Source organism: Trematomus bernacchii, unplaced genomic scaffold (genome assembly GCF_902827165.1).
Source record: "Trematomus bernacchii unplaced genomic scaffold, fTreBer1.1, whole genome shotgun sequence".
Taxonomy (NCBI): domain Eukaryota; kingdom Metazoa; phylum Chordata; class Actinopteri; order Perciformes; family Nototheniidae; genus Trematomus; species Trematomus bernacchii.
Window position 1 is genome coordinate 1,934,853 of NW_022987709.1, and position 71,306 is coordinate 2,006,158.

Sequence of the window (71,306 nt, forward strand, 5' to 3'; positions counted from 1 at the left end):
ACGGACCGCAATCGTTATCAAAAAAGTCTTCCGTCCACACGCAACAGGCATCAGAAACGTGTCCGTTCACACGAGACCGCTCGAAAGTGCTGGAGACGCTGTAGTACATATGCCAGGCCTGTAAGTGGCGCTGTAGTCCTGCCACAAAAGCAGCGAAGAAGACTTCCCGCGCATGGTTGCCATGGTTGCCCTTCTGTTTATTCTCCGCTGTGGACGCTCTGGCTCTTTTTCTCCCTCCCCGAGGCAAGCGTGTGCTCCTGCTGTAAATCTCTCCGGTAGTCCACCAGCAGATGACAAACACCCACCTCTCCGCCTCTTCCAAGGGACGAGGGGACCGTGCGGCAGAGTTTCAGTTAGATTTGTTTTCGCCGGTCAAGATGTCCGTTAAAGTTCAAATCTTCCGGACAAAATTAGAAAAGTGCCGGTCAAAGGTCTACTTTGTTATTTATTGAGCTTTAAAACAAATGAATAACGACTCTATATAATAATATAATAATAAAAAACGGAGCCTCTCTTTTCCTCCCCCTCTTCTGACAGCCCAGCAGCTGATCTCTGAGCAGGAGAGGGAGAGGCGGGGCTATTGCTTCAACGTTATCAGGAAATGATCGTATAGGCGTAAACACGGAGCTGTTTGCCCCCCCCAGAGCGTTTCGTTCGCAGATCTACCCACCTAGGGCAATAGCATGAAGCTGCAGCGTCGGAGACTGCAGTTTCAGGACCACTCCTAGGACCCTAGTTGTTTTGCAACACCGCCACCTAGCGAATTGGATGCCCGCAAAAGTACAGCCAGCAAGTATTGAGTCTCATACACAGCGAGTCTCTTTAGACATTGTAATGCTTGTTATTAACGATCTAAAAATGCATGAAAATATGTTTTTCTTACAGAAATGTAATTATTATTATTAACAACAATTTGTTGTTATTATGTTTCAGTGTATGTCAGATGTAAAAAGATAGTCTTTTATATTTGTCTTATCAAATTTGACATACAACGTAAATTAATATATGCATATATACATATTGTAGTAATAAGGATATATATTGTATGTAGACATACATTTAGATGTATATTTTGTTAAAAGAAAACAAAAATGTTAATTTAGTTTTTGGGAGAAGGGGTGGGATTAAATACGTGTAAACTCCTTCCCACGCCTTTTCGGATGTGTAATTAGGTAGATCATTTGTTTATATATAATTTGTAAGTCAATAATATTTAGTTTATCAATTTGATACTGCTTAAGTTTCTACAGTATCATAATTATCTTGTTTAATTTCATTATTATATTACACGTTCGAAATAATCAAATCAAATGTGTCTTTGAAGAGGTGCTTGATTACTCAAAAACAAAAACAACTGTTCAGTGTTGAACATGCAGTTTGACCGAGAGGCATTTCAGTGCAGAATACATTTTTATTTATTTAGAAGACGGGCACAATTTCCTTAACACGGACACAGAATGACCTCTGGAGTCCAGCATGTCTTTGAGTTCCTCTGACCCTTCCTCTGAAAGTGGAGAGGACACTGAGGATTCTTCACTGGGGTGAGGCGGGGTCTGTTGTTCCCTCAGCCACCAGAAAACCGCTCCAGCTGTAGTACCCCGGGAAGCCCTCTTCGGGGTAAAAACCCTCCAAGATTCCTCGCTGTCCACTTCCCCGGTAGCCTGTGCCAACGTCCTTATAAAGATGGTTGCATTGAAAGCACCCGGTTTCATTACACAAATAAACAAAAAGGTTAACAGTTGGTTTTGCAGCGAGTCATCATCATAGGCTAACAGATGACTGTTTCCCTGTGGTGCTTGTATTGCCGTCAACAATTAATGTAGGACACCTAGTTGGGCTTGCCAAAATCACGCTACAGTTTCATTAAACAAATAATAAAATATGCTAACAGTTTATTTTGCCGAAAGCTATAGCTAACGAATAATTATTTTTAGTGCCTTTAAGACGATTAGAAGCTATCATAAGCTAACAGGTGATTGTTTGTATTGCCTTAAGACTATCATAGTTAACGTTAGCTAATCACACTTCGTTATTAATGTTAAACAAATAAAACTTTAAAAGCACTGTCACAAAAAACTAGGGTCCTAGCAGTGGCGGCCGGCCCATAGGGGCGCTAGGGGCGCCGCCCCCCCTCTTCCCACATTAAAAATTAAAAAAATTAAAAAATATATATTTAAAAAATATATTTTTATTTTTATTTTTAATAAACAAGGTAAATATTATATAGTTGGTATCAGTATATGTATATGTATAAAATGTATAATCTACAATAAAATGTCGTTTAAAATTGTGTTACGATGTCTAAAGTTACTGATAAGTCACATGTTTCCTGCCTGGCCTTGCCCGTGTATCATTACTCCCTCTCGTCTGGGCGCTATGCACAGCGCCCAGACGAGAGGGCAGCAAGTGCAGCAGAAGCCAACTGTTGCTATCTTTAAACTATGCCGCCGAAACATAATTTCAGCCAATCAGCGTCGTCAAATCTGATGGTCACAGGGCGCCTACGTCAGCGCCCGGTGCAGTCTGTGAGTTGTTTGGACTCGTATCCAAGGAGACAAAACAGGAAGCTGTCATACACTCTGGAAGCTACCATTAGCAGCTAATGAAAACTCCGTTTTTGACATAAAAATTGAATTATGGATCATCAATCATTTTTCAAAGTGACAGACACATTGGATTAACCTATGGATTAACCTTCAGCTGCGTTTTTCTCGTTTTTGATCAGAATTGTTATTCTGCAAAAGGTGAGCATATCTCCGTGTTTTGCTACCTAAAGCTACGTCGTGTGATGTCTGTATTTGCTTCCCCTGTCGCGAGTTCTGATCGCTCAGTGATGATACTTATATTTCTAGAATATGTGGAATCTCAGCTTGTAAGCTTGTTTGTGCATATCCGATAAGTATATCGATTGATTTATACCTAGAGTGCGTTAGCATTTTTTCGCTCAGGGCTCATTTAGACGCTTCTTGTGAGACTTGTGTATTGTTTCGGTAAACATGGTTCATATCATCAGTTAGCTGCGTTTCCTCTGAGTAGGACACATGAATAGTTTATTACATTTTAAGTAGCCCTGAGACACAGTTTTGTGAGGAAAAAGAACGGGGGAAAAAAAGCCCTTAACAGGTTAAATGGGAATTAAATCAGTGTTCCCAAAGCCCCGGTGTTCTGCAGTTTGTGTGGGCATACTGTACTGTTGCACAGTTTATGCTGTAGAAACTATGTCCAGGACAAGGTGTTTGGAAGTTTTGGAAGATTCATAGCTAACCACACTGAAGTTATGGAGGTATTGATCAGTCTTCTCATATTTTTAAGCCTCAATTTGACCTCCCCCCCCCCCAAGCTAAACTAGTTATAAATATATTTATTCTTCACTGTCGGGTCACTCATTACTGGATCAGTGAGCTGCATGAGACGATACTGGCGGGCTGTCAGGAGAGAGAGAGAGGGTGAGAGAGGAAAAGAGAGCGTTTCCGCTCATCTCTCCCGTGTTATTATCCAAAGTTAATGTAAACTTGAATAATGTACTTAATTTGAATGTAATAATTATGTTGTTTGTGGAAGCGCCAGTAAATGAGCCCCATTAACTGAGTTTTAAACATCACTTTAAATGGAAGATCCCCATAGGCCCCGCCCACTCGATCGTATCGGCGATCGGTATCGGCCGATACTGATTCTGGCGATCGCCCCCAAAATTGGCGATCGGAGCATCCCTGCTAAAAAAAACTGTGAAAGTGTGTCTAACATGTATCAAGTGGACATCTTGTTGCTCTGCTTCTGTTTACATAAAAGAATCAAGCTAAACTTTAGCAAGTATAATTGTTTAATTTAAACATTCACAAGAGGAACATGAGACAAGAATGAGATGGCACAAACATTATAAATACAAAACTGTTCAAGATCACAATATCAACACATACAACTATAAGAATGTATAGAAACAAGAGGACATGTTAAAATATATATGTCGAGTACCTTGAAAAGGCCCTGGTGTGATTTGTGTAGACACAGCAGGTTTATTCAGAAACACAATTTAACACCAGACTAAAAGCATTAATATATATTAAAGTTCTTTCTATTTGACTTTCACAGTGGTTAAATTAACCACGACACTTCCTCGAGTACTGTACTCAGGTACAATTTTGAACTACTTTACTTTTATATTTATATTTTATGATACATTATGCTAATAATAATTATACTATTATATATTATACTTTTAGTAGTACAGCTGTAGTTACTTTGCTATTCAGATAAATAGAAAAATACAACCTGATGTCTTATTGATTAAATCACCACGCAGCATATAAAGTAGGGCTGCTCAATTAATCATATTTTAATCGCAATTACGATTTTGGCTTGCAACGATTATGAAAACAACATAATCAGAATAAAACGATCTTTTTTTTAAATCTTAATTTTTTTTATTATTGGTTTTTCAGTTGAATTATACTTAAAGTTCAGGGTAATCAACTGTTAAAAACATACTGTTCAAATATATTTTTTCAAAAAATGGATGTTTTCAAAGTAAATGGATAATTGTTTTTAATAATCGTGATATCAATTATTGACCCAAATAATCGAGATTATGATTTTTGCCATAATCGAGCAGCCCTAATATAAAGAAATACAAATAAGCTCCATGTTCACCAGATGCAACAGGAAGTTTACTTGTAAGTACAGTACAATTTGGTTCTAGTACAATTTGGTATTTCTACATTTACCTAAGTAAAGGGTCTGAGTCCTTCGTCTTGCACTGAACCATTGGTTTGAAACATGAGGGATAAAAAAGTATTGAGGAAATAAAAAAGTGCATTAAAGCCTTAAACCCGCGTCACACTGTCCCGAAATTGACACCCGATGGACACACGATAAAGGAAATGTTCAAATTCGGCTCTGATCGTAACATCGGGCCATTCGTGAGGGCATCTTAAGCCATCGTATGACCGCCGGTGGAGTTTCTCAGTCTCCGGCAGCAACTTCGGGAGCGGTGGCAACATCTTTGGCATGGCAAAGCATTGCCGAAGGACATTGCGAAGGTTCATTTTCGTGTTGACTTCGTGTGTCCATTTTGCCCTTCGTAAGGCATTCGTGCGGGCATCTTAAAGGGGACCTATCATGCAAAATGCACTTTTGTACGTCTTTTATACATGAATATGTGTCCCCGGTGTTCCAGGGAACTCACCAAGTGTCAGAAAACACAACCCTCTCTATTTTCCTCCATACCCAAATCTCTAAAAAAGGGGCTGCAACGGATCTGATAAAAACTGATCCAGATTTGAACACTTTCCTGACGTCAGGACAGTGGCGCTACGGCTATTGGGCCAACTCCACCAATCAGGAGGAGACAGCCACGGCCATTGCCGTTCGAAAGCGCTGGAGACGCTGTAGTACATATGCCAGGCCTCTAGATGGTGCTGTTCTCACTGAATCGGCCCAGAGCTAGAAATTGTCAAATTGAGCAAAATGAGGCATGGCTAAAATGCATGATCTGTTTGGTATTTTGAAAAAAAAAAAGTATAAATATGCCTTATATAGGTATGGTCCTACACTATATTATTCAAATATAGCATGATAGGTCCACTTTAAGCCATCGTATGACCGCCGGTGGAATTTCTCAGGCTCCGGCAGCAACTTCGGGAGCGGTAGCAAAGTCTTTGGCATGCCAAAGATTTTGCCGAAGGACCTTGCGAAGGTTCATTTTCGTGTTGACTTCGTGTGTCCATTTTGCCCTTCGTAAGGCCATCATGAGGGCATCGTAAGGGCATCGTGTAGCCATCGTATGACATCGTTTCCCATGTGTCATGGTAACGTGGACATATAAAAGGCTAACTCCCAAAGCTTCAATCACAATTCATCACAATTCAGTTCCTGCAGAATGGCATACTATGATGAGACAACCAGGAAAAAGAAGGCAGCAGCATTGCTTCTTTTGATGCACCTCAGAGAACATGATGAGCAACTCTTACAGGTAAAAATGGTCTTATTTCACGTTGTCATTTCTTGCCATTTGTGACCTGCTCTATCGAAGTCAGTAGCAGTGATGACACCTGTATTAAGCAGGTAAATCAGGAGCATGAGGACACGGTGTGCGATGTTTCCTTGCAGATCGCTTCTCTGGTTGTTTTATTGCACAACAAAATCATGTAAACAACCCAATTTGTGTTCTGTGAAACTGAAAAGGATATTACATTGTTTTTGTTACTTTCGTTGCAGTTTTATGCAGCCGCGGCGCCAAGATTTCAATTTTGGGTGGGCCAATGTAATTTCGGCTGGGCCTGTTCTAATAGATGTTTCTCGTTAACAAAAATAAAAATAAATGCCTGCATATCATTGTAGGCAACTGTGTAATGCATATTCCCTATAGTAAAGACACTTTTTCTAAACCCTTCTCTTTTAAAAATGTTCACTTATAAGAAGCTTAAATATTATTTAAATGATTAAGCGGCACGCCGCAATGAGTGAAATGAAATGTTAAACTGCTGCATGTTATTTTGTTTTGGTTCACAATACATTGATACATTTAGAAACAAAGAGCATACAACGGCAGAATACGGAATAATGACCGAGCACCTGATGTGTGTCTGTGTGGTTAGACCCTGATGTGTGTCTGTGTGGTTAGACCCTGATGTGTGTCTGTGGATAGACTGCAGCCTGATGTGTGTCTGTGTGGTTAGACTGCAGCCTGATGTGTGTCTGTGTGGTTAGACCGCAGCCTGATGTGTGTCTGTGTGGTTAGACCGCAGCCTGATGTGTGTCTGTGTGGTTAGACCGCAGCCTGATGTGTGTCTGTGTGGTTAGACCCTGATGTGTGTCTGTGTGGTTAGACTGCAGCCTGATGTGTGTCTGTGTGGTTAGACTGCAGCCTGATGTGTGTCTGTGTGGTTAGACCCTGATGTGTGTCTGTGTGGTTAGACCCTGATGTGTGTCTGTGTGGTTAGACTGCAGCCTGATGTGTGTCTGTGTGGTTAGACTGCAGCCTGATGTGTGTCTGTGTGGTTAGACCCTGATGTGTGTCTGTGTGGTTAGACTGCAGCCTGATGTGTGTCTGTGTGGTTAGACCCTGATGTGTGTCTGTGTGGTTAGACCCTGATGTGTGTCTGTGTGGTTAGACCCTGATGTGTGTCTGTGTGGTTAGACCCTGATGTGTGTCTGTGTGGTTAGACCCTGATGTGTGTCTGTGTGGATAGACCCTGATGTGTGTGTCTGTGTGGTTAGACTGCAGCCTGATGTGTGTCTGTGTGGTTAGACCGCACCCTGATGTGTGTCTGTGTGGTTAGACTGCAGCCTGATGTGTGTCTGTGTGGTTAGACCCTGATGTGTGTCTGTGTGGTTAGACCCTGATGTGTGTCTGTGTGGTTAGACCCTGATGTGTGTCTGTGTGGATAGACTGCAGCCTGATGTGTGTCTGTGTGGTTAGACTGCAGCCTGATGTGTGTCTGTGTGGTTAGACCGCAGCCTGATGTGTGTCTGTGTGGTTAGACTGCAGCCTGATGTGTGTCTGTGTGGTTAGACCGCAGCCTGATGTGTGTCTGTGTGGTTAGACTGCAGCCTGATGTGTGTCTGTGTGGTTAGACTGCAGCCTGATGTGTGTCTGTGTGGTTAAACCCTGATGTGTGTCTGTGTGGATAGACTGCAGCCTGATGTGTGTCTGTGTGGTTAGACTGCAGCCTGATGTGTGTCTGTGTGGTTAGACCCTGATGTGTGTCTGTGTGGTTAGACCGCAGCCTGATGTGTGTCTGTGTGGTTAGACTGCAGCCTGATGTGTGTCTGTGTGGTTAGACTGCAGCCTGATGTGTGTCTGTGTGGTTAGACTGCAGCCTGATGTGTGTCTGTGTGGTTAGACTGCAGCCTGATGTGTGTCTGTGTGGTTAGACCCTGATGTGTGTCTGTGTGGTTAGACTGCAGCCTGATGTGTGTCTGTGTGGTTAGACTGCAGCCTGATGTGTGTCTGTGTGGTTAGACCCTGATGTGTGTCTGTGTGGTTAGACTGCAGCCTGATGTGTGTCTGTGTGGTTAGACCCTGATGTGTGTCTGTGTGGTTAGACCCTGATGTGTGTCTGTGTGGTTAGACCCTGATGTGTGTCTGTGTGGTTAGACCCTGATGTGTGTCTGTGTGGTTAGACCCTGATGTGTGTCTGTGTGGATAGACCCTGATGTGTGTGTCTGTGTGGTTAGACTGCAGCCTGATGTGTGTCTGTGTGGTTAGACTGTAGCCTGATGTGTGTCTGTGTGGTTAGACCGCACCCTGATGTGTGTCTGTGTGGTTAGACCCTGATGTGTGTCTGTGTGGTTAGACCCTGATGTGTGTCTGTGTGGTTAGACCCTGATGTGTGTCTGTGTGGATAGACTGCAGCCTGATGTGTGTCTGTGTGGTTAGACTGCAGCCTGATGTGTGTCTGTGTGGTTAGACCGCAGCCTGATGTGTGTCTGTGTGGTTAGACCCTGATGTGTGTCTGTGTGGTTAGACCGCAGCCTGATGTGTGTCTGTGTGGTTAGACCCTGATGTGTGTCTGTGTGGTTAGACTGCAGCCTGATGTGTGTCTGTGTGGTTAGACTGCAGCCTGATGTGTGTCTGTGTGGTTAGACTGCAGCCTGATGTGTGTCTGTGTGGTTAGACTGCAGCCTGATGTGTGTCTGTGTGGTTAGACTGCAGCCTGATGTGTGTCTGTGTGGTTAGACCCTGATGTGTGTCTGTGTGGTTAGACTGCAGCCTGATGTGTGTCTGTGTGGTTAGACCCTGATGTGTGTCTGTGTGGTTAGACTGCAGCCTGATGTGTGTCTGTGTGGTTAGACTGCAGCCTGATGTGTGTCTGTGTGGTTAGACCCTGATGTGTGTCTGTGTGGTTAGACCGCAGCCTGATGTGTGTCTGTGTGGTTAGACCGCAGCCTGCTGTCCTTTTTAGCGGATCTAGCGAAGTGAGCGCCCGTGCGTAAATGGCACTGGTTCTCTGACGCGGCACTTTTCAGAGGCTGCAGATTTATCATTAGCTACTTCCTTCTGATACTGCAGAGCTTTCATGAGCTGAAGGTACGTTTCATACTAAAGCAGCTGGGCAGCAGATACTGTTGCTTCACACTCATAAGTTTTGCTGATGTGGGCTGGAGAATGCCGCGTCAGGGTGCGCTCTGGTAGTTGCAAATGGCACGAAATTTTAGCTCTACGTTTCTTAATCATTTTCCTAGATATTTAGTCTCAATATGAAATGAGGAATCTCTTGCTTTGCACACGTGAGAATTATGTCTGGGAAAACTTTACGTGTTCCCGATTTTTCTCAATGATCTCTCCCTGTCGGCCCTCTGGGTTGAGTAGCTGATGGAGGATGGTTCCATGGTCAGACTTCTCGCACTGTCTGTAGTTTGTATTTCTCTCCATAGCTATTGCATGAGCTGCGCTGCATTCGTGTTTACTGAGAGCATAGTCGATGTGTTTCCAGTCCCTGTAACCATGGCGACTGAATGTATCTTCTCCGCCGGCCCCGCCTCTCTCACTAAAATGCCGGCACATTTGACAAAACACACTGTCCTTGCTAATGCTATACTACAAGAATGTGTACTTGTCGACATACCAGTGGGCAGCGGAGCTCCTTTTCTTTTGTCTGAAAAGTGTCTGAGGGTAGGCCTACTTTATGAGCTTTGGCTGTGTAGCCGCCGGGTCATCTATGGCTGAGAGGTCCGGCACTGGGATGCTATTTTCTGTTATACTGCAACGGGTGCTACGTCCCGCAGAGGGACTGAGCTCAGCGGGGGCACAACATTAAACACACCCTCGTCTCTCTGAGGCGGCACCTGCTGTGAGGATGATGAGTGTGGTGGTTCCGGCGGCGTCGACTCTGTTCTTACTCTTTTAAAAAAACTGAACATCGATTGTTGTGACATCGTTAGTGAGTGCGGTATTTTGTGTGTTTGTGTAGTCCACTGTCCCCCTTCATCTGCGCGCGCCCGCGAGACGTTCTACGATGTATTTGCTCCCGCGCTTCCACTATGAGTTCGGTCCAATTCACATGTTACGTTGCCTGATTACCTTAATTCATGTTGCTTTTAATTTTATACGTTTTTTTTAAAGTGAAACACATGTTTGCTCTTATTTTATAAAAATTTGATTTCCCACGTGGCCGAAGCTTTTATACCATCAGGAGGTCACGTGTCGCCTTTGTGTGTGGTTCGGGTGCCATCGCGTGGCCTTCTGTAGGCATCGTACTTGCTTCGGCTGTTGCTTGGCCGATGACCAAGTTCGGGGCCATCTTCGTGCAAAATTCACAATTCCATATTCGTGTGTCCATCGGGAGTCAATTTCGGGACAGTGTGACAGGGGCTTAAAGGAGATACATTCCTTGTTTATAAAATATATTATTTGATATATAGTTATCTTAACTAAACAGTTAACACTACAGACACAGCTGAAGACAATAAAGAGTTAGTGTTGATCCAGCTGCTGCAGATTTGTTTGCCTCTCACAGCTGGACTTTGCTGCCTTTATGGAGTAAAGCACTTCCTGTGTGTCACCATTTGATGAAGACCAGTGCGGCGAGCACGGAGTAGCCGAGGATGAGGAAAAGCACTTTGAGCAGCCGGTCCTGTTTGTCTTCCAGCTCTCGGGAGAGGATCTCAAAGAAGGTGACGAACAGGAAGGTGCCCGCGGCGAATCCCTGCAGCACCACAGACACCACGCTGCCCGCCAGCGTCTGGGTCGACTCGATGCCCATCCCCACCAACATCCCCAGCGGGATCATAAGGCTGACTGTGATGCCCAGCTTGGCGGCATCCTTCATGCCAAGCGATGCCTTGGCCACGCTCACCCCGAGGGCCACTGTGGCCAGCGTCTCGTGCACGGCCACGCCCAGGAAGAGGCTGGCCAGCTTTGATCCATCGTCCTGCAGGCCAAGCGCCAGGCCCTCGAATACAGAGTGAGCAGACAGAGCCAGCACCAGGCTGGCCAGCCGCAGAGGCCCCGCCCCCGCCAGCTCGGCTGGGCTGAAGTGTCCGTGCTGGTGTCTGTGGGAGCGGTGACTGCCCGCGCCCCCCGGCGTGCCGAGGTTGGAGGAGATGAAGGGCGTTTCGTACTCCGAGTCGCTGCCGGCCTCCGACCCAACGGCATTGAAGGTCTCCAGGTCGATGAAGGACGGCTTCTCTTTCCTGAAGGTGAGCACAGACTGCTCCACGAACACCGTGAGGAAGAAGCCGAGCATCATCATCGTCTCAGCCAGAGGATAGTCGCTGCTGATCTTCAGCTGCTGGAACACGTCGGCCACCTGAGGAGAGCCAACACAAACACTTAAGATCAAAAGTAGAAAGACCTGAGGCCTGTACGACGAAGCCGGTTCAACCTAACCTGGATATGTTTGAGTTACCCGGCTGACTTAATCCAAAACAAACGCGCTCTCGCTAAGCGGTCCTACCACGCGGGTTATCAACTCGTTAACTCAAGCCAGCCGTACCCTATCTAGTTAGGTGCGCCTTCACATAAAAGGGGTGGTATTTGGAGCGATCGACCAATCGGAATATTGGAGAAACCTAGAGCAAGTTATTTCACGGCGGAGGAGCAGACGGTGATCATGAGCCAATTCGCAGATTTGAAGCACATAATTAAGGCAAAAAGCAGTACCCTTGCGGCTGCCAAAAGTCGCCAACAATGTTGGAAGCAGATTGCAGACTCCGTGAATGCGTAAGTAAAATACGTATGTAACAGCGTGCACAGCTGCACATCTTTAAAAGTGTATTGGATGCACGGCAGTCATGTACAAAAATAAATCCGGCACTTCCAGATGAATTCTTTTGTTTATCGGATAAATAGTAGCCTAATTAAAATACCAACTTGATCATTGAGTGGCAGCCTTTTTTTCTTTATAATATCATCGCCCGAGGGTCACAAGTGGACTTTAAGCCTAATATTTTTGTAATCCTTTTAATTTATAGCATTATTTTTTTCGTTTTTCAGATGTAACCCCAGCGGGTCTAAAAGGACCTGGGAGCAAATGAAAGTCAAATATAAAAACATCATTCAATCTGGTAAGTTTCCCTCTTTTGAGATCTTAAAAATACAACTACACGTTTTGAATTGCTTCAATTAGTCTGTGTTTCATAACTGTATAGGAAAGCGGTCACATTTTTTCCCAATTCTTGCAGCCAACCGGAAAAAAAATGAGCAGAGGAAGACAGGAGGGGGCCCTCCTCCGCCAGATTTCACCCCTGCCGAGGAGCTGGCCCTCAGCAACAATGCGGGTCGGCCCTTGATGGTAGGGGTGGAAGGGGGGGTCTCTACTGACCCTGGTGGCAGCAGCTCCCACCACATTTTTATACAGGGTAAGAGTCAGGGAGCTTTAAACAGCTGTGATGCTATAAAACACAATTATATATCTATTTTTGTGGGAGTAAGTAACATGTAGGCCTATTTTATTGTTCTGCAGATGATGGGGAGAACGTGGTGTTGCTGCCCCCCCCCAAATCACCCACTACCTCTTACAGAGGTAACGTAACCTTTGGTATGTCACCTATATGGTCGCTGAATATGGATAACACAGACCATTTACATGTCTTCTTTTTTTCAGGAGGGCCTAGATGATGAGACGCTGTCGGTCTGCTCGGAGAGCGCTCTGGCGGTACACTTTAGTATTTTGTTACCAATGATATGAAGTTTTCAATTTGCCCTAACACAGATAGAGAGGGTGTGGCCACGTTGCTTTAATTGATTCTTTCTGATTACTTGCACATGGTGGTGGTCTGCACATGGGACAAATAACTACTCTCTATTGAAAAGATATTTGCTTTGCTCAATTTGCAGGAAGAAGGAACTCTTCCTCCCACGCAGCCTGGGCCCTCCACATCTAGGCCCTCATCACGACAAGTAATTAATTAAACTAAATTTAAAAGTATAGTCAAGTTTAAAATGGTTAGCTTTCTTGCTGTGAGCCATGCTTGAATGTTAAAGCAACATATATGTGTTTCATGTGTTTCAGGCTGAAGCAGACACTGTGAGGGCCCTTTACAAACGGACCCTAGTCCAAAGCATCCAATTTAATGAGCTGCTCATAGAGCACCGAAAGCTCTTAATTAAAAAAAACAAGCTGGAGGTGGAAGAATTGGACAGAGAAAGACAGGTAATTTTGTAACATTCAGTAATTTATTTTCAAGTCAAATGAAAGGTGCATAAGGTGACCTTTACATCTTTTAGGATACCTAAAAGAGAAATCCCTTTTTTCTTTACAGAAAAAGTAAACAAATTATGTATTTTTCTCTTTTTCCTTCAGGAATGGCTGAAAAAATAAAAACTCCAACATAAATCATCCAAGGCCTCGCTCTCTGTGTTCTTTTTTTATTAAGCAAATAATAATGCGATGGCTTCTCTGACAGCCCTGCCAGTAGGGTAGTCCAGGGTGATGGGGTCTACCACATCAGCAGGTTGGGGGTTTGCAGGAGGGGCCCTCCCCTTCCTCATTGTGGCGATGTTGTGCAGCACAACACAGGCCGTTATGATGCAGCAAGCTCTTTCAGGGGCCACTCTGAGCCCCCGCAGGCAGGTGAATCGGGCCTTCAATATGCCAAAGGTCATTTCAATCCTGACCCTGGTTTTGGCATGGGCCACATTGAAACTGGTTTGTGGCCCTTCACCAGGGTCAGGATACGGGGTCATCAGGAAAGGCTGGCAGGCATAACCCCTGTCCCCGAGCAGCACTCCACTGAAGAGCCCTGAAGATAAAGGAACATTTCCATAATAAGTACCACAAAAGGCAGCTTCAGAAGCACAAAACAATAAGAATGTACAGTTGCCATACCCTGCCCGATTTTGTGACACAGTGAAGACTCAGAGAAGATCCTTGAGTCATGGACTGACCCAGGCCACTTTGCCTCAAGGCTTGTGATGAGACACCTGTGGTCACATGTGGCCTGCAAAAGCATTTGGGGTTAACAAGCCTACTTCCACAATAAGAGCATCATAGTCAGTGTAGCATCAATGTTCATTTGCAATGAGTCCGAGATAAAGATAGTCCAAGTGTGAAACATGTACTGTGTGAATATTTAAATGTGTGATTTCCTTTAATCACCCAGACTTCAATGTGTGTTCTATAAGTGAATGTGCAAGATTTACCTGAATGTTGAGGCCGTGGAATGATTTGCGATTCACATAGTCACCTTCATTATCTCCCTGACACGCAGAGATCGGTATATGGCAGTGTTTCTCAAAAAGGGGCGCAGAGGCAAGACAGTATGGGCTCAGAACAGTCTCATAATACACACATGCACACAGAAGGATTCACACTTGTATTTCATGATCCGCAAAAGGAGTCACACTTGTATTTCCGGATCCACACTTGTGTTTGTCAATGCACACACAAATGTGTTCCGTTTCATATACATGTAAATAAAATCCAAATACAGAAAAAGGTTTTACATGTATTTTTGATCCTCACATTTCTTTTCCTTTTAAAACCGCTGAACCTGCAAACACAAACCGCTTTCTGTGCATGGATCACTGTGCATTCGTGTGTGGGTTTTTTGTAGTGATGTGACGGTCGCGAACGAGCCGATTCTTTTGAAAGGCTCTTTGGTACGAACGAGGGGAACCGAGTCGTACTTGGTGAGAGCCGTTCTTGTTATCGTTCAATCGTTGGTCCGCACTCACTGCCTGCCAAAATCCACTCGCCTTTTAAAAAAGCTTGATTTTGTTCCCCAAACGTATTCTGTGAAGACCCGCCCCTACTCTGATTGGTAGGTTTCAGCACGAGGAGTGAGATGGGGTGGGTCTTAACGGAATACGCGAGAGAGAGAGAGGTCATAACAAGTGGTACAGGACAGGGAGACGACGTGTTTTTCGGATGGAAAATGAGCCAAACTTGAAAACGCAGCAGCATTTGGATGCACTTCAACCAAAACCCAGGCAGTGATAAAGCGCACCATTTGTAAAGGCAAAATATCCTTTAAAGCAGGGTCAACAAATAATCTCCATCGCCACTTAAAAACACAGTATCTAATATTAAGAGTTGCATGAATTGAATTCAAGGCAAGGCAACTTTATTTACTTAACACATACAGAGGTTAAATTCAAAGTAGTACATTCACTGACATGAATGACATGGATAAGGCGCCACCTTGTGTCATGTTTACAATGCCGATTATTGACATTAGGTCTGGCAATACAGTCAATCATTATCCTGGTGATTATTTCGCAGATAAACCTAGTAACCCCGCCCCCTTTAAAAAAAAACGGCTCTTTTGAACGGCTCTTTGAAAGGAACGGAGCCATAAGATCCGGCTCCCTTCAAAGAGCCATAATTCCCATCACTAGTTTTTTGAGACTCCCCTGACGGTCACCCGATTCGTACTTGCAATTTTTTCTATCTATAGCCAATCAGATGTCTCCTTCATTCTAAGCCAATCACATGAGCGCGTCCCCACGAGGGTATGATTTCTTGCGTTCATGACGTAGCACTTCATATACGCATTTTGCGCTGTCCGGAGCTGACAGGTCCATGGAGCCTGCCTTCAGGCGCTAATCTCAGGACCGAAGGACCGTAGTATAGTCGTCTTAATTTTTACGGTATTATTATTCAAAGATAAATAAGGAAGTGTGTGTTATATGAGATGGCAGAGAGGTTTCAGCTCCGATTATTAAATCAAAGAGGCTTAATGTTTTCGATTATATTATTTCACTATAGCTATGTGGACGGTATCAAAGTCCAATGTTGACAACATTTATCAATAGCGGGTGTAACTAAAATACAAGATGTTTTTTTATATATATATTATTATTAATATTATTAATAATAATAATATAAAATATTGTATTTGCGTGCATTACCTGTTCGAAAAGTGGCGCTGTACTGAGAGTGGCGATTTTATTTTGTAATTATATAATTATACAATACTTGTAATAATGGTGCGTTCACACCGGACGCGATGCGAATAATCGCTCGAGTTTCACGCCGGCTGTCAGCTGTGTTTACTCGCCTCATTCATCTGAGTCAGCTTTTCGAGCCGTATCTGGCCGTGCAACACTTATACTGTATGCCGAAGCAGTGGCGGACTGGCCCATCGGGATCGTACCGAAGTGGGCCGGACGTTGCCCACTCGATCGGCCCCCACTTCGGGTAACGGCAGGGCGGACTGGCCATCTGAAGTTGCTTTGGACAGGGCGACAGAGGTCCACCGTTTCCCCGCAGCGAGGCTCCCCCGTTTTTGACGTTCACTGTCTAGCAATGGCTTCGTAGTACAGGCACTGATCGATTAGGCCTTTAAACCAGGGGTCGGAACCCGAGCAGGCCCGGTTCTACGGGGGTGCATAAGGGTGCTTGCACCCTCAGTTGAGTCGTTATGCACCCCTAATTTGAAAATTTAAGTGAAAAATATTACATAATATAATAACAATAATAAAATAGTAGTATTAGTAATAATAAGAAGAAGAAGACACGCTAACACCGCAAAGCCTCCACGCCCCCCGCAGCAGACCCCATCCGCCGCCGCCCGCACGAAGAGACGCAGCCTCGCTCCAGCCGCCGCCATCCACCTCCTCCTCCGCACTCCTCCTCCTCCTCCGTCTCAGCCTCCTCCTCCGCCTCCTCCTCCGCCGCTCCTCTCCGCCTCCTCCTCCTCCGCCCCTCCTCCTGCCTCCTCCGCCCTCCTCCTCCTCCTCCCCTCCTCCTCCTCCTCCTCCCCCTCCTCCTCCTCCTCTCCTCCTCCCCTCCTCCTCGCCTCCTCCTCGCCTCCGCCTCCTCCCCTCTCCCCTCCCGCCTCCTCCCGCCTCCGAATTATTTTCCTAAATAATTGTATTGTGGTTAATAACATACATAGCTGCATTTATTTGGTCAATTTAAAACAAGGGGTGGGGACCTCCGGCCCCCGGGCCGTCTACGGCCCGCGAGACCATTTGGTACGGCCCTCGAGGTAATTTATAAACACACGCAAAAAAGAAAAAAATGTAAGAAATCTAGACCGCAAAAAAATTAAACAAGCGAGTGCCTGTTTTTCCTGGCCAAGGTCAGGGTCCTTGAACACAACACAAGCCTAACGTGTCATCACGTGGTATATGTCTGGTCTGACAGGGGTGTAGTCCTGCCAGAGAGCACCAGAACGCTGCTCCGCCACTTCCAAAGATTGCAGTACCCATAAGGAGCTGTACAAATGCCGCAGTTTTTGCGTGGCTGTGTCTTTAGTTGTAAGCCCAGTGGTGATCTGTTCATCTGTCATACTGATCATACAGTCAATAACGTTGTTGTTATTAGCATCTGGTTAGCTAGCTATGCTAACAAATATAAGAAGCTTCTACAACCAGTGAGGTAAAGGCACATCTTTATCATTATAGTTAGAGAATAAGAAAAATAAGAGTATAAAGTAAACAGGTATAAAATACTATATTACAGTAAAAAAAAGTTGTTATTAATAAACAAGAATAGAGTTTAAAAGGGGAGTGATTTGTAAAATATCCAAAAAGAAAAAGAAATCTGCTTACAGTTCTGTTTCATATGGGTGTTGAGAGATGTATCCATAGATCTCTTAATGTTGCTCTCAAAGTGCACCAGATTGATGCTTTCAACTTCAACATTTAAACAAAAATCTTCCCGGGGGAGCATGCCCCCCGGACCCCCCTAGAGGAGGTTAGGTCCCCCCCCCACTTAAATCATGTCCACATGGATAGGAAACTAAATACATTTGCACTCATCTTGTGTCCATATCTTTCTGTTTTGGGGGTCATGCCACAACCGTGCACGTGCATGCATGCGTGAGTCAGGGTAAGATATCTGGATTAAGAGGTTGCTTTTTCTTTGCACAGCATGAAAGAAAGGCGAAATGAATGGGCTGTGATTTTAGTTTTTTTAAGCAGAGGTCAATCATTTGTACGGCCCTCGGAGGATGTTGAAAAAATTGAAATGGCCCTTGAGAGGAAAAAGGTTCCCCACCCCTGATTTAAACGGTAAGTAACGTTATTATGTCAGGTGCGCGTGACCTGTGCCGCTGCGCGTTCGTCATCTGCTAGGTGCTTACACATCAGTCAATGATGGACATCAGAAAATGGTTAAAACAACCAGCCCTTATCGCCAGCAGTAACACTGCATCTACTGCAGGTAATAACAGTTCAGATCATGGGGACATTACGTTACCCGCGGCCACTGTCGTGGACACTAACGTCCTCCCACCCGACTCGCCGGCTTTGCCCTGCCTCGCCCACGGAGGAGGAGCAGCCGCAGCCGTCTTCGTTGCCCCAAACACCGCCACCCCTCGGCGGCCCGCATGTGCCAGAGGACCTCGGCAAAACAGAGCCTGCCCAGTATTTAAAAAAGTACCCAACTCGCCTGTACAGTGGGGTAAGGCGCTCATTTTGCAGCTTATGGTTTCAAAACAGAGATTGGCTGGAATATTCATGTAAAAAAGATGCCATCTTCTGCTATGCATGTAGACATTTCGGTCTTTAAAGGGGAGTGATTTGTAAAATATCCATAAAGAAAAAGTAAATCTGTTTACAGTTCTGTTTCGTTTGGGTGTTGAGATGTATCCATAGATCTCTTCATTTTGCTCTCAAAGTGCACCAGATTGATGCTTTTAACTTCAATATTTAAAACAAAATCTACCCGGGGGAGCATGGACCTGTCAGCTCCGGACAGCGCAAAATGCGTACATGAAGCGATACGTCATGAACGCAATAAATCATACCCTCGTGGGGGCGCGCTCATGTGATTGGCTTAGAATTGAGGAGACATCTGATTGGCTATAGATAGAAAAAATTACAAGTACGAATCGGGTCACCGTCAGGGGAGTCTCAAAAAACCCACACACGAATGCACAGCGATCCATGCACAGAAAGCGGCTTGTGTTTGTAGGTGCAGAGGTTTTAAACGGAAAACAAATATGTGAGGATCAAAAATACATATGTAAAACTTTTTTCTGTATTTGGATTTTATTTACATGAATATAATGAATAATTTCAGCCAGAGGTAGCATATCAATATTAAAAAGCAAAGGTCCTAAGATGGAGCCTTGAGGAACCCCGCATGACATATTTGTCAAAGTTGATGTGTAATTGCCTATTGAGACAACGTTTTTTCTGTCCTTTAAGTAGGTACTAAACCAATTTAGAGCTGTTCCTGAAACTCCCACCCAGTTTTCTAGACGGTCTAGCAATATGTTGTGGTCAACAGTGTCAAATGCAGAGCTGAGATCTAATAATACTAAAACTGATATTCTGCCACTGTCTGTGTTTAAATGAATGTCATTTAAGACCTTTACAAGTGCAGTCTCAGTGCTGTGGATTGGTCGAAAGCCCGACTGAAACACATCAAAACCGTCATTTCAAAACATGAAATGACTCAACTGTTGAAAGACAACTTTTTCAATCAATTTGCTTAAAAAAGGAAGGTTTGATATTGGCCTGTAATTATTCATTACGGTTGTGTCTAAGTTATGCTTTTTTAGGAGCGGTTTAATTACTGCAGTTTTCAGGGCCTGCGGAAATACACCTGTTTGAAGAGACTTGTTTACTATGTGTAGTATATCTGAGGCCATGCAGTGAAAAACAGTTTTGAAAAATCCTGTCGGAATAATATCGAGGCAGCAGGAGGAGGATTTCAGATGTTGAATAATGTCTTCCAGGTCATTAGCATTTATCAGACGGAATTGAGTCATGATGTCTGGATTGACTTTAGGTGGACATAGGGACAGTACATTTGCTGTACCTGATGCAGAGGCAATGACTACTTGTCTAATTTTCATGATTTTGTCAGTGAAGAAGCAGGCAAATTCATTGCAGGCCCTGGTGGATAGACATTCTGAAGCTACTGACACTGGGGGGTTTGTTAGTCTGTCGACGGTAGCAAACAAGGCACGCGAGTTGTTTTTATTTTTGGTAATGATGTCAGAAAAGAAAGACTGTCGTGCCTTTTTTATTTCCTGATTATAGACGCAGAGTCTCTCTTTATATATTTCGAAGTAAACTTGGAGATTTGTTTTTCTCCACCTGCGTTCAGCTTTTCTGCACTCAGTTTTTGCTGTTCTCACAGTCATGGCTTTTCTCCATGGAGATTTTTTATTGCTAGATACTTCCTTTGTTTTAATGGGAGCAATGGTATCCATGACATTTGTTATTTTGGAATTAAAATGATCAACTAGCTAATTTACTGAGAAGTTAGCATGGGCAATTGAGGGAGTAAAAATCTGAGCAAACATTTCCTCTGCATTTTCAGTTAAGTGACGTATAGTGTAGGGATGCCAGAAACTGACCATGATCAAAATCGAAAATCGGACAGCCCTGGCGAATATTAATCGATTATTCGACCCCCCCCCCCCCAAGAGAAGTTGCAGAGGCGGCAAGGTGCAGATCTGGACGGGTCGGTGCCGCGGGAGCATCAGCTGGACGGGCCAGCACCGCGGGAGCATCAGCTGGACGGGCCAGCGCCGCGGGAGAACCAGCTGGACGGGCCGGATCATCTGGACGGGTCAGTGCCGCGGGAGCATCAACTGGATGGACCGGATTGTCGGACAGGGCCGCGAAGCGGTTCCGAAGGCCCAGGCGAGGCGGTGAAGTTACCCCATTCAAAAAGCTCCTGCGCACCACTTCAGACCACGACTGCTGGTGGCTAGGTGTCGAGCTGTCGGAAGGCCGTGGACAGGTGGAAGGATCCCACAGAACTGTGTCATGGATAGTTGTACTGAACGAGGCAAGCTGTTTAGACTGTACCGATGCTACCTCCATGAGACCGGACACGAGAGACTCTTTTTCTTTCAGCTCGTCAGAAAGCCGTCGGATATCCTCCTTAAGGTCTGTTATCTGTTTATTAGCTATTTGAAGTAGCACATCATCTTCAGGGTGGTTTGATGGCATTCTTGAGTGTGAAAGGTTTAGGGCAATTACTGTCCCATGCACCAATGCCAAACTGCGTCAAGATGTTGTATAAGCAGGGATGGCTAAATGTTTGTAAGAGGAGAGCTAGATGCTAACAGATGCTAACATGTAGTGGGAGCCTGTACAAATTGCGACTGCCTTGCTTGAGGTCAGCGTGATTCTGACAAGAGACACTGCAAAGGGTTTAGTCTGTCCCTAAAGATCCTCTCCCAACTGAGAGCGCCTCTCACAATTCTCGCTCCGAGCTCCACAGTGTCATCAACAAATGGTGACGTCATTTTCACAGAGATTTAATTGGTCGATAGGCTGAGCTTTTATAGACTGATCTCTTAGCCTGCAACCTAACCTGCTCGGGACCAGGGGCCTATACTACGAATCTAGTTCAACATATCCTGGATATGTTTTGAGTTATCCGGTTGACTTAATCCAAAAAAAACCCCGCTCTCGCTAAACTGTCCTACGACGCTGGCTATCAACTCGATCGCTCAAGCCAGCCGTGTCCTATCTAGTTAGGTGCGCGTTCACATGAAAGGGGTGGTATTTGGAGCGATCGACCAATCACAAACATGGACAAGCCGTGTACTGACAGATATATTTCCTGAATGAAAAGTCAACTAATATTAGACAAATATGAAGACGTTAAACTTTAAACATCCATGACTTAAACACTTTATCCAGGATAAAAGCCACATAGTTGCAGCTGCAAGGTGAATACAGCTGGTAACAGAAAAAGTGTTTGAATACGTTCATTAACAGTTTTATTTATGATATCACTGCTGCCTAAGACACGATCTGACTTTAATTACATTTGACTTGAGTGTTTCGTCAACTTAATGTGTTGCTTAAAATAATACTTCTGCATACAGTATGTGACACTGTGAGTGTTGCACGGCCAGATACGGCTCAGCTGACTCAGATAAGGAAATATATGATACATTATGATGTGATATCATGTGATATGAATGATAATGGGACACATCGCCGTCTGCACTCACAGTGCTGCGGACTGTAGGCTACGTAATGTTACTTTGATCCGGTTACTTATGTTGTGGCAGATATTTAAGTAAGCTTTCTTAACGCTAATGTTATAATAGTCAGATTACTCTGAAGATGGGAGGTGATATTCTATTAATTTTCACGTTCACACAGTCGGTGATTTTGGCCGGCCGTCTTTCCTGCAACGGCAGTTTAAACTGTATTTCCTTTCTCCTGTCATATGAATTGATCGCTTTAAACTCCGCATACTGAGCTCTGATTGGTCAGCAGGCAGTGCTTTTATCCTGGAACCTATCCTGCTCCGGAGGCTAGCCGTTCAGAATAAGTTATCTAGCCCGCTAAGAAGTGAACCAGCGTCGTAGGACCGGAAATCCAGGAAGTTAGCTTGCTAAACGAAAATCCTGATTCGTAGTATAGGCCCCTGGTTAGCCGCTCAGCATAAGTTACCATGGAGATCTAGCCCACTAAGAAGTGAACCAGCGTCGTAGGACCGGAAACCCAGAGTTTTCCCTGAAGTTAGCTCGCTAAGCGAAAATCCGGCTTCGTCGTACAGGCCTCTGCTCACCAGCAGCACAAGTACACTATAAACAAGAAAAATTACTAGAAGCATAAGAATATACATTAAAAAAAAACATTACAAAGTAGGCAGTACAAATCCATGTATTGTATTTTATATGTGTTTCGAATTATAATTATATTGTAAAAATAAAACAATATGTAATGCAGTTACAGTTGAAATTCAGTTACAGTTGAAATTCTTTTTTGGTACAGTGGTGAAAAATAATAAGTTATAGCCCTGCAGCAAAACAGAGTAGGCTAAGAGTAATATCATGCATGCGCTTAATGGGGCGGTTCTAGGGGGGGGGGCAGTGCCCCATAACACTGACTTTGGACCCCCTGAAAATGAAAAGTTTATGATTAAACGATTTCTTGGCTGACGGAATAGGCGGAACTAACGTTATTTGTCATTCTAGTCGGACCCATTAGAGCGTAAAAACTGTAACTATAAGTATCTGAAATAAATATGTGTACCAATAACTGTATTGCATTGTTTTCTTATGCACAATTACTTCATACTGTCTTTGTCTTTTTCGTCCTGCATTTATTGTGCCCCTCTCAGAAAATAACAGGCGCCAGCCTGGCCCCCCCAGTCAAATTGGTCTAGAACCGCCACCGCTAAACAAACTGTAGTGTATGCAGTGGGTGTTTCTCAATGTCGAGGACGCTTCCTTGGTAGGACATGTCCCTCCGAGTCAGGTCTTTCAGAAGCTAGGCAAGAATCCTTCCTTTCATTCGGAGAACGAAGAATGGGACAGGCTAGCAAGTGTGCAGGTGTGCGTCATATGAGAGGCCCCGCCTTAAATTTTCCGCCAAAAAATTTGGAAATTGGTCCATGCGCAAAGCATTGTGGGGATTTTAAGACCGCGGTGCATCCTCTAAATTTCCCGCAACGAAGTATTCAGTCCTCGGTAGAATTCCAAGGATCCTGGACATTGGAACAGTCCTTCGGCGGGACTCGATGACGTAGCATCCTTGAAATAGTGGCTCTGGAGGAGCCTTCCTCGACATTGAGAAACACCCAGTATGTGTGTTACTACCTTCTCTCTGACGGCGGGCAGCAGAGCGTTGAAGCACGTGGCCAGGAACACCCCCCCTCCGAAAGAGTTGCAAAGAGACAGCGCTCTCCTGTACCTCAGGGCCCCGGAGTCCGCCTGCAGGAGGCGCACTGGGACCAGCACGCCCGCCAGCATGAGGCCGAACAATCCCAGCAGCCCGAGCAGCTTGGCCACCAGGATCTCCATCCTGAAGCTCAAACACACAGCCTCATCACACACAACTCCACTCTGCTGCTGCTGGGACACACAGAGACATGGGAGTATGAGACATTAGATTACATCAGATTCTAAAGTCTAAGATAAGATGTCCTTACAGCAATACAAACCTTATGGAAACCATCAACTACTTAAAGGAAACACACACCGGGTGTCTGTTTGGCTGTTTACACCGTTTTGGACTATTATACCAATGTCGTCGTTTCAAGTGATAATTGACATCAAGTTGCACGACAAAATCCCAACTTCCTGAGAGAAACTTCAAAATAAAACATAACCGCGAATCATAACCATGATCATAACCAGTCTATGAATACATCTCCCAAGTATATGTACCTTTAAGTAATCCCTCAGATTTGTATAACATCAGTATTTTTACGTTTCTTCAGTAAGCTAGTTTTAACTCGTTAACACCATAGAGGTTAACACCGAGGACCGCATTGAGCACTTCCGCTCTTGTTCTTGTTAAGAGCAGCTTGCTTGACGGAGTTCCTCACATTAGCTAGCTGTCGTTAGCCCACCGGCAGCTACATTTTCTAACTAGCACCTGAAATCCAAAGTTATAAATGAAAGCGGTGGTGCTCATCTGTGTTTTTGACTCGAAGCTGCGTCCTCGACTAAACATAAATATTTTAAACACGCAAAACATTAGTCAGCGTCATGTGTTTACCAGTGCGACCCTCCGTTTCCTCTCCATACATCCATGTTTCTCTCCAGCAGGTGCATGAAAACACTTCCTCATTGACGTCACGCGGCCTCCGGGCGTTGAGTAGTGGAAATGTAAATGACGTAGGTGAGGAACAGACAATTTAATAATTAAGAGAAATGCTTAATTTTGGAGGAATAGTGTCGGGGGAAGAAATCCTATCGTTTACTGAAGTAAAAACACTAATGGAAAAAGTAGCCTATTCAGGAAAATGTAATGTATTATCAATATGCATCAATTAATAGTTTGGTTTGTGAAAATAGTGCGACCGCCATCACAATTAACCGGAGGCAAAAGTGAAACCTTCACACTGTCCGTTTTGTCCAACCAACAGGCAAATCTTATCAACAATGTATATGATTGTATTACTAAATATGAAACCGGTATCTCTGATGAGGATATGTACGTTTCTGGGGAGAAGACTGTTTTGCTGTGAAGCCTCTCATAATTTGGTTACTGCGAATTGACTGTAGTCAAACCTGATTTTACACCTTTAATATTAGACACGTTATTCAAGTTAAAATATACATTTAGATTTTTTTAGTGTTACTTTTTACGATTTAAGTCTTGGTTTCTCAAGTTTCATGTCTGTAACAATTGTACACGCATGATCCGTAATGACAGGAAAACAAAGATACTGCCTTATATTAAAGGTCACACATAAAACAGGTTGGGAATGTGGATTTTCTTAAGGAATAAAAAAAAGCATAGTCCTAAAAAAAGATAATTTGTGCTGCTGAAATTCTATTTTTTGTTCTGTAAATTAATTCAAGAGTTGTTAAACATCCTCCTTCCTCCTTTGCTTTGTTCGAAATGAAATGAATGAAATCGGATATACAAAAAATGGTTTCTCTTGTCTAATTTGTGTATATTAAGGTTTATTAAAAATAACATAAGTATATACATTTATTGTTTTATACTAAACCTTTTAACGCCACTAAAATGAATCAAATCTAACAATCTGATAGGAGGAATCCCTTTTCAATACAGATGCCGAGAGCAAGAGAAGCTGTATTAGACCAGCTGCCATGGAGTTACAGACACTGTTGGGATCTTTAACCAAATTACTGCATTTACTTTTTGCCAAAACAATTTTAGTGTGGATTCCACGAGATAGTGAAGCAGTATTCCGGTAAAGCTAGTGCTGAGGAAAACAGACGTCAGACGGGAGGAGGGTGTAAAATGTTGAGATGTTCTTTTTTTTTTTTTTTATTGTCAGACTGTTTGAACAGCTCTCTGCCTCTTCACAACTCAACCTGCCACACACACTAAATTAACCCTAATTTCTCTCTCACACACACACACATTCAGATCTATCGATAAACAAAGTACTGGACAAAGACATTGAAAGTTACACTGTGTAGTTTAAGAAGACATTTTAAGCTTCAGTTCAAACTCTGCTGTTTAACATCCTTTTCCCTGTTAGATCATTATTTTTCATTAGAATTCTTCAGTATTTCTTGACAAAATAGAGTCAAAATGTTCTTCCTAAACACAACAGAGCCGCAGGAAGTGGGGGTTTGACGGCTCCTAAATAAAGCGGGAGCTCCTCCTCCTCTCGTGCAGTGATGGGGGGAGGGGGGGGAACTTCCTTTTAGTCCTTCGAGTTATAAATGATCCAAATGAGCTCTTCTCCTTCTCCACACACACAAACCTGGCCAACCTGAAACAGAGACAGGAAGTGAAATGTTAACTGCCAAAAGAGTAAAACAGGAGGTCGTCTGTGAGCCCACTTTGATACAGAAATGTGGTCTTTTAATCAAGATGTATTACTTTATTATCACACTTTGAGTGGTGTCGATACTAAATCAGATCCCACTGGGAAAAAAGCTCGAGCAGAGCATCATAAAATGTCAAAGTAAAAATATATGCAGTGAAAAACATTATTAGATTGGAAACAAAAACAACATTGTCCGAAGCTGGTCAGTAGGATGTTTTTATTAAATCAGATAATGAAAGAACTAGGGCTGTCAGTCGATTAAAATATTTAATCGCGATTAATCGCATGATTGTCCATAGTTAATCGCGATTAATCGCACATTTTTTATCTGTTCTAAATGTACCTTAGAGGGATATTTTTCACGTTTTTAATACTCTTATCAACATATGAGTGGACAAATATGCTTTATATGTTTGTTTATTATCATTTGAACAATGACAAATATTCTCATGAATATTAAACACAACAACCTCTGAACATTACAAATATTCGCCTCAATTCAACCTGGAACCTCTCTCATACAATAATACTGTGTGTGTGTGTGTGTGTGTGTGTGTGTGTGTGTGTGTGTGTGTGTGTGTGTGTGTGTGTGTGTGTGTGTGTGTGTGTGTGTAGAGACACTGTAATGGATCGTTGGAGCTATGTGCGGCTCAAGGCATATATGCTCGAACGTGTGCTGCCTGGACGCTGCAATCATGTAGCGCGTACTATCCGTGCTGAGTGTGCTGACTTTTCGTACAATGTCCCACTGTCTGGCTACCTGCATAAGTGCTCGGCGCAGTTGTCGGCGAAATGTCGCTCCTCTGTTTTCATTGAAACAGCTCCTTATATCCGTTAGCGCAGCTAGCTAGCACCAGATGCTAACAACACGTAAGGTGTGCCTCGCTCGCGCCACACATACACACACCCTCCCGGTCCTCCCGATGGCCAGTCCGGGCCTGCCGGTGAGCGTGGAAGTGTGGTCTGCCACAAGCGGGCGGCAGGAGCGGGGCTGTCAGCATCAGTTTGTAGATGGTATTTTAAACTCGATGCGCTCTGAAACTACGGGGCGGCCGAGGACAAAAAATACACATGCGTTAATCGCGTTAAAATAATTAGTGGCGTTAATTTTTTTTTGCGTTATTAACGCGTTAACTTGACAGCCCTACTGATAATCAATCTTCATATTTATGTAAATAACGGAGATTTCATATTAGCTGCTACGAGAGTGTATGACAGCTTCCGGTTTTGGGCATTCTGGCTACGCATCACTCATTCACCAATGGGTAATGTTTAGATGGATTTTAGGAACTTCCCCTCGATTCTATTGGCTCTATTGGTTAAAAAGAGGTGTCAATCATCAAAATCGACCAAGGGGGGCCATAGATATGGAAAATGCACCCAAATGACCCCAGAAGTGTTTTTCTTTTCTAAATCTCTCTAAAAAAGGTCAAATGTCACTTGTTTTGCATCAATCTTGATACAGGGTACTTATTATATGTTATAGTTTGGATTCCTAAAGCTTTTAGTCTACCTTACCATCATTCAAAGGTGGTTTTCACTATACAGTAAGTAATGTTTTTTTTTTTGGACGGACACTATCATTTATATTTTTTTTCTATGTTCAATCTGAATTTACTTTAAAATTAAAAAAATCTATATTGATTCTGACTTTTCTACATCCAACTCACAGGTTTATCATTGCTTTGAGAAAAAAGATTATTAATTTACCCCTTTTTAGAAGTGAAGATATAGTCATTTGTTCTGGGAATGTCATTTTCGTTTTTGACAAATGTTATGATGGATTATCAGTAATCATTTCAAAGTGACAGACACATTGGATTAACCTTCAGCAGCGTTTTATGCGTTTTAATGCCATTGAACACAACTTTTGATCAGAAAACAGAAAAGGTAAGACGTATTGGCCGTTTTGGCTCCGTAAAGCTACGTTGTGTGTTGTCTGGTTTTGCCTTCGCTGCCCTGAGTTCTGGTCGCACATGCGGCTTTCACACCAGCGCTTTTCCCTTTCTAGCTCCTAGCTAGAGCTTTTCTGGTTCAGCTCCGGTTTCCCTTTTCAGCTCCCGCTCTGTTCACACCGCCCAGAGCTGCCGCTGCTGCGTCATGACGTCACCGTTTACATCGCTGATTTTCTCCCCAACGGAGCTCACAACAACAACAACAACGGGGGGGACTGCGTCGGGTCGATGATCGTGTTGCTTTTAATCATACGAAGCCAGATTAAATTAAATAACGACTTCTCCAACCTTATACTTTTCTCCAGAGTGCCGTGGTTCATTGCTTATTAATGTGTTTCAGCGGCATTTAGCGACCGCTGCAGTGCTGGCTGCTCTTCCACGGGAGTTTATTCTCCCGTTAGCTCCGGGTTAGCTCACACGGCTCTAAAGTATTCACTGTCTGACTGTCACACAAGCAGCTGATACATATCCCCAGTTCCCCTTAAGTGAATGTGTGTCAGTCTGAATTGACGCTGTTTGGCATCACAACGCTGTTATGAAAGTTTCTCTGGTATAACATGGGTGATGTTAGCATAGCAACCGAAGCTAAACTGACTACTTGCTAAGCCGTTTTCTACAGGCACATTTTACCGGCGTATTTTTCATTATGATTCTACTTGTGATAGTCGGACATGACAACCTGTGCAGCCCATGTATTGATTCCATCCGATAGCTGCTATAATAACAAACAAAACGTCTGCCTGCTCTCCACAATGATCAATAACAGAGAACGGATGGTCAAAGTAAGGTACAAATAAACAGAATCACACGAAGCCTGGTAAAATGTGTGGTAAGTGTGTGGTTGCCTTCTAGTCACTTTGCTCAGCACTACTGCTTGTAGGCAGGCATGACGAGACTCTTCAGTCGACCCATGTTCAGGGGAGGTGGGTTTAGTTTCCTGCACGCCTCGACGTAAGCGACACCGCGTCATAGCTCCGAAGCTCTTGCCTCTAGACCAGGGGTGGGCAATTATTTTTTACAAGGGGCCACTTCAGAAACTCGAGCTGTGTTGGGGGGCCGAATCAAAAATAAGTTTAACTTAATTCTGCTCAATATACCAATACTGAAAAGGTGTTTTACAGTATGTTAAAGATAAGAAATGAATCAGCTTTATACAAAAAGAAATGAGTGCTTTTGACTTTTGTTTTTCAGTTAATTTTACTTGTTCAGTGAGAAAAATCCAGTCTGTCTTGGGCTTGAACAAGTGCACGGAAATCTGGTTCAATGTCTGAGGTGGATATGCGAAGGACAGCTGAGAGGTGATCATCAGTGATAGAGGATCTGTATCTGGATTTGTTGAACTTCATCACTGAGAATGTCTGTTCACATATGTAGGTAGATCCAAAGAGGACCCTCATCTTCTGAGCATGTCTCCTGATGTGTGGAAAGTTCTCCTCTTTCAGGGAAGCGTAAAACTCAGGCAGTGAGACTGACCTAAAGTGCTCTGACAGAAGTGTGTCAGACTGCAGGTCAATGAGTTCAAGCTGAACATCACTGGGTGCATCATCCACATGGCATGTAAATGGGGAAAATATCATGTTCATTTCATTCTCAACTGTTTTGAAGTCTTTAAATCGCCTTGAAAACTCACCATGCAGTGCTTCTAACATGGATGAGTACCTCTGGAGGTGATCAGCTTATGGTGTGGCTTCCTTCAGTGTTGGCAAGTGCGTGAGAATGTTGTCCTCCATTTGGCTTGAGAGAAGCTGCAGCTTTCTCATGAAAGCCTTCACTGCACTGTACATGTCATGCACAAAAAGGCCCTTGCCTTGCAGTTTGACATTTAGTTCACTCATTAGTGCAGTCACATCTACAGCAAAACCAAGGTCTGCCTTCCAGTCTGCATCTGAAAGCTGTGGGATGTCGTTTCCTTTCTTCACACAGAAGTCTTGAATCTCTTCTCTCAGGTCCCATACTCTTTTCAGCACTTTGCCCAGGCTGAGCCACCTGACAGCTGCATGGTAGGGTATGTCACGATGTTCAGTCTCACTTTCCTCCAAAAGTGCAACAAACTGTCTGTGATTCAATGCTCTTGCCCTGATGAAGTTAACTATTTTAGTTACAACATCAACAACATGGTTAATTTTTAACACTGACTTACACAACACTTCCTGATGTATAATACAATGCAAAAATACCTATTTCTGCTCAGGGTTAATTTCTGTCACTTTATCCTGCATTCTCTTCAATAGTCCAACATTTTTCCCTGTCAGATTTGGACAACCATCCGTTGTCACGCCTGCCAGCTTGTCCCATTTCAGTCCCAACTTTTCCACACATGCATTTACCTCCGTGAACAAATCACTCCCTGTTGTTGTACCTTTCATTGACTGCCAGCTCCTCCGTGATTTTGAAGTCTGTAGTTATCCCACGTAGGAAGATGAGTAGCTGGGCAGTGTCACGTACATCGCAGCTCTCATCCAAAGCCAAGGAAAAAAAGTCAAAGTTGACCGCTCTGTTCTGCAGCTGAAGCTCCAGATTTCCCGCGATGTCCTCAATTCTCCTCGTAACAGTGCGTCGGGAGAGCGGCACTTTCAAACACTCCTTAATGAACTCTCCCTCCGAAAACGGTTTACTTTTAAGACATAACTCGTCTTGACAGCTGCATCTCTGGATGTGGAATGTTTTGTGAAAATGTGTTGTTGGCTTTGCAGCTTAGCTAGCAAAGCATCCGACCCCTTTGCCTGCTCTTCCTCAGACAGGTTCTTGTATTTATCTGCGTGTTTGGTAGCATAGTGGCGACTCAAATTGTACTCCTTGAACACAGCGACCTGCGCACCACAAACTAAACACACAGCTTTACCTTTCACTTCTGTAAATAAATACTTAGCGGTCCATGTCTTGTTGAAAACGCGGCATTCAGTATCGATCTTTCTTTTTTTGCCCTTAGCGGACATTTCGAGGACTAGCCGGCCAGCATCACTCGTAGCTGTTCACGGCATGCGCGTTTACGTAAATAAATAAAAAAAACAGCAGCTTCCTTTTCAAAATAAAAGCAACACAGTTAGAAAAGTATTTACGCCATGCAAGCAATACAGCTGTGTTGCTTTTATTTTGAAAAGGTTGCTGTTTTTTTTTCATTATGTTATAATTTATGATCAACCTCACACGGGCCGGCCAAGGCCGGCCAACGGGCCGGATGTGGCCCGCGGGCCGTAAAATGCCCACCCCTGCTCTAGACCGACAATTTTTTGGAGCTGGAAGTGAACCGCATTCCGGAGCTATGAGGCGGCAACGCTGCGGTGTGAACAGGAAAAACCGATACTTTTCAGGCTCCAGCTCCGAGCCGGAGCTGAAAAAGCACCGGTGTGAAAGGGGCAACAGTGATTATACTTATACCTCTATAATCTGTGGAATCTCAGCTTTCATTTGATATCTTGTTTGTGCAGATCCGATAAGTAATACAATATTTGTACCGTGAGTTCTGTGCGTTAGCATTTTTTCGCTTAGTGCTAAGAGGCTTGGTATTACCCTTGTGTTTCGTTTAGCTAAAAATGGTTCATATCGTCAGTTAGCGGGTATGACACATTAATAGGTTGTTAAATGTTAAGAAGCCCTGAGACACAATTTCGTGAAAAAAAAGCCTGTCGGGCTTAACAGGTTAAACGGTCCAAAACCCCTGGTTACTGCAGTTATTTACGCCCCCCCCCCAAACCAACCCTGCTTTCTCCTCTGACCTGTCTGGCCATGGTGGTGAGTGCATTACTTATTGTTTTCTTTGAAACAATGAGTGCATTACTTATTGTTTTCTTTGAAACAATTGTACTTGCTAACTCCAGGTCTTTCTGAAGACCCTTGGCTCTTGGACAACTCTTCTGATCATAATTTTCACTTCTCTGTCAGAAACCTTGCGAGGAGCACCTGGTCGTGGATGGTTTATGGTGAAATGATGTTCTTTCCACTTCCGGATTATGGCCCCAACAGTGGTCACTGGAACATTCAGAAGTTCAGAAATCCTTCTGTAACCAATGCCATCAGTGTGTTTTGCAACTAAAAGGTTCCGAAGGTCTTGAGAGCACTCTTTGCTTTTCCCCACCATGAGAGCTTTCTTGTGTGACTCCTTGGTAATGAGACTTCTTTTTGTAGGCCATCAGTTGGGACTGAACCAGCTGATATTAATTTGTATTACCAAGGGACAGGATTGCTTTCTGATTACTGATATATTTCAGCAGGTGTCTTGGCTTTACATGCCTTCTTGAACCTCCCTTTCTTCATGTGTTCAATACTTTTGATTTGTGTCATTCCATTTTATTACACGTAACTTAATTTATGGTCATCCATGGTTTAAACTATTTACATGTGTGAAGTGCATGGGTTGTTAGCGACATCTGGCACCTTCAGAGATCTATTTACTGAGAAGAATTGTGACGTGTTCAATACTTATTTTAGCCACTGTATCTATGGGACTTTTTACATTGTGAAAATCAACTTGTTTTTAATGATCAGCTAACATATACTGATAGTAAGATCATATCAGCACCGGTCCATTGACGCAACATAACGGAATAAATAGGGGGATTTTTAGAGAATATCTAATCACTTTAAAGAGACAATACTTTAAAGCCTTTGTTTTTTTAGCTGCCGTTGCCTTTCTCTTGAAGGTTAATTATCTGGTTTTCCTTCAATTTATGTAGCTTCATCATTCATGATACTTTGGTCTTAGAGCAAAATTATTCCATTTCTTTGGCTATTCCCTGAACTTTGTATCATATAGATATGATTCTTAGTACTCAACACCATCTAGCAGTCAAACATTGTTGATACAGCACTACATGCATCTGTCTACTTTGCATAATATATTTGCAGATTTTCTAAACTTTTTGTCCCATTTCCTCTTTAGGTAATACATTCATGTAACTTTCTCTAAAGAAATACAGATAATTTTGAGCCTCATTACCACATTAAAACATATTTTCCGTATTGGTACATAGTGAATGTCAAAGTGATTTGAGATGGAAACAGTATAGAGTGAGTGTATTTACTGTGTATGAGTGTCATGGCTGCTCCTCGTTTCCAGCACTGGGTGTTCGGTTGCGGATTTGACTCCTCAGCTGTTCGATGAGTTCAGGGTTCTGCTGCTGCATCTGCTGAGCAAACTGCTGACCTCTGCAAGAAACAAACAACACAAACACATCAACCTCCTAAAAAGTCTTCAGCACTGTGTGGCTCTGACAGTGAAACCATCATGCTGCAAGTGTGTGTGATTTTGACTCGATATATGAAACTGATCATGTTGAATTTGAATGATCGGTAAACTTATGTTTCTCTTTATTAGGTCTTAAATGCAACTCAAATGAAATTCCTTTTCAGTAGTCCATGTGTGTCCAGAGAATACATTTGTTTCTTAGAGCTCGTGGTAAGAAATAATAAAACTGTCAGTATGGACCTTCTGCTAAATTACTTACGCCTGGATTAGTCCTGATAAATCTCCCGCACCAGCAGCAGGTCCGGGTGGTGCTGCACTTCCTCCAAGTCCCCCTAGTCCCCCTAGTCCTCCCAGACCTCCCGGCATGCCTCCCGGCATTCCTCCCGGCATGCCTCCCGACATTCCTCCCGGCATGCCTCCCGACATTCCTCCCGGCATGCCTCCCGACATTCCTCCCGGCATGCCTCCCGACATGCCTCCCGGCATGCCTCCCGGCATTCCTCCCGGCATTCCTCCCGGCATGCCTCCCGGCATGCCTCCCGGCATTCCTCCCGGCATGCCTCCCGGCATGCCTCCCGGCATGCCTCCCGACATGCCTCCCGACATGCCTCCCGACATGCCTCCCGACATGCCTCCCGACATTCCTCCTGCTCCTCCTGGCATTCCAGCACCTCCTCCTGGCATCCCACCATACGCTCCTGACATCATCCCTGACATCCTGATGGAGAGAGAACAGATTGGAAGTTACCCTCAACAAAAACCAGAAGGGAAAAAACAGACGGAGAGAAACTGAAAATCCACTTACAGCTGCTGCACCTGAGGATTGTTCATCAGAGAGGACGCCTGCAGGGAGACAGAAGTTTACATATTCATTCTGAGCAGAGTTCCAACAGGTACAGGAAGGATTACCAAAAGAAAACCTTAGAATCAGTAAAAATCAAATGTATTATTATAAGAGTAAAGTCTGACCCACACTGGGACTTACAGATACAGTAGCCTTCGTTTTATTATGGTTTGTGTTTTTAAACAACGATCCTTTATATTTGGTTATTAATGAGTTTTGGTACATTTTGAAAAATAAACGTAACACCATACATCTCAGAATTTACCAAGATTCATTAAATTGAGTTTTCAGCTGTTCGCCTTTGAAACTGCCGTGTTAAAGGCTCTGAATCCTTTCACTTGAAACCAAACAGAGGAGCGACTTCACACCGTCAAATGTAAGGTGAACGCCATAGTTTGCTGGCTGTTTTTTTTATTACTATTATTATTATCTGGATTGAAAAATCTGGGGTGGCTGTGGCTCAGGAGGTGGATGGTCCTCGTCTAACCCGAAGGTCTGTGGTTCAATTTCCAAGCCCTGCTCTATCAACCATCAAAAGTAGTGGGCTATTTAGAAATATTGGGTTCATGCTTGACTTTGGGACCCAGTAGTGAAGAATCTCTCTGACGGATTAGTAATCTGCAGTGTTTAACACCTTTGAGAAGAACCCGCTAAAAGGTTTAGCACTTGTTTCCTAAGTGAAAAGGAAAATAAAAGTGGTGTAATATGTGGAGATTATCTGACTGAAATAAACATATAGGTAACTAGGGCTGCCCTCGACGAAAGATTTTCTAATCGACCAATAGTCCTCAATTCAGGCGAAAAGTCGACTAATCGGTGCACATTTATGATTATTAATATTATTGTTTATTTTGTATTTCTCCCAAAATGGTATCAGTTTCAAAGGCTGATAAAGAACGTTATTATAAGAGCATGGTACATTGTGCTTCACATAAAACAAAGCAGTAATGAACCTTTGAAATATAGATTCAATGTTACACTTAGAAAGCGCATGAGTCACAGCGCAACGCACGGTCGGAGTGTCCGCCCGTCAGCGGTATAAACAGCAGAAGCTCCGGTCAGGATTCTTAATGTGTGTCGGAGCATGCAGCGAGTACACACACTAAGCATTTAGTTCTAGTTTCTATAATTCATATCTGAATATAACAACCCAATAAATACTACACAGGAAACGGAAACACCGAGAGATATGCGCGTCGTCAAATATCCGTCCGCACATTAAACCCTCATCATGAAACGAAAGCTAGCATTTTCTGGGGCTAATAGACTAATGAAAAATTCGTTGACAAATACTTTTTTCGCCAACTAACGCTAAGTCGACTAATTGGGGGCAGCTCTATAAGATGAACATTCGTTAGCCACAGAGTTTATTTTCTGCAATCACCAACATCCAGTGGAGAACTCTCATTGCTTTTTGCCCAGGGAGCACTCGTGATGCAAACTTCTGGGTCGGCCTACTAAAATAGCTTATCACTGCACCCCTCATTTATACATAACAACTATGAGAAAGAACATTCTAATCTATATAAATTACAGACTAATCCACGGGCTGATTTAGGTAACCTTTGTTTATGTAGGACTGGACAGATGAAGGCAGTCCAGAAACAGACAGAGTGAGCTCTCACCATGTTCATGAAGCCGGGGTTACCGAGCAGACCGGCCAGATCCACTCCACCCATCGCTGCTGTCTGAGAGAGAGAGGGGGGGGGGTGAGTACACGCATGTCCCTGCATATCTGCTCTGTATAAAACGTCTTCTCTGTTCTTACTGGACTGGACGTTTCCATCTTCTCCTCTGCGATCTTCAGGTTGGTTTTGTAGGTGTCGTTGTCAGGGTCGAGCTCCAGAGCTTTCTTGTAGTAAGTCCCTGCTTCTGTGTGTTTGTTGAGGCTGGCCAGAGCCAAACTGAAAAACAAAGAACACACCAGGATTTCCATCAGAACCTTAAAAAAAAGAATGAATCAATCATTTTGCTCAAATAGAGTGGTGCAGAGAGGATGCAGTTTAGTGGGCCGACCCGGAAGTTAACATTGCAAAGGCTCCCTGAAACAAAGCATTAATGGGATTTCTCCAGTTTATAGCAGAAAACGTGCTCTGTGGGAAACAAACATTGATGATACATATAGGTTTTGTTCAGTAGGATAATCTCCACATATTAATTAAATTATATATTTCCTGCAAAACAAATAATCTTGATAGCTAATCTTGATAGGTTCAAGGTTCTTTATTGTCAATCTGACATAGTTACAGAGTAATTATGTAGTTGAAAATCTTATGTCACAAGCTTCTATTAACCACAGTCCTTATTTCAGGCATCTAACCAGAAACACATTCAAAAATCAGTCGCAACAAGTGACCCAAAGTGCTTGATTGCTAACTAATTTCCGGGTTTTAGGACTCATCCCTGCACCACCTGCACGCAGTTGAAAGATCTGAAGTTGATATTATCTTTCATCTATTACAGCTGCTACAGCTACAAAACGAGATTCACAGTCAGCAGAGGGAACAAGCCTGACAAATGCTGCTGCATTTCAGTAGAAAGCTGTAATACAGTGAGTTTATTCAGAAGGCAGCAGCTGAGACCGAGCCTGGTCTTACCCCATCCTCCCGTAGGCTTTGCTGTAGTTTGGGTCGATGCTGATGGCCTGCTCACAGTCCTGCACCGCTCCAGCATAGTTCCCTACTTTACTGTATGCTGCAGCCCTGAGCACACAAAAAAACTTCACGTCAACTCTTCAACTTTGAGTTCAGGTCAAGATAATTCCAGGATAAGCCTGGTTGGTAGGGATGGGTATCGTTAGGATTTTATCGATACCGGTATTTTTCGATACTCTTATCGATACTTTTCAATAATTTGGTGCTCAAAATTATAGACATGATTAAAAGATGTGAAGATTAAACAGTCATTTTATTGTAATTTATTTTTTATTTAATGTAACTTTTTCAATGTCATACCAAGCAGGTATGAGTGTGTTTGACAGTGTGTCTCTGGAAGGGGGGCGGTAATTAGGGGCCGTTCATAAATCCATGTAAACTTGACCATTATTCAGTTGAAACGAGACGCTGCGTGCACACCTCCTAAACCGGAAGCTCCGGTCGGCTAACCATTATAATCAGTTTATTGCGTTTATTATTTATAATTGTAATGATGGATTATCAGTAATCATTTTAAAGTTACACAGAGACATTGGATTAACTGTTTTTATGCCCTTGAACAGAACTTTTGATCACAAATCAGCAAAGGTAAGACAATTATCATCATGGCTACGTAAACTGAAGATGTTTTCTTGCTCTTTCTTGGCTGCTAGTTCAGTGAGTTTTGGTCGTACAGTGATGAGACTTACACCAATAGGCGCATTCACACCGCAGTACTTTTCCCACAAAGGTTCATGAGAACTTAGTTCTCATGAACGTCATTTCTTCTTCTTCTGCTTTGGGTTTACTGGCAGGCCGCAAAGTCACCCGACTTCGGGATACTGCCACCCGAAGTCCCCGGCCGGAAGTCCCCGGAGTTGGGGACTGGCTTCAGTAGAAGCTGCTGGGACTCCCAGCAGCTTCTACTGAAGCCTTCAGAGTAAATCGCCAGAACGCCGACACCTCCTCATCTCCCATGTTTTCTTTTGTGTTGCCATAAGTTAGTCTCTCTGCGTTTCTGCGCTGGGCTAATGCTAATGCTAATAATGCTAATGCGAGGATAATAAAATGGCGGCTGCACAATACTTTTTTGGAGTTTTAATGGGCGTGGTTTGCATTCCGTTTTAGGATTTTGATCTAAACATTTAAACACCGTAAATCTAAGCAGTATCTGATATTATTATAACAAACATATTGTAAAATTGATTTTAACATGTATAATTACATTACGTTTCTAAACATGATTATCTAAATTGTATGCTATATTATAATTTTACAACACCACATGTTGGAGGTGATTATTGAACAGCACTACATCTTAGTTACTTTGCACATTCTGATAAATAATACAAAATATAGCCTTGTCAGAAAAAAATATGTAATGTATTATAATGATAATAAGATTCGTATAATAAGAAAATGTATGAGCTACCAGTCAGAATATAAACTTTTAGGGAGACCTGACGGGACACTGACCTGTTGCAGTAATAGACGGCGTTCTGAGGGTTGATGGCGATGGCCTTTGAGTAAAACTCAACAGCAGCTCCGTAGTTCTCCACTTTCATTTGGTCGTTACCTGCAGTTCAAAACACATCACCTGATTGTAAATAAAATATAGAAAATAAATCCCAAATAACGGCAGTGAAGAGGAGATCCTTCCTTATTGTCGTCTCACCATCAGTTTTGAGCACCTCTGCCTCTTCTCTCTGATCCTCGGTGATGGAGTTAGGAGGTTGTTGAGGAGCGGTGTTGTTGTTGACCTGCGACTCAACCGGAAGCTGCAACAAACAAACTGTGAGACTGACATCCCTGCCTCGAAATACTCAACCTGATTTGATCTTTATTAACAGATATTTATATTTCACATGTGAAAAGTCACACAATCTGCTTTACCCCGGCTGTGGCTGAGGCGAAGATCTCCGGTAACGTCATGGGGACAGCGAGGGTATGGTCGTCAGTTGAAACTTCAAACGCTGTCTCCAAACACTGAACAGCAACTGCAGAAGGGCAAACTCACTTTATAAACAATCTGATAAAACAACATAAAACTACTACTAAGTAGTGTTAATTTCGTTGACTAAAACTATGACGAAATATGTTCGTCAACGACCTTTTTTTCCATGACTAAAACGAGACGATGATGAGAATTCACCGACGGCAGTAAACAATAACTGTAACGAAATCAACATGCAATATCGTTGACGAAAAGTGACGAGACGAAAATGTAGTTTACTAAATAAAAACTATGCCAAAATCTCTCTTTACTTTCGTTGACGAAAAATGAGACGACGAAATATTATCAAAGATAACGTTACATCTCTGATAGTCAGTTTTTCTCCCAGCAGTTCCATTTCCGGTGCTGCGGCTGGGTGCAGCTGTGTGTCTGTGCTGCGCGCGGCGGTACATTTGAATTACACCGGGCAGCGGCACACTGTGAACTGTCAGGAAGACTCGGGTCTAACTCATGGTCTAACTAACCTTATTTAACAGAAAATAAAATGGCAACAACAGGGCTTGGGAGCAGTGGTCGCACTCGCGTTAACCGAATACCCCCCCCCCCGTCAGCGTGAGTGAGTGACGAGTTGTGTACAGACTCGACGGGTAATAATGGATTATGACGGAAATGTTAGGATCCTGTCCGTCAAAATGACTGACAACGAAAAAGTCTAACGCCACCACTGCTTGCGAGAAAGAAACGATGTGATATTTGGGCCCATTTTCGCTACAATGAGGCGGAGAAAAAAAGCGAATGCATTGTTTTATCAGAAGGGAAGCAATGTAGCCTTAACACAGCTGGTAACAACACCACAAACCTGACCAGATACTCTCTGCAAAGCTGCATTCTTAATCATTCAACCTGTGTTTTTCATCAAATAAGGACAAGATATAATCTTATTATTAAATAAATTTGACTAAAATGACAAATTATTGGTTTTGGCTAGACTAGTTTGACTGAAATGTTCTATATAATCTGATGACTAAAAAAGACTCAACAGTTTTCATTGACAAAAAGTAGACTAAAATAATTAGTTTTCTTTGACTAAAATAAGACTAAAATGCTCAGACTTTTAGTCGACTAAAACTTGACTAAATAAAAACAGGATGAAGGTGACTAAATATGACTAAAACTAAAAAGGAAATTTAACACAGGACTATGACTAAAACTAAATAAAAAAATAGCTGACGAAATTAACACTACTACTAAGTGGTGTTGATCATCACTATTTTACATCTCATATCTGGGTTTTTGGGGAAAGCAACATCATTTGTATTACAACAATTATAACAGTAAGATATGTCAAGTTATTTAGTCTCTTATCCTTAAATATTAGGGATGTTAAGATTCACCGATTCGCATCGGTGCACCGGCATAAACGTTCAAGATGCGAGTGCACCGGTTGAAAGAGTGCACATCGGCTACAGTTTGGGTTGAACTCGCGATGCATCGATTGTAGCGTCTTTGCATCGGTAAAAAAACGATTCATTCATATTATATCCTCTCATCTTGTCAGCACTCAGCAGAGACGATCTTTGATCTTTACTTCGCCACTACGGAGGCCGAGAGTCTCAGTTATCAACACACATGGAAGTCGAGGAGAAAGAGAAAGACAGCGCACCGAAAAATACCTACAAATCAAACGTTTGGCAACACTTCGGATTTTTCAAGAAAGACGGACAACTTGAAAAATCGCTCGCAATTTGTAAACGATGCCGTGCGGCTTTAAAGTACACAAGTAGTACGCGGAACTTAGCGACGCACATAGAGGCAGCATGGGGTCTGCGGCTGAAAAGAGAAACCTGAAAGTAAGACATATGAGTTAAATCACTCGGTGAGGTGTTCCGTCAGTGAGAGTGGTGTTTAGTTTACAGCAGCCTGTGACTGCCAATAATAGTTTACATGTCTTCCTTACAATTGTAAGCAGTTATGAAATACCTGTTTGTGAAAGGTTATTTTCTTTATTGTTCCTATAGAAACCACTGCTTTCTGCTCACTGGTGAGTTAGCCTATGAATGAGTGTTAAGCACATCAGGCTGGCAGTTGTATGTGCATTGCACTATGGTAGTTGTTATTTGCACATTGTTAATCATGGGCAATGCATCCTTAAATTGTTTAACTGTGAGGTGTTATAACATTGAACTGTACTCTGGAGACAGAGAACACTACTACACTTGTGAAAAGGCCAGTTTGTGAAAGGTCCAAGTGTTTTGTTTTTTTAAGGTAAAAAATAAACAGCATGATGGGATATGCAGTACTAGTAGAGAGAAGCAAATATGTGAAGCACTTTTTTGTTAATGTATGATTTGCTGCAAACTAGGAATAAAACAAAATCCTCTGTCGTACCATATTGAATTGTATCATTATTTTGCATCGTGTTGAATCACATCGTATCGCCCCGTATCGCATAATGTTGAATCAAATCGTATCGAACTGTATCGCAACAGGGGTGAATCGTATCGTATCGCATCGCCTGGTGTTTCAAAGGTATCGTTAATGTATCGTATCGTTGGTAGCGTATCGAGATGCGCATCGTATCGGCCTCAGTGATGGAGATGCACATCCCTATTAAATATACATTATCTGCCGATAAATAGTCAGATCATATACTTATATTTACCTGAAAGTTGTTGGATATGCTTCTGACATTAAATGAACAACTAAGATACAACATAATATGTAATGTATATCATTTAATAATATATCGTATTTTATTTAGCTACTTAAACCAAATACTGACAGTCCTGATTGAAAACTAGAGGGTTTAAAATCTTAAATGATTGATGATATGAATGAAAGTACAATGTGACTCCTGGAATTGACAGGACATCCTACAGAGAAGATGTCTCACTCTCCTGCAAGTTTTTGAACTAGAGAAACACTCAATCCACTCTGATTATAGCGTCACAGAGTGGAAATTCTTCACGATAAGTTATTTTTAAACATCTCTGCGGCTCGTACATCCAACATACTTGGAGTACACACATAATTTGAGAGGAAACATATCTAATTGTGATAGTATATCAAATAATATCATATATAATAATAATATAAAATGTTTTAGTCATGTATTCTACCCCTGGTTCTTGTTGTCTAAGGAGGACTCACCTTCCAGACTCTCCTGGGCCCCTGAGGACAGGTTCCCTGACTTGAGCTGATCATGGAGGAACTGGAGGATGGAGAAGGCGAGACGCTTGTTGTCTGTCATGGTGACGGAGGCTCAGACCTCTCTGTGGTCACTGAGGGAGAGAGACCCTGGGAATAAGGACAAGGACAATATTCACCAGTTAGTCAAGTTGTGATTATATTAATAATGGCGCGTTTCCACTACAGCGCGGAGCACGGTTTAAGAGGGCTGTGACGTCAGCGGCCCGTCTTTGGTTGCGTTTCCACTTGGCCTAGTACCGGCCGGCGGGTCCTAATTCACAGTTTTTCTGGCCTCATAAAATCGCGGGTCTAGGGCCAGAGACAACGAGGCTGAGTCGGGCTGAGTATGCTAAACTAGAGAGAGAATCGCTGGCAAGGGGGCTACAACTACAACAAGATGGACATATTTGACCGTGATTTAATTGTAATACACGTTTCAAAATGATGCCGAAGTAACAACATACTGATACCGGTTAGTAAAAACCATGAATTAATGCTTTGACAAGTCTGCAGACAGACGGCAGGCGAAAAACCTTTTAAAATGTTTGTTTTCTAAATGGAGATTGGCTAAGCTAACGCAGTATATGCTCCGACCGTCCACACTCACAACAACGGCCTATACAGACATAAATAAAGCAGCGACTGTACTCGCCATGACACAGGCAGTCTGTGGTGTGTACTTGTTTAACTTTTGTCTAGTTTCTGAACATATATGAGGAGCTGTGAGCTCTGAGTGCTAACAGCTAACGGCTGTGTTGTTTTTCTGAGGTTCTCATTGAAGATGCCGTCACGGCTCCGCCTACACTGCGTTACTATAGATACTGCCCCAGTTCCTAAACTGTAATGGAAATGCGCCATAAAGTGAGCCAGTCCTAACGAGGCCCAGCCATACCGAGCGGGGCCGAGCGAGGCCATGTAGTGGAAACGCGCCATAAATGTCATGAAGAGGGGAAAAAACACAGTATTATATGTATGATTTATAAACTTAGTTTTCAATTAGATGTAACTGCTTCCTGTTACAGAGTACATTAACTAGTATACATGTTTCCCACAGATCTGAAATATACTTGGGGGGGGGGGGGGGGGGGGGGGGCGGTAAGGGGAGGTGACGTGCAACAACAACATTAACCTTTCTGTTGGTCGCTTGTGAGCAGACCCTTCACGCGATGGCAGAGCGAACAGGTACAGCCAGGGCCGGACCGAGACACTAAGTCAGGCCGGAAATTATACACCCAGCCAGGCCACTACCAGTTTTTGTGCCATTTTGTTGGATTTATTTGTCAATATTCACAGCATTGCTGCGAACGCAGTAGTTTAAATCTACTACCCACAAATAAATATATGGACATGGACATGGGTTACTATTTAAATAAAATGGTAAATGTATTTAGGAACCTGTCCATGTGATTTTAAGTGGGGGTGGACCTCAAATTCTCTAGGGGGGTCCGGGGGCATGCTCCCCCGGTAAGATTTTTTAAAATGTTGGAGTTATATGCATCAATCTGGTGCACTTTGAGGGGAAAATAAAGAGACTAGATCTATGAAAACACCTATATGAAACAGAACTGTATACATTTCAATAATCATAAAATCATGGCCATAACCAATAACATACCATATCCAATATGAAAAAACACTGAAACTTGTTTATTTATTTTTGGTTCATTTATAGTTGTGAGTGTGTCTGTGCTCCTGAATCAGCCTCACCTGTCTCCCTCCTCTCCCCCCTGCTCCTCTTTGAGGCAGCAGCAAAGACTAGTTTTAGCTCTCAACAAGTTTTAAAAGTGTATCTTACCTTTTTTCACCTAGTTAACTTTTTATTCATGCATATTTGACTAATCACTCGCCCCTCAAATGGAAATATGTGTTTACATAAATGGTGACAAAACCGTTTGAGAACCACTGAGAACTTAGACTAAGTTAACTATCTAAACACTCAGAGAGTCCTTTACCTCACCTGAGCTGTAGTTATCCCGAGCTTGAATGACATACAGAGACCAATCGAGGGCTTTGATGTATGATCTGTATGACAGTGGCCATGTCGGCAGGCCACATCATGTAGACAGCCAGTCACCCTGTGTGAGGCAGACCCACATTTGCGCAGCGTTGCGTTCACAATACATTAAAACAAAAAGGGTCGCGAAATATACCTGGGCGGCCGTTAATATACCTGGGCGGCCCGCCCAAGTAAAGTCTATGTGTGGGAAACCCCGAGTACTTGGGAAATATAAAATAAGTATATAAATAATAGAAACTAATGACATTTTGGCCATCAATAATACCTGGTTCTCACAGGACAGCAACGCTACTAACCTTCTATAATATGTTGTAGGTTAAATTCTAAAAACGTATATAAAGAAGTTAAAGTTACCACAGCATCATACATCTGCAGAAGTAAAATACAAAAAACGAATGAATGCAGCAGTTATATCAACCGAAAAACGTAGGACTTATGGTATAAGTGGAGTACTTTCCCTGTTACAGGTACTTGAACTGCAGTAAAAGATCCCCACCGACTCCACACACACACACACACACACACACACACACACACACACACACACACACACACACACACACACACACACACACACACACACACACACACACACACACACACACACACACACACACACACACACACACACACACACACACACACACACACACACACACACACACACACACACACACACACACACACACTAGATTAAGCTCCCCCTTTAGCATTAGCTTTTAGAATTGTCTAGAAACTCGGTCTAAGTATAATCGGTTCGACTGTTTAAGTAATGCTAACACTAGCCATCTTGGTAACGTTAAATGAATCATGTGAACAACTAAAAGCCACCTAGCAAACAGCTGAGTGTAGGTCAGATATAAGAAGCCAATATTGAAAAGGAATTTTGAACTTGGATTTTCCATAAACAAAAGTAAGAAGGTTAGCTGCAGTTAGTCTGCTAGGATTTGGTTAACTAGATCACAATTGCTTGTAAAATAAAGTTTTACCAATACAGGATATCATTCAAGCAGTTTAACTCTAGGAGAGGAGGTGTAGAAATGAGCACAGTTATTATGGGTGGAAGCCTCCAGCTTCAAGGTATACTCGACATGTTGACAGGTAGTCACCGGGAAGATGAGCAAACTCATTACTGTTTCATTTACAGCAGTCGCTTTATAACTCCTACTAAGTCGCTATTTTAAGTTGTACTTATTTGGTGTTAGTAACATATGCCAAATTACACAGTGTTTTGACAGCTCATTGTATGTTTCAACGTCTGTTCTAATAGGTGTATGGTTTTACGAAGAAGCAAGACCCTGTTATTTTTCCAGAGTATTCTAAGGGTTTGGCGTGACATGGTCTCCTTCCTATAACGACACGATGCTAAGTAGCTAGCGACCTAGCTTATTAGATTCCGTTGACTCCAGCGGTGCTGTCCTATTTGTTTGAAGCCCGGCATGCTGCCTGGTATAACATGAGGACACAGTAGTGGGTTTTTCCTACCAGTTGTCTCTATGGTTCAGTTGTAGATTAGCCCGAATAAGGATGAATTCACGTTAGCTCCGATCCTTCGAGTATTCGTAGCCGTCATTCAGCTAGCTAATTAGCTTGGCTTGGAGTTATGTCGTCATGCGTAGGCGCCGGTGTGGTGTCATTCGTTTCCGGCGTCAGATCCATGCCAAGCCGGTTTCTACATTTTTAAATTCAAGATTTAAATTTGAAGTGGAACTATGTTCTTTTTGTAATTTATCTGATGAATCGACCAAGGTACGTTTTAACCGTTTGTTTTTTAGTTCTAATTGAAACTAATAATAAAACAGAAACGGGTCGTTTTTTTGTTTTTCAATTTTGCCCCAAAACCAAAAAACGGAAATTCAGCTGTTTTTTTCGTTTTTCTGTTCTTACTGTTAAAACAAGTATGTCAATGCTTCGTTTCCATAGGTGGGTGGGTCTCCAGTGCCTCCTTGCTTCTGATTGGCTAGTTTGCCCTATGCTTGCGCTGTACTCTTCAAAATAAAGGTTCATACTCTTTACCTAGACAGTGCAGTGCGTGTTTGCACGAATATACATTGAATATATGGTAACATGCAAAACATACAGAAGACAGTCTGCCCGTTTGTGGGTGCGTATGTGTTTGCGCGTCTGTCGGTCTGTTGGTCTGTCTGTCTGTCTGTCTCGCGATCTGTCTATCTGGCTGTCTGTCTTGCACTGTCAGCCATGAATCCCTATCTTATAAATAAAGTATGAGTACCTCTCTGTTTGATGTTACTGACACTGCTGAATTGATGCGGCCGTATTTCCCGTTTGCGTGGTCAAGTCAGCATCGAGGTTTTTTTCTTCAAATCTATATTAAAATAGCTTGGAGGTTGAGGATTGATAAATACTATTTAGAGTACTTTTACTGTGTACTCTGTCAAACTCCCCTCTTGAGTACAATAATGCATGTTTTCTGCTATCTTTGATGAGAGATAAAATGATGTTCTGCCATCAATTCTTAATGAGAGTGATAGCCTACTGTTTGACTCAGTATACTAATTTAACTACACCAACAAGTACTTTTTCAGGTATTCCCCCCCTTAGTACAAGAATGCATCTTAAATAAAAATGTGTCATTAGACTTATATTGTTGGACAGAGTATTTTAAGAGGATATGGTAGACATGATATCAGCACTACTTCCAGTCAGTACTCCAGCAGCAGCTTTTACCCCTTGGGAAATCTTCAGAGAATATCCTGCATAGCTGGTCTATCCTTCAGCAAAGTGACACACCCTGTCACTCTTGTTGGCCTCTTATGATGATGCTGTCTTAACCTTTAACAGCCAGCGCCACCATTTGGTAGAGCACATTTTGTGTTTTGATATCTTGTTGAAAAATAAATAAAAAGTGTAACTCCATCTGATTCAGCCAGCTCTATCGTTTTGGTTGACATGTTATGCACAAAACAACCTCTAGATGTCACTGTGGTTCGAACAGAAAGGCCTTCAGCTAGCTTCCACTGAGAAAGTTGGCATGCTAAAAATCACTCCTGAAGAAATCACTCTTTTTGGTCAACTTTTGTAAGGTAACCATATCATTTTTGACATATTTTAGTGTCAGAGCACTTACTGAACAGAATTATATAACTTGATGCACAAAACATTTTTGTAACAAGGGTGTAATTACTTTTTTGAAAATATGCTCAACCAACTGGTCGAATTGGCCTTTTATGGTAAACTAGCAATATGACTTTTTCAGAGTTTCAGAGATGTTTTCCAATAAAATATGGTAAATAAATGGCTAGATTCATGGTAATATTACTAAATCTAGTACTGCCTTATGAGTCTCAGAGTGAAAGAGCGATAATAATTTATATAGCACCTTTCATGCATGAAATGCAGCCCAAAGTTGCACACAGATGAGCAAGTTAGGCCAACACAGGATATAGACATTTGCTGTTTGGCCAGTTGTTTGTTGTTAGGCCAAACTTTTTATAATGAAAAACACTTTCCATTACTTTTTTCCATTTCTTTTTTGTTTTACAATAATAATTTATAATTTTTGATGAATATGTCTGGTTGTATATATTGCTCATCTTCCATAAAAGAAAAAAATGTATTTGAGTTTGTGTTTTATTTGAGTTTGATGCATACAAATACTGTACTATATGATGATTGTTGACCAGCTCAACAATTAAAGGGTTAAAATATGATTATTTCTCTGCCCCTAGTTCGTTCCTCGCAGATTCTTCAGTCTCATCAGCCTCATCTTTCCATCTGTCCCAGTCAACGCATCAGCCTCCAGCACACTTTCAGTGTCTGACTCCATAGAGATATTGTCCTGATGCTGTACAAGGGTGATGCCCCATGATCAAAAAATGACCCCTGTAGAGTCTGAGTGCCACTGACCTCTACATGTCACTTGTTAGTTGCTTTTACCTTAAAGCGACTACACTCAATACTGTGGACAATCCTCACAGGAGCTATTTGGGGTGAAGCCCAGGGACACAACGACATGCTGACTGCAGTGGGGATTGAACCAGTGCCCCCCTGATCCGAAGATCAACGCACGATCAGCCACAGCCTCCCTAGCCATATTATGTTTGTCATTAATAACCCCTTATAACAATTTTCTTTCCTTTCTTCTCTTTTCTCTTCTCTTGACTGAATTAAAAAGTCCAGTCTTTAAGTAATATTTCAAGTCCTTTTCCTGCACCTTTTTAAGGCTATATGTTTGCAATATGTATTCAAAGGTCACTTATTTAAATAAATCAATATCTGAGGTTAGCAAACAGATACTGCCTTTATCTAGAGAGCCAATGACACCCATGAAGAATTGCAAATCTTTTCATCTGCTGTATTAATAAAATTGCCATGTGTTTTCAAATTGAAAATAAGGCACTGTCAGCCCAGAACATTATACAAAATATATATATATTTTAAAAAGGGACCTGTAAGGCTTAATCAATGTTATATATATAGATCTTTATATAATATCAATATTATAATAAACTTCAACCAAAGTCAATTTCAGGAGTGGTGTTTGACACAGTTTACGTTCAATTTCAACTATTCAACCTTTTTAAATAATTTACTTTAATTTAGAAAAGGTTTTTCTGAGAAAAATGTACTAACAAATTGAAAAATACAAGTTTAATAGGACAATGTGGATTTATTTTCTCTCACCTTGTAATTACACAATCAAATAATCTATAATACGGCTTTGGACTTCACTCACCAAAAAACATTTGTTTTTATGTTTTGCATTTGTACTATTTTGTAGTCAATTTGGACAAATATCTTTCGAACTCAAAATATCCTATGATTGCATATGGTGTGAATATGTATACCCTGCTCACTCCGTATTATTTTAGGTACAATTTATATTTTAAATGTAATGAAAAAGCCAACTCAATAGTGTGTTAAAAATAGACTTTAGGATATTGTAAAACAAAAAACTGCTATATAATGTATTCTTAACCCTCCTTTATCTTCACATTTGCTTTACACCCTCTATCCTTGGTGGTCATTTTGACCCCAGGAGTTTAAAGCTCAAGAAAATGATCATATTCAAAATTGTTACCAAAATGTACATTTCAAGTACTTTATGTTTCTTAGTTGACTATCTAAATATCCATTTAAATAAAACACTACTAGCCATTTTCATTACATTAGCAGCACTAAACTTACCCTGTTTTTCACGTGGGGAGCGGGACCAAGATAACTTTCCATTTTTGGAAAGTAATGTTTCTGCTTGTGTTTGACAGGAGCATCTGCATGGGGTATTCAGGGTGGACCATTTGACAGAGGATTTCTCTGAAAGTACAACATAAAAGTATTTTATAGTCTTTGCGCTAGTAGTCTAACTACTGAGTCCAAAATGATCAGTCTTCGAACTTAAAAGTATTTGTATTGCTCGTCACATATAGCAGCAAGACAGGATAGCCGCGTTCACACCAAGTACTTTCCTGTTTTGTTTTGTTTTGTTGTACCATGGAGGGGACTTTGACAGGAGAGTATCAAGAACTACAGTACAAGTATTTCATAGTATTTGGGATAGTTGTAACTACAACTGATTCCAACTTCATCAGTCTTATGAAAAACGTATGGCCAAAAATAATGTTATCGCTCATCAAAGATAGCAGAAGCTTGTCATTTTTGCACTGTGTAAAGGCAAAGAGTTAGAACCTTTATTTTGAAGAGTACAGCGCAAGCATAGGGCAAACTAGCCAATCAGAAGCAAGGAGGCACTGGAGACCCACCCACCTATGGAAACGAAACATTGTGGTATACTTATTTTAACAGTAACGGACCGTCCACACAGCAGCGTTAAAAAATCTTGAAACGCTTCTGCCCATTCACTTTGAATGGGGTGACGTCACTTTGCCTCACTTTTCGCCGAACTGCATTGTGGGCAGGCGAGCGGAGATTTTCAGGATTTTCAGGATTCAAAGTTGAGCAATGTTCAACTTTTGAAGCTGAGGTGGAAGCGTCAGCCAATCAAATCCCGTGTATGCAAATCTGACAGTTCCAGCGCTAGCCAATCAAACGGCGTGTATGCTGGGAGAGACATACCGCCGGTCATTTCCTCATATTCCAAAAAATGGAGGAGAAATTAGCGGTAGGGAATCACCCGGTGCTTTATGACCAGTCCCTATTTACCTACCGGGATACAAACCGGAGGAGCCAGGCATGGAGGGAGGTGGCAGAGACAGTGGTAGGTTTTCGCCTGTTTGGGGAGTTTATATCCAGTTTACTTTTGCTTTGTATGTCGGGGGCGGCAGATTCATGTGATTGGTTGTTGGTGCCTTGCTCGCAAAAAATCCCCAAGCTTCAGATACGCCCACCTCCAAGATTTTTTTAACGCTGCTGTGTGGACGCTCCGTAAGAACAGAAAAACGAAAAAACGAGCTGAATTTCCGTTTTTTGGTTTTGGGGCAAAATTGAAAAACAAAAAAACTACCCGTTTCTGTTTTTTGTTGTTGTTTCAATTAGAACTAAAAAACAAACGGTTAAAACGTACCTTCGTCTGAATCGTTGGAACATTTATTTTTCTCATGCCCTTCTTCGAAATTGTTTTTGGTCGAATGTGAGAGATTGGTTGTTACTTAAATTAACTAATATTCCGAATCCGTGTATCTACCGTCCAATTGTTTTTCTTTATTAAACACCTAAACGGAAGAGCGTCTGAGAGGCCTTTTTGCTTTTTGCCTTACTAAATGGTCTAATAGAGTGGCGAAGTCACGCCCACTTACTTCCGGGTAATGCAAATTATGCATTGAAGTCAATGGGGAGAGAAAACTTATCTTTCGATCCCGTTTGTATTGTGCCATGAATTACACATATGATGTTTGTCAATCTTAAAAAATAATTTCCATGTCAAAAAAGTCACAGTTTGTCGTAAAACTGTTGAAATATAAGACTATGAAAAATACGTAACTAGAAAGACTACAAATCCCAGAGTCGCGTAAGTGATGTCACAATTGTTTTCCTCCACCATTCAGATACCTAAGATCAGCGCAATATAGATATAATCTATCTATATGGCGCTGGCTAAGATAAGATAACTTTAACAAGATGCCTGTGTGCTTAGTACCAGGTTGTTATTATACCAGCAATGGGTCTTGCTCGTTCTTTTGCTTCCCGTCTGATGAAAGGACCTGGAGTGGCTTGATCAAGTTAGCTACCTAGCTAGTAGCTAGCACGTTAGTTAGCATTACAGCCTTGTCATTTTTATTAGCCTTAACATGAAGTAACATTAAGTAACCCAAAATGTTAAACAGTAAGAGTAGTAGTCATATTTCGTGAACCCTTTGAATAGTACTGTCACCGGTGTGATCATTCTATAATCTAGAACCCACCCACCCACCATCTAGAACCCACCTCACCTCTGCCCACTTTGACAACCTAGGATGGCTTAGAGTAGATGACAGAGTACAGCTACTTGCAATGGGCCTGGTCTACAAGATCCACTACACCTCTATGGTACCCATGTACATGTCAAAATTCTTCCCAAAGGTCAAGGAATACCATGATCATAACACCAGAGGGAGCTCCACAAATCATGTAAAACCCAGATTTGGCACAAAAAAAGGGGAATACACGTTTCGCAATTATGCCACATCAAGGTGGAACGCTCTTCCCACAACTGTAAAGGAAAGTAAAACTATACTTACCTTCAAAACCTCTCTTAAAGAGCACCTTCGGGGGAAAGCATTGCAAAACTGGCCCCGGTAATGGTACAAATCTCAACCTGTCGTACAATGGACAGCTTCCCCCCCCCATCTATGTATATACTCGCATTTTAGACTCTGTTACTAACTGTATATCTGTAGACTTGGTATGTCTTAAATGTCCGGTTAGGATGTATTAGAACGAAATCTAAAATGAAAATTGTAAATAAGCCATCTGTATGTAAAAAACCACCTGTATGTAAATTGTAAATAAGCCATCTGTATGTCAAATATGTCTTATATGTCTTAAATGATATGATGAATTGAAAATGGGGGACCCTGATGTAAACAAGACGAAAGTCTTTCTCTGGTCTGCATCCCCTTAACAATTGTATGTTTTGAGCTGTACTGTACTGTACCCAATATACAAGCTGTTAATAAACTTTTCAATCAATCAATCAATCAATAATACACCATTTAAGTCCGGGGGAGAAATGCTAACGCTAACGTTAGCATCGGCGATCTTCTCTACTTCATGCTATCTGCACAAATGGTTGACATTAAACATTAAAACGACCAGGCAGTTCAGAGAGAATCAAAGGAAGGCAGGCAGGCAGCTTTGCATGACATTCTTCAGGACGTGTTTCATTGTGGTGATAGTGAGGATAGTCAATCGTTTTGTTGACAAGACAGCAGTGACGGCCATCTTGGTGACGTGTGTTGTTGACCAGAGATGTAGTTCATTGAGCGTTTCACACAAACAAATGTGTTACTTCACAGTTTTACGACACATTTTATTTTTTTTGACTTGCAAAATTATCTTTTAAATTGACAAACATCATATGTGTAATTCGTGGCACAATTCAAACGGGATCGAAAGATAATCTTTCACTCTCCATTGACTTCAATACATAATTTTTCCGAAATAAGGTCCCATGGAGGTCCACCGGAAGGGGAGGGACTTCGCCACTCTATGGTCATTGGAGCGAGGGGCGGGGCGAAACTCACGGAAGTGATTTCAAAACAAAAGCACTCGTTTGCTAAAATCACATTTTGGCCCAATCCCAAACCACGCCCTACACCCTACCCCTACACACTCCCCCTCCGTGACGGGGTGAACTCCGTGGAGTGACACTCGCAGCTCAACGAGGCTCCCTCCTGTCAGATGGAGGGAGTAAATACAGCGGCAAGCTTTGGGACAAACTCCCCTCTCTCCGGCAGAAACAGGAAATGCCGTAACTGTATGTAACAACGGTTTCAAATCAGCATCTCTTGGATAAAACATTAAAATGAATAACTCAAATAAAACTCCAAACATCTTTAATTGTGTTACTTTTTTGTAAATCTCTTGTAAACCTGATGTTTATTAGCTTCTTAGTTTTTGCAACAGTCTGTAAATATACACAACTTTATAATAAAATGCACACATTTACCTTTTTCTAGACTAAACACAGGTATGATCCTAAGTTAAACAAATATGAGGTTATCATGAGGTTGTTAACATCGCAATTTATCAGTGGATGTTTGCTGGAACTGTTTGTAAACAGCTTGTTTCCTGACGGACACACACAGCGTTGAGACCGGTCAGGTAGAGACCGGTCAGGTAGAGACCGGTCTCCAGTCAGCACCGATGCAGACTCGGGCCGTTTCTCAATCGCGAGGATATTGGCTTCCAAGCCAATAACGTAATCAGATTACTTTTAGATTACTTTCTTTTTCCATCACAGATGGGTATGTTTTGGTGTACAGGAGACATAAAAAGCAAAAGGAAACTGAACGTGTTTTTACTGTTTTAATGGCTTATCAAGAGCACAACTGAAACATAACATCTGAAATGATGTAACAACATAATACACTTTTTGGGGATGCAGCTTGGGATGTGAGGAGTGAGGGACACGGCTTGTGTAGAGCTATATTTGTTTAAGCACCGGATTGGCAAAACACTGTGCACCAGTCTGCCTTGATCTATGAATTAATGTCCGTGACACTCACAGTGGCCGTTTCTCAATCGCGAGGATGCTGGCTTGGTAGCACAGCCGAGCCGAGCATCTTGCTTCAGAAGCAAGGCAAGAATACTTCCTGCCATTCGGAAAACAAAGAGTGGAACAGGCTAGCAAGTGTGCAGGTGTGCGTCATATGAGAGGCCCCGCCTTACATCTTCCGCCACAGATTTGGGGAAATTGGTCCGTGCGCAAAGCATTGTGGGGATTTTAAGGACGCGAAGTCTACCCATGTGCAGCCTCGAAATTTCCCCCAAACCAAGGACGCGGCCTCGGTGGAATTCCAAGTATGCTGGAGATTGGAACAGTCCTTCGGCGGCACTCGATGACGTAGTATCCTTGAAATATTGGCTTGGAAGCCAGTATCTTCCAACGCTTGCTTGGTAGCACATGTCTGCCGAGCATCTTGCTTCAGAAGCGAGTCAAGAATACTTCCTGGCATTCGGAAAACAAAGAGTGGAACAGGCTAGCAAGTGTGCAGGTGTGCGTCATATGAGAGGCCACGCCTTACATCTTCCGCCACAGATTTGGGGAAATTGGTCCGTGCGCAAAGCATTGTGGGGATTTTAAGACCGCGGAGTCTACTCATGTGCAGCCTCGATATTTCTCCAAACGGAGTACGCCGGGCTCGGTAGATTTCCAAGTATGCTGGAGATTGGAACAGTACTTCTGCGGCACTCGATGACGTAGTATGCTTGAAATAGTGGCTCTGAAGCAGCTTTACTCGCGATTGAGAAACACCCTCCGTGCCCTCCTTTCACTTGTAGTCTTCTCTTCCCGGGCTGCGACCCGACAGCATGTCCATTTCTGTCGCTCATTAAAGCCAGATTTGCACCTTCGATGCACCGCCTCCGACTCCCTTCTCTCGGCACTACAATGGCGCTGATCTTAGCTATCTCTTAGTGGAGGAAAACAATTGTGACATCACTTACGCGACTCTGGGATTTGTAGTCTTTCTAGTTACGTATTTTTCCTAGTCTTATATTTCAACAGTTTTACGACAAACTGTGACTTTTTTGACATGGAAATTATTTTTTAAGATTGACAAACATCATATGTGTAATTCATGGCACAATTCAAACGGGATCGAAAGATAAGTTTTCTCTCTCCATTGACTTCAATACATTATTTTTCCGAAATAAGGTCCCATGGGGCGGAAGTAGATGGGCGGGACTTCGCCACTCTATACATAATTTTTCCACAAAAATATCATAAATATAATATTTTGAGAATTCATAACTTTTGAGGACAGCAGGCTATTACTAATATTTAAAAAAATGACATCTCACAAGAAGAAAAGCACAGATGGGATTTAACACTCAGAAAGCCACTGAGTGCGTTTGATTTCGGATTACAGTGACACACGAGGTTTATTTTAAAAAAGGGGGGAGATGTTTTAGGAGTGTGCTCCCTCTCACTCCTGTTCACTGTCCTCCGGATTCCTGCAGGACTCCAGAGTCGCGAAGAGCCCATGCAAAATTAAATTAAATGTGTCTACTTTTACTACCAGATGTGCTGTCAGTTGCTGCAAAAGTTGCCGACTTCTCATCCACGATAACGTCACTTCCGCCGCCTAAAACCCAGGAGGTATACGATCTAGCACTAACCCCACAACGGACCTAACGAACCATCATTCAAAATCTGAACCATGGGGCCGACAGGTAAACAATGTCCTTACCTTTTTAATTTGACTGATTCATTTAAATGTAAAATTATCTTTGTGACCGCCACGTCTCCTGGTGGACGGTGTCTGTGATCATTTAGATCTAATTAGCTAGCTTTGATTTGTTTGAGCTAGTTTCTGCGCTTACGTTAGCTAATTTAGCTTCTGTGCTGTAACTGTACATCTTGTACCCGAGATAGTAAATATTAGTTGATTTAAATTATCCAGAACCACGGTTAAACGGTCAGTTTAGTATACAACAAATACAATTGGTGTTTTAATAGTGGCTAATCTCTCCACAGTTCTGTATTGATTCTCTCATCGTTTTTTGTCTAGCATGTTAGCTGTTAGCTTTACCAACCTAACTAACTGAATGTGATTCCTAACGGGAATTCAACCTCAGATTGCCTGCGTGGATTATAGATGGATTACTAATAACGACTCTCCAGTAACTGTACTTCCTAAATTAATTAAATGAACAATGTACAAAGCTCCATTTAAAAGAATGCGAATAGGATATTAAGCTGTTTGTTGCCAAATGCGTTATAGTTTATAATTGGCCGCGTTCTACAGGAGTTCAGCACACTTCTGATCCACTAAACAACACTTTTCTGTACTTACTAATTGTTCCCTGATTAACAGGTTTCTTGTGTAAAGTAAAATATGACTAAATCTGAATATAGTATATAGTATTTGTCATATTTTATTATATTTTAATGTGTAGAGCTAAAGGTTTCCACATGATCTTTCTGTAGGGAGGATCTGACTTGGTTTTGGCCGATAACAACATCCACTAGTGTTTATTCAGTCCTTGAGCTTTGTATAATATCTGAAGATGTTTAACTAATCAGGAATGGGTTAAGATGCAGTTTGGAGAACAGCACAAACAGAGAGTCTGTAAGACCATTACACAGTCCATCCATCTATTAGCTTTACCGCTAATCGCTAGAGGTCCTAGTTCTTATAATATACCACACCTGCTAACAGCTAATAGGCATCCATATCAACATTACTCCAATAATATGATATATATTAGAATCAAACACTGTGAAACATTTGGCCCTATGAGTGCTTTTCATCTTGATACTATTATATACATGTACATCATGTGTGCTTCTTCCATCACTGCCATGCGTTGTAACCCCCCACCCTGCTCACCTGTCCCTCTTCCTGTTCCAGGTGAGGTGGTGAATGGCAGCCAGATGCCGGTCTGCTCCGAGAACCGTCTGCGTTGGGACCTGAGCACCGAGCAGATCCAGCAGCTCACCGACAAACTCATCGCCAACACCAAGAAGGTGTACGATGGCGTGGGAGCGCTGGACGTCGACAGCGTCACCGTCGAGAACACGCTCAAGGCCCTCGCTGACGTGGAGGTGGAGTACACCGGTCAGTGTCCACCAATCGGCAGCGTTTCTCTCCTGATGCTAAAGATCATGTGTACAGATGATGGTCATCTCTTTTCATATCCAAAAAGCTAAAGTTATTTAGAATATAGTTGCAGAGACAAGTTCTGAACGTTATTTCAAATTCAAGGATTAATGTAAACCTGTGTCCTGATATAAGGGCAACAATAGAAGGTGAAAGTATCAACAATATCTCTATTTAAAAACCAAAAACCAAAACTTCCACTGAAATCTTTCATTAACTACAACAAATATGCAGCTGGGAGCAAACCCAAATCCCTAAATAGCTGCTCACTGTAAATTTGATTAAAAAAGCAGGATGAAATAGCGAATTTCTTCATGACTATTTTTAGTGCCAGTTTAATCCATATTAGGTGCTCCAGTGAGTGTTAGTGGCAGCAGGACAGTGTGTGTGGGATTGTGTCAGAAGCGGGGAGTGTGTGCACATGATATTGAAGAAAAATGCGGCCCTGGGAAACGGTGTGCCTCCCTGAGTGTCTTTTAAATGTTTTTAGAAAGCAATTGAGTTCTGTGGCTCAGAGGAAGAACATATAACAGGCTCGGATATATATATATATATATATATATATATATATATACACACACACACACACACACACACACACACACACACACACACACACACACACACACACAGTACTAGTTAGTAGATACATTCACTGTTGGTCTGAACTAGAAGACTACCACCTGATTTATTCTAAAAGACAGCAGTTAACCAGCAACAGAGCAAGACAAACAAATATTTGATTTGTATTTATTATTATTATTTCAATTGACCCCCCCCCAGATATTTTTGCAGCTTGTACTGTCAATTTGACGATGAACCTGACTTGAAAGCGGTCAAACACAGCATGAACCTGAGAGCAGTCAGGGCAGGCATCCATTGTGAGCTCTGCAATGAAGCTCTGAGTCAGCAGAATGAGATGGTAAAGACTCGTCAGCAGTTTGTAGAGAAAGCAGCTGAACCAGCTGTGCAAAGACAATAAAGATGGCGAATTTGTGTGGAGGCAGCTGAAAACACCTCCTTGTTCCATATTTATGGTAGCCCTCTAAAACCAGAGAAATGAAAAAGTAAATAAATACATTTACTATTGCAAATATATGAGATTCAGAAGTTCAAAATGTCCAAGTTGAAATAATGACTTGCTATATAGAATTTACAAGATACCACATCGACATTATACGATGGGGAAATGATAATGGAGACTTTAAAATGAAGTTCCACATAGGTATGTTATTTAAGCAAATATTAGAATGGAATAATCCATCACATCAGCATTTGAATCTTCACATACTTGTATGGGTATTTTATGATCAAATAAATATGAAAATGGAAAGCTGTTAAATTAAAATATTGAATGTACAACATTTTCAATTTTTCAATATTTGGCTTAAAATATAAATGCAATTCTCAAACTATTTAAGAGGTTCAAGATAAACTATATTGTCCAACCAAGTGGAATATTGTTTCCTTGGCCTTTTCCCCCATGCTGCAGCCATAAAAAAAAAAAAAAACTGTCTACATACTAAAAACATCCAAAGGTTTTGAAACTAAATGATACTCGCAATTGACATTTCATGAACCTGCTGTACAGTGGACAACATCCAAACTGATTGTGACGTTGCTGTTTTGTCTCTCCTGTCTCAGTCCAGAGGAACATGTTAGACTTCCCACAGCACGTCTCTTCCTGTAAGGAGGTCCGAACAGCGAGCACCGAGGCCGACAAGCGTCTGTCTGAGTTCGACGTGGAGATGAGCATGAGGGAGGGCGTGTACCTGAGGATTGTCGCTCTGGAGGTGAGCTGACGGAGAGATTTCCAATGCAGACAGATAGATGAATGAATGGAGGCATAATCAATTAAATATAGGTTGATGGGTTTGTCATTTCCTTTAGTTTATTTCCATATTTTTTACCTTTTCCATTGGACATTTAGCGTCTGCTCATAACCAACCATGAAACACTAGCACAGGTACTCTAAAGTAAACTCCCATCCCAAAAATCCTAAACACAAAGTGATGTTGAAGCCAGGTGCATTTATTGATCTGCCTGTCTGTCTGTTATGAGTGGACCCTTAAAAATGCGAAACATCTTAGACTTTCTTTACATTTGGTTTTACATTACTGGACTTAATTTGAACAATAAACTGTTGATCTAACAGCTACAATTTGTTCCAAGTGGTTACAAACGTGCACCAAGTTAAACATGGGACATCAACAGGAAATACTGGGTGTGGTTGTTGCTTTGTTTTGGAGAATATATTTGTGACATGGAGGCAAAAATCATATCAAGAAATACTCAAGTAAACCAACAGACAAACCAAATGTATCATCACAATATCAATATCAAGGTATTTCCTAATCTATCTAATATGTTATTCGATTTTCTCAGTAAAAGTTGAATAGGTTTACAATTTGCGATGATTGATTGATTCAACCTCTGGGTGGGAAGGCCAAGAAAACAAATATTAACATATTATCTTAGAGGTTACTTAATTACAATAACTAATATCCGTTACTAAAATAAATAGAGGAGAAGACAAGGTTATCATAATCTGGCAGCCCATACCTACCTATTTCAAGAGGAAAAAAGCTGTCGGCGGGACAAAGGCTACATGTGATGAAAGTGAGGATGAAAGTGTGGCAGTTTGGAAGTTGAGTTCTCCTTTGAAGCAGCGCTGCCATCTTATCTCCTTTTATAAAGTCCGCTGTCATCCTAGAAAGAGACAGTCTCCTCCTCGTCTCGCCACACCTATTTACATATATATATATATATGTGTCAGAGTTTCCGTTAGCCGGTAATTACCGGTTTTTAGCTGGTAACATTTATTAAAAACCGGTAAATACAAAACCTGCCGGTCAAAATGCCCGGTAATAATTAGGGATGCTCCGATCGATTGGCCGCCGATCATTATCGGCCGATATTCACTCTTAATAGTTTGATCGGTGCTCTCTATAAAGGCCGATCAGGAGAGCTGGATCTGATCGATATGGACATAAACGCGAGTGAAGTATAACCGGACGCGAGAGAGAGATCAGATCAGCTGCTGAGTCTGACAGAGATACGCAGCTCTGCATGATCACCTGAAGCCCCGCCCACTATTTAGCGAGCTGCATGAGAAACTGACGGGCTGTCAGGGGAGAGAGGGAGAGAGAGAGGATCCGTTCCTCCCGTGTTATTATCCAAAGTTAATGTAAACTTTATCTACTATAAGTAGTTCGTTTGAATGTAATAATTATGTTGTTTATTGTTTGTGGCATCATTTATTTAGTGGGAATGCTGATGCAGCTGATGCAGCATTCCCACTAAATGTTATTCGACGCACGAAATTCTTTATTATTCCGCCGGGTTATTTTGCGCCTCTTCTTCTCCCCCATTCCACATCGCAGAAACTGCGTTCAAACATCAAAACGTTCAGCTCGGTCGGGAATCGATGGCTATTACTTTTCTCATTCATAACTTTCATAATTCCAGAGATACATCCCATAATTCATCACATTTTTTACATGGAAGTCAATGGAGAAACTTTTCAGACTTGAAAAATCTTCATGCGACTTCAACTGCTAACTGTTCATTCATACTTTCACTCAGAAACCTCATTCCAACTTTAAAATGTTACACATCTTTCTGACATTATTCATGTTCAACAACTTTTAAATCTGATTCATACTTTTAGAAATATTAAACATTGTTCAGACCTTGGTAAAGAGGCCTTCTTCAGATTCCCAAACCCTACACTCCTGAGACATAATTTTCATGACAAACGTAGGAAAACATCTCGTAGCTTGAAAAATGAAAAAAAAAATAAGCAAAATAATTAAACAAAATGCCTCTTGAGGGCATGAAGGGACACAAACTTTCAACATTCTCCATTAAAGCCAATAGTAAATTCAAGTTGATCTTTACTCACAGCATTAGCCGCACACCTTTAGTTAATCTGCCAAAAAGGCCACATTATTAACCTGAAAGTACACAAAAAGCACACTTCAGATGCTTCACGCGTTGAAATTTCACCGATATCTGTTACGGTTCTTCAACAAAACGTTCACATATAAGAGGTTTATCTCTCATTCAGAACAATGCAAATGCTCTCCTCTCACTTATTACTGCACCATGGAAACCTTTGATCTCTGGACACGTCGTTAGCTCAAATATAAACACCTGTGTCATGGAACACGATGATGTCATAACTCCAACTGACATGCTCAGAGCAGCAGACTTCAGATAATGGTTAATGGTCCAGCCTTCAACATGTCTATGTGCCATTAGTGAGTTTTCCTCAAAAGCTGTTGCCATGGCAACGCATCCCTCGCCGTAAAACACGATATTGCTATAACTCTATGAAAATGGTCAAAAAGTGCTCAAACTTCACATGTGTGCTAACAGTCCAGCCGTGAAGACATCTATTTGACAGTTTTAAGATTTCTTCAAATGCCGTTGCCTTGGCAACACAATGCTCACTATGAATGGTTATAGTGTATATCGTACCGACCGTCCTAAAAAAGGTGGTGGCGTTGCCATTTATGTGAAAAATAAGTTTTGTGTAACCAAGATGGTTTCCAAATCTATTAGTAAACAACTCGAATTTTTAGCCTTAAATATCGAAGTAGCAAAGGGTCAACAGGTCATGGTGGTGGGCTGCTACAGACCCCCCTCAGCTGTCAAGGACTCTTTATCTTCATTGGCAAAACTTTTATCTCAACTTGACTACAAGGAAATAGTGCTGCTTGGTGATTTTAATTGGGACTGGTTAACTTCTGTGTCAGAGGATTTTAAAAACCGTTGTATCTCTCTGAATGTTACTCAGATTATAGACAGTCCTACTCGCCCTAACATTAAGTCCCCAAATAAATCCTCCCTAATTGATCTCATTTTAACTAATGTTCCCCATAAATACTCATCTGTGGGAGTATTTGCAAATGATCTGAGTGATCACTGTGTTGTAGCCACAATTAGGGACACAAAAGTCCAAAAGGTTAAACCTCTCATTATCAGTAAGAGAGACAAAAAACATTTTGTGGAGCAGGGTTTTGTTCATGATCTGTTTGATTTTGATTGGGGTAAAATCGATCTGTGTGCTGATGTAGAAACTGCATGGTCTTATTTTTATCTTGGTTTTATGGAAATTATAGCTAGACATGCACCCCTGCGTACATTTAGAGTGAAGGGATGAGACAATCCTTGGTTTTCTGCTGAATTATCTAGTCTCCTACATGAGAGAAACAAGGCCTGGGCAAAGGCTAGGAAATCAGGCTCAGAGGTAGAATGGCTGCAATTTAGGCAGCTAAGAAATAGCTTCACATCACAAATAAAAAGTGCTAAGTCTAAGTATTATCTGTCAGTTACCACAAAGAACCTGAATAATCCTGGACAATTTTGGAAAGCCATAAAATCGATATCCACCGGTGATATCCGTAATGAGCTACCTCCGTGCATTACCACAGCATCTGGCACTATATCGGACAGGGCCACCATGTTAAATTGTTTTAATGAGCATTTTGTGTCCTGTGGCTCTCTGTTTGATTCTGTCACTAACTCTGCTTCTGTGAACACCACAGTCTGTGACTCTGAACAATGTGGTCTGGAAAACCCTTTCAGTTTTACTCCTTTTACTGTTGATGTTGTTCATGAAGCGTTATCTAAGTTAGATCCTAAGAAACCGGCTGGCCCGTACAACGTAGAACCTTTCTTTTTAAAGATAGCTGCAGATTTTATTGCTCCACCTCTCACTACTCTTTTTAACCTCTCCCTCAGCACAAACACAATTCCAAAAGTATGGAAGTCAGCTTATGTCCTTCCTCTACTAAAAGGAGGGGAGGCCACTTTATTAAATAATTATAGGCCCATCTCTAAATTGTCAGTTCTGGCTAAGGTTCTTGAACGCCTAGTGAGTGAGCAGGTAAAGGTGTTTTTATGTACAAATGACATCCTGTCTAAACATCAGTCAGGCTTCAGAAAGCAACATAGCACCATCACTGCCACAATGAAAGTGGTGAATGATGTGGCGAGTATTTTAGATAATAAGCAGAGTTGTGCAGCTCTATTTATTGACCTTTCCAAAGCGTTTGATACCGTCGATCATCGCATCTTAAAGCAGAGGCTACTCAGTATTGGCATATCCAGCCATGCAGTGGGGTGGTTTGTGAACTACCTCTCTGAAAGGTCCCAATATGTTCATTTTGATGGGCTGTCTTCTGAGTGGTTAAACATTACTAATGGTGTTCCTCAAGGTTCTGTTTTAGGTCCACTTTTATTCTCCATCTACATCAATAGTTTAGGTGAAAATGTCGATGGAGCAACCTTACATTTTTATGCGGACGATACCGTTATGTACTGTGCAGGTCCCTCCATTAAGGAGGCTGTTGTTGAATTGCAAGCTGTTTTTTTTTAACATTATTCAGACTCAGCTCTCTGAACTAAAGCTTCTTTTAAATGTTGATAAAACCAAGGTAATGCTCTTCAAAAGCTAAAAAGACACCAGAGCCTGTTTTAGATATTGTAACTACGCAAGGAATAAAACTTGAAGTGGTTACCTGTTACAAATACCTTGGTATCTGGCTTGATGACTGTCTCACTTTTAAACGTCATGTCAATAACCTGCTTAAAAAACTGAGGGTTAGGCTAGGTTTCTTCTACAGGAACAAGTCCTCTTTCTCGCTCGAGGCCAGGAAAAGGCTCTGTGACCTTTTTACCTGTGCTGGACTATGGTGATTTGATTTATAACAAACACATTTGATAACATTTAACCCAATGTAATCATGTTTTTATAGATGTTTGAACCTGGACATGTTTCTTCTCATTAGAGCAAAAAATACTTTCTTGACTGCTTAACCGCTTGTCCTATCTTTACTCAAATGTAGAGACAGTAAAAATCATATCATATCCTCTGAAGACCTTATTCTCCTAACTTAAGAAACTATAGCTCTAAATATCATTCTTCAACAAATAATTGTCCTTGGCAGTCGAAATATATATATATATACACCCATTAATACCTTAACACCATACCTTAGAATGGTCAGGGATATTTAAAGCGTCTTCATACGGTTTAAAGAAGGATTTGGATTTATATTATGGTGTTAGGGTTCTCCCCACCTTCATTCTCTATGCCTTTCAGACTTCACAAGAGTTATTTTGAATGTAGGACTACATTACGGTGCTACTTGCATCACATCGTTTACATTTATTCACATAGCACTCATCAGTTGAATTAAGTGCGAAATTGCAATACCCAAAGCTTATCAAAAATCTTAACTTCACATCAAGGTCTAAGAAAAAGACAATGTTTTCACTTCTTATTATGGCTACATAGTAAGTAATCACCACCTTACAAGCATCTTATGGCACATGTGTAAAATAAGTGCATTCACTCTTTTTCACAGTTAGTGAGATGACTGGCACTGCATGGAGTCCACCATAGAGGGGTATGCTGGACCCACTTAGGTTCACTCTTCCAGTCCTTTAAATGTTCACCACTCAGTCTTGTTCTGTATTTAGATCTCATTCATGTCAGAAAAAGCTGCTTCACAAAGGTATGTAGAGCCAAATAAAGCAGACATTTTCAGTGCTGCTTGGTGAATGTTCTTAGGGTTTTCTGGGTCTACAAGGCTCCAGTTGTGTATGTTGTTATATTCCATGGAATGCTCTTAACGTCCCGATAGCAATGAATATATTAAATGCTTTGACAATAAATACATTAAAAAATTCATCTGTGGAAGCTGTAATACTGTAAAAAGCACGACAATCATCTGAGCCGGCCCGGCTAAAATAACTGGATGGCCTACCTGCCTGTCAGCCTTCCATCTGTGCACAAACTTATCTCGTGTCCTCATTGGTCATGTGGGCGTTCGTGTGTGTTGGAGGAGGGGCTCTGTAAGGAAGTGGCAAGATTTTTTTTCCGGTTGTGTATTTTCTAATTCTAGTGCACTCGAGCTGGTTTCTCCAAAATTACCTACCCCACCTTTAATTAAATCCACCAAAAACCTGACATGATGAGAACGAGTGTTTTTCAAAAACATAAATCCATTCTATTATGTTGTATTGGAGGGGGTGGGACATCTATGTGTTCGATTGAATTGAAGTGGGGAGAGGTGCATTTCTAGTCGTCGGATTTTTTCGACACAGTCTGTGAACCGCGTTGGAGACCCCTGTTCTATGCCATCTTAATCAAGGTTTTGCTAACATGAGAAATTCTTAAGTTAGAATGGTTCTGTAATATCTAAGTTTCCTAAATGCAGGTAGAAACCATGTTTCGGTAATAGCCATGCTCTCAACGTCAACCCAAACTGATAGAAAGATTGGGACGTTTCTGTCATGAGGCTCCTGGTCACCTGGTTTCTCGTGCCAAGGTCTTTTTGTTTCTGTCTGCAGAAAAAGGTGGATGCCAGCAGCCTCACTGCAGAGTCCAAGCGTTACATGGAGCGTCTGGTCAAACTGGGGAGAAGGAACGGTCTCCACCTGTCCAAAGAGAAACAAGAGGTGACCAATGTTTTTTTATCAATTACCTTTTGTTCATGCAGGGAAACTTCACTGAGATCATTACTCTTCCACGAACCCACCCAGGAAAGGGTCAACATTCATATGATGCCAATCTTAATTTTTAACAGATACTTTTTTTGTTGTGGTTATAAAGCTTTACCACACAGAGTATCCTTTTATAATATTTTTGGATAAAATCCTGTATGAAGTAACTCTGATTATGTTACATTTCTGTAACAGGAGATCAAGACCATCAAAAAGAAGCTGAGCAACCTGTGCATCGATTTCAACAAGAACCTGAACGAGGACACCACCAGTCTGTCCTTCACCAGAGAGGAGCTGGGTGAGTCTTGAGCTTCACACAGTCGGCCTCGTCTTCCTCTCTCTGTGTACTCACTCATGTGGTGGTGTTGCTTTCAGGCGGCCTCCCAGAGGACTTCCTCAGCTCTCTGGAGAAGGATGGAGAGAAGCTGAAGGTCACCCTCAAGTATCCTCATTACTTCCCCACCATGAAGAAATGCTACATCCCAGAAACCCGCAAGAAGCTGGAGGAGGCCTTTAACTCCCGCTGCAAAGAGGTGAGACACAAAGTGAAAAAGTTATTGTCTTTGACTTGGCTTCAAGAGGTTTAGATTTTTAAATAGTTTGAGAGTCAGTTTGTGCTGTTTTTTTCTTTGCCAGATCGTGATAATCTGAGCGAAGCTCTGATCGCCAAAAGAGTTTTTCATAGTACAGAGCACTTCACAGTCAGTGAAGGGTTAGAGATTACACATGGGAATACAAAAAAAGATATATATATATATATCTTTTTTATATAAAGATGTGTGTGTTCATGTTCAGGAGAATTCGGCCATCCTGAAGGAGCTGGTGGAGCTCCGGGCTCAGAAAAGCTCCGTGCTCGGCTTCACCACGCACGCTGACTTTGTCCTGGAGATGAACATGGTCAAAACTGGGAGGAAGGTGGCTGGCTTCCTGGGTGAGTTCACAACCTCAATCACTGAAGTTACACCTGAGAGCTCCCATAACCTGCGGAGAAACTTGTGTTTGTTAAAATGAAAAGTTAAGGGAGGTGCAGAATAGGGGAAGGTTTCACTCGGAGTGATGTACGCCTTGGGGTGTCGGTAAGAACACACAAGATTCTTGGTAGCGGTGGATTTCCTTTACTTGTGAATATCAGCACAACAGCAATACAGCCATGGAGCAGGTGTAGTGTATGTATGTGTGGTCTATAACAGAGACATATAAAACTACAATTAGGATCTCTTACTTAAATATATTCTACAGTAAACAATAAGCATAACTTTCCCCTTAATAGTACTTTATAACATATTCTCTAAGGCTACTTAACTGATCAAGAGGCAAGTTGTAATAAAACCATTACAAATAAAAACATGGAAAATACCGCACAGATAGCTCCTTTAACTTACAATTAAACCGGTTAATATGTCATCCAAACATTAGAGATTGCCAACATTGTCAAGCATAACAGAGAAAGGTACAGCTAAATAATGCTAACATTAGCTTCGGTAGCTTAGCTCAACATGTCAATAACAACCTGAGTTAGCAAACTCCAATACAACTCAAATGCCGTGAAAGGCTCAATAATATCCCGTTCAGTGTGCGTAACGGAGACTTACTGTTGGTCAGCGCCGCACAAAACTCACACCACGTCACCACGATTAGGTCCAAGCTGCTCTCAGTCGACTGACGTGCCTCTCTCTTTTCCTCCTAACTCTAGCTACGCAGCTTCATGTGCTTGATAGTTGTTGTGTTTGTGCGTGCCACCAACAGAGTGCGCTGGACTAACAGTCAACAGCCTTTCCAACATAGCCACCCCCAATTTGCGGTGCAAATTGGCTTCCATGGAAAGGCTAACTACTCTGATGAGGGATCTGTTACCTTGTTGTCCTCGTCCTGGATCTCTGGGAGGACAATAAGACGAACTATAGGCCAGGTGTAGGTTTTGCCATGTACCTTCACTTCTGCTGTTCTGATGTGACCATCTGGACCAGGACATATTCTGGTCACTTGTCCAATCTGCCATAATGCTTGTGGAAGCTGTGGGTCGACAAGCAGTACAACCGCTCCTACTTTGATGTCTTCTGTTGGTCTCTGCCACTTGCCTCAAGTTTGAAGGCTAGGCAGATAATGTCTCACGAAGGCAGACCAGAAACGATCAACCAATATCTGTGAATGTCTCCATCTCTGCTGTCCTAGCAGTCCGGATGCAGGATAAACCACCTGGGGAAGGGAGCTGTCAGCTCGATCCAGGAGCAGGCAGTTAGGGGTCACAGGGTCAACATCAGCCACGTCGGAAGAAACATACCCTAAGTGTTTTGCATTTAGGATGCTCTCCACTTCAGTAAGAACTGTCATGACCACTTCACCACTCACCTTTTCAGAGCCAATGGTAGGGTACAGAGCAGACTTGATGGAGCAAACTTCTTATTCCCACGCGCCACCGAAGTGTGGTTCTGCTGGTGGGTTAAAGCAAAAACTGACCTGTTGCTTAGCCAGTTGCTGCTGGAGCTCTGGACACATATTGGCGAACGCTTCCCTGAGCTCCCTTTCTTCCCATCCAGATTGTTATCAGCGCAAAGTTCAAAAGCCAACATCTGTGATGGTATTGGGGTGTGTTAGTGCCCATGGCAACTTGCACATCTGTGAAGGCACCATTAATGCTGAAAGGCACATAAATGTATTTTCTAGGGATGTCCCTGCTTATTTCAGCAAGACAATGCCAAGCCACATTCTGCATGCGTTTCAACAGCGTGGCTCCGTAGTGAAAGAGTGAGGGTACTAGACCGGCCTGCCTGCAGTCCAGAAGCGCAAAATACGACAACGGAAACCCTGGACTGTTGAGTAACTGAAGTCGTACATCAAGCAAGAATGGGAAATAATTCCACCAACAAAGCTCCAACAATTAGTGTCCTCGGTTCCCAAACGCTTAGGAGTGTTGTTAGAAGGAAGGTGATGTAACACGGTGGTAAAACCAGCTTTTTTTGGAACGTGTTGCATGCTTCAAATTCAAAATGAGTGAATATTTGCCAAAAAACATCAAATGTATCAGTTTGAACATTACTTATCCTGTCTTTGTAGTGTATTCAATTGAATATAGGTCGAAAAGGATTGGCAAATAATTGTATTCTGTTTTATATTTACGTTTTACACAACGTCCCAACTTAATTGGGGTTTGTTTTTGATATCATATTAATTATGAATATCTTAGGGGTTGGACTGAGGAGACAACATTTGAAGAAATCCCCGGGAAATGTTTCACTATTTTCTGACATTCCATCGACCAAATGAGTAACTAGAAAATAACTCACAAAATGATCAAAAGTGAAAATAATTGTTAGTAGCAGCCAAGTTTATCATCTTTGTAATTTCTAAAATGGGAAGTAACAGATATTTAGTAAAAACAGGGATGGTATAAAGTAAACAAAAACATTTATGAGTTAGTAGGGAGAAGAGTAAACTGACAAGAAACCCTGCACTAAAAACGTATAAAGGAATTCTTCTCAATGGAAAAACTGATACGTATGTGGACTCTACAAAACCGTTAATAGGAGAGGAATCAAACAAATCAGGAAAGAAGACATGCAGAGGTCCTCTCCTGACTGTCTCTGCTGTGTTGTTTCAGAGGAGCTGGCTCGTAAGCTGAAGCCTCTGGGTGTTGAGGAGCGAGCAGTCATCCTCAAACTGAAGGAGAAAGAGTGTCAGAAGAGAGGTCTGCCTTTCACAGGAGAGCTGTACGCCTGGGACACGCGCTACTTCATGACCCAGGTACGAGCTGCGCCTGACATATACACACATCAGTTATTCTTATATAAGCACGACGCAGAAAGAAAGATTAAGCCAGACTTTTATTTTATGTTTTATACATTTTTGGATCTACAAATAACACCAAATGTAAGTAATAACACTTATTTCAAACATGGCCCCAAGATGGTACAATCTTATTTAAAATGTATACAATTTAAAATCTTAAAAAACTAAATGGGATCATTACAGATTAAAGCATAAAATAGATATCAAAAAATTAAACACGACAAACAAATAAATGTCTGAGGTAAAATTGAATTCATTTAAAATTAATTAATACAATTAATTCTTTCTCCTCCTCTCTGTCCTTTTCCTCCTCTTCCCCCACATATAATACATTTTCTCTGTCACTCTTTCTTCTTTTTCTCCCCCCCCCCCCTTCAGGTGGAGGAGACTCAGTATGCAGTGGATCAGAACCTGCTGAAGGAGTACTTCCCCATGGAGGTGGTGACTCAGGGTCTGCTGGACATCTACCAGGAGCTGCTGGGTCTGACCTTCGAGCTGGTGGGGGGGGCGGCTGTTTGGCACCCAGATGTCACTCTGTACTGTGTGAAGGACCAGAGCAGCGGGCAGGTGGTGGGGCAGTTCTACTTGGACCTCCACCCCAGGTGAGGCTCAGAGCAGATGGCTCTGCTGCCCCTTTCACACCAACGCGGTTCCAGGGCCGGTTCGGAGCTAGAGCCTGATAAGCACCGGTTTTTCCTGTTCGCACCTCTTTTCCCCGAAAACCGGTTCTTACCAAGCTCCAAAAAATGTGCGGTCTATAAGCAAGAACCGCATACGTCACGCTTACGTCGGAGGCAGGGGCAGGAGCGGGATCAACCTGAGCAACAGTTTATGGCGAGTACGGCAAATAAAAGTTAACAAGCAGTAGCGCTGAGCAAAGTGACTAGAACGCAACCACACACTTATTAAAAAAACACACTTTATAAAGTCAGACAACACTAACCAGGCTTCGTGTGATTCTGTTTATTTGTACCTTACTTTCAGGGGCGCACCTTGCGAACAGGCAAGGCAGGCAACTGCTTGGGGCCCCGGACCAGAAGGGGGCCCCCAAAGAAGGTAGATTAAGAAGGTCCACAGCAACGACAACATGAAACACCCTTTACTGCAACGATATGTCGGGTAACCTCCTCAAGGGGTCCCCATGCATAGCGCGCCGTGAAAAGCTCATAAATTCAGTTGCGCTGCTCCGCTCCGGGGGGGGGGGGCGGCGGCTGGCTGTCGGCTGTGCGTAGTGATGAAAAGCTGGTTCGAGGGGCCCCCAGTGAATGTTTGCCTAGGGCCCCCACAGACTCTAGAATCGCCACTGCTTACTTTGTCCTCTGTTATTGATCAGTGTGGAGAGCAGGCAGACGTTTTGTTTGTTATTATAGCAGCTATCAGATGGAATCAATACATGGGCTGCACAGGTTGTCATGTCCGACTATCACAAGTAGAATCATAATGAAAAATAGGCTGGTAAAAAGTGCCTGTAGAAAACGGATTATGCCACAATAGGATAGCAACAAGTAGTCAAGTTATAGTCAGTTTAGCTTCGGTTGCTATGCCAACATCACCCATTTTATACCAGAGAAACTTTCATAACAGCGTTGTGATGCCAAACAGCGGGCAGCACTGCAGCGGTCGCTAAATGTCGCTGAAACACATTAATAAACAATGAACCACGGCACTCTGGAGAAAAGTATAAGGTTTGAGAAGTAGTTATTTAATTGAATCTGGCTTCGTATGATTAAAAGCAACACGATCATCGACCCGACGCCGTAGTGAGCGCCGTTGGGGAGAAAATCAGCGACGTAAACGGTGACGTCATGACGCAGCAGCGGCAGCACCAGTCGGGCTCTGGGCGGTGTGAACAAAACGGGGGCTGAAAAGAAAAACCGGTTCCGAACCAGAAAAGCTCTAGAGGAGCTAGAACGTGTGAAAGGGGCATGCATGTTCAGGGGACACCTAGAGGGGAGTTAGGAGGGTCTCCTTTTCCTCCTCCTCCCTCACTAAATATCCTCTCCTCCACTTAGTTTTTTATTTCCTCCCTCACAATCTTTCAATGCACTTTCCTCCTCGTCTTCGTCTTCGTCTTTTGACTTTTCCTCTTCCTCCTTCCCCCTCCTCGTCTTCTCCTCTTCTTTCCTTTATAAATAGTTCCCTCTTCCTTTATGTCTTTGTTTCCTTTTCCTTCTCCCCCTTGTTTTTCCTGTTGCTCCTCTACTTTTGATTACAGATGTGTGTTCTGTGTGTGTGTGTGTGTTCTGTGCGTGTGTTGTGTGTGTGTGTGTTGTGTGTCCCTGCAGGGAGGGGAAGTATGGTCACGCTGCATGCTTCGGCCTGCAGCCCGGCTGCCTGCTGCCTGACGGCAGGCGACAGATGTCGGTGGCGGCCATGGTGGCCAACTTCAGCAAGCCGACGGCTGACGCCCCGTCTCTCCTGCAGCA

At 42.3% G+C, this 71,306-nt stretch overlaps 4 protein-coding genes across 6 annotated transcripts in view; 1 reads left to right on the forward strand and 3 right to left on the reverse strand.

The window, feature by feature from the left end:
- Positions 1 to 8,806: 8,806 nt before the first annotated feature.
- LOC117491080 (zinc transporter ZIP3-like) lies at positions 8,807 to 24,377 on the reverse strand. 3 transcript variants are annotated; one of them, XM_034140930.1, is made up of 3 exons: positions 24,323 to 24,377; positions 23,419 to 23,673; positions 8,807 to 11,249 (listed from the first exon to the last, which is right to left on the reverse strand). In XM_034140930.1, exons 1-3 carry the CDS (start codon positions 24,347 to 24,349, stop codon positions 10,500 to 10,502), a joined length of 1,032 nt encoding a protein of 343 aa, XP_033996821.1. In that variant the 5' UTR covers positions 24,350 to 24,377; the 3' UTR covers positions 8,807 to 10,499. The 3 variants fall into 3 exon arrangements, with proteins under 3 accessions (XP_033996821.1, XP_033996822.1, XP_033996823.1); XM_034140931.1 differs by having other exon boundaries at positions 23,419 to 23,670; positions 24,323 to 24,359; XM_034140932.1 differs by lacking the exon at positions 24,323 to 24,377 and adding an exon at positions 23,763 to 23,996 and having other exon boundaries at positions 23,419 to 23,670.
- LOC117491082 (putative nuclease HARBI1) lies at positions 12,965 to 14,274 on the reverse strand. The gene is made up of 2 exons (XM_034140933.1): positions 13,770 to 14,274; positions 12,965 to 13,683 (listed from the first exon to the last, which is right to left on the reverse strand). The coding sequence occupies exons 1-2, from the start codon at positions 13,891 to 13,893 to the stop codon at positions 13,313 to 13,315; spliced, it is 495 nt and encodes a 164-aa protein (XP_033996824.1). The 5' UTR covers positions 13,894 to 14,274; the 3' UTR covers positions 12,965 to 13,312.
- Positions 24,378 to 25,529: 1,152 nt separating the features above from the next.
- On the reverse strand, positions 25,530 to 45,475 carry LOC117491065 (small glutamine-rich tetratricopeptide repeat-containing protein alpha-like). The gene is made up of 12 exons (XM_034140907.1): positions 45,341 to 45,475; positions 41,800 to 41,946; positions 38,589 to 38,692; positions 38,371 to 38,473; positions 38,172 to 38,271; positions 36,660 to 36,764; positions 35,831 to 35,966; positions 35,688 to 35,750; positions 34,024 to 34,061; positions 33,478 to 33,936; positions 33,055 to 33,178; positions 25,530 to 26,021 (listed from the first exon to the last, which is right to left on the reverse strand). Exons 2-11 carry the CDS (start codon positions 41,897 to 41,899, stop codon positions 33,067 to 33,069), a joined length of 1,320 nt encoding a protein of 439 aa, XP_033996798.1. The 5' UTR covers positions 41,900 to 41,946; positions 45,341 to 45,475; the 3' UTR covers positions 25,530 to 26,021; positions 33,055 to 33,066.
- A 9,413-nt stretch (positions 45,476 to 54,888) lies between these two features.
- Positions 54,889 to 71,306, forward strand: part of thop1 (thimet oligopeptidase 1) — a 19,645-nt gene continuing 3,227 nt past the window's right edge. Inside the window, exons 1-10 of the mRNA XM_034140906.1 lie at positions 54,889 to 55,147; positions 56,329 to 56,535; positions 58,222 to 58,370; positions 64,942 to 65,049; positions 65,290 to 65,392; positions 65,470 to 65,627; positions 65,890 to 66,025; positions 68,693 to 68,835; positions 69,259 to 69,482; positions 71,166 to 71,306. The exon at positions 71,166 to 71,306 is cut by the window's right edge and continues 61 nt beyond it. Of these exons, the coding sequence (XP_033996797.1) occupies positions 55,135 to 55,147; positions 56,329 to 56,535; positions 58,222 to 58,370; positions 64,942 to 65,049; positions 65,290 to 65,392; positions 65,470 to 65,627; positions 65,890 to 66,025; positions 68,693 to 68,835; positions 69,259 to 69,482; positions 71,166 to 71,306 (1,382 nt within the window). The 5' untranslated portion in view covers positions 54,889 to 55,134. The remainder of the gene's footprint in view (positions 55,148 to 56,328; positions 56,536 to 58,221; positions 58,371 to 64,941; positions 65,050 to 65,289; positions 65,393 to 65,469; positions 65,628 to 65,889; positions 66,026 to 68,692; positions 68,836 to 69,258; positions 69,483 to 71,165) is intronic.

Bases quoted from the DNA above. Each gene is read 5' to 3' on its own strand.
- LOC117491082 (XM_034140933.1), bottom strand. From the start codon at position 13,893: ATGCTTTTGCAGGCCACATGTGACCACAGGTGTCTCATCACAAGCCTT. The intron at 13,684-13,769 runs GTATGGCAACTG...CTTTATCTTCAG, and splicing joins GTGTCACAAAATCGGGCAGG to GGCTCTTCAGTGGAGTGCTG.
- LOC117491080 (XM_034140930.1), bottom strand. From the start codon at position 24,349: ATGGAGAGGAAACGGAGGGTCGCACTG. The intron at 23,674-24,322 runs GTAAACACATGA...TGTGTGTCCCAG, and splicing joins GGAAACGGAGGGTCGCACTG to CAGCAGCAGAGTGGAGTTGT. The intron at 11,250-23,418 runs GTAGTAACACAC...GGCTCTCCTCAG, and splicing joins TGCCCGCCGTCAGAGAGAAG to GTGGCCGACGTGTTCCAGCA.
- LOC117491065 (XM_034140907.1), bottom strand. From the start codon at position 41,899: ATGACAGACAACAAGCGTCTCGCCTTCTCCATCCTCCAGTTCCTCCAT. The intron at 38,474-38,588 runs GTAAAGCAGATT...TGTTTGTTGCAG, and splicing joins TCGCCTCAGCCACAGCCGGG to CTTCCGGTTGAGTCGCAGGT. The intron at 36,765-38,171 runs GTCAGTGTCCCG...TTGTGTGCTCAG, and splicing joins GCCGTCTATTACTGCAACAG to GGCTGCAGCATACAGTAAAG.